At 36.6% G+C, this 61012-nt stretch overlaps 1 protein-coding gene across 2 annotated transcripts; it reads left to right on the forward strand.

Annotated features, from left to right (window-relative positions):
• The first annotated feature begins 44685 nt into the window (after window positions 1–44685).
• On the forward strand, window positions 44686–60555 carry LOC110799548 (alpha-aminoadipic semialdehyde synthase). 2 transcript variants are annotated; one of them, XM_022004812.2, is made up of 25 exons: window positions 44686–45003; window positions 46680–46953; window positions 47149–47235; window positions 47320–47449; window positions 48218–48391; window positions 48627–48709; window positions 49771–49887; window positions 49981–50056; window positions 50174–50345; window positions 50750–50846; window positions 50974–51140; window positions 51272–51329; window positions 51539–51679; window positions 53300–53647; window positions 54132–54212; window positions 54730–54795; window positions 55551–55668; window positions 55784–55913; window positions 57442–57521; window positions 57740–57898; window positions 58147–58384; window positions 58478–58586; window positions 59433–59594; window positions 59701–59770; window positions 60189–60555. In XM_022004812.2, exons 2-25 carry the CDS (start codon window positions 46705–46707, stop codon window positions 60239–60241), a joined length of 3165 nt encoding a protein of 1054 aa, XP_021860504.2. In that variant the 5' UTR covers window positions 44686–45003; window positions 46680–46704; the 3' UTR covers window positions 60242–60555. The 2 variants fall into 2 exon arrangements, with proteins under 2 accessions (XP_021860504.2, XP_056692551.1); XM_056836573.1 differs by lacking the exons at window positions 44686–45003; window positions 46680–46953; window positions 47149–47235; ... (3 more) ...; window positions 49771–49887; window positions 50174–50345.
• The last annotated feature ends 457 nt before the right edge of the window (window positions 60556–61012 follow it).

Here is a 61012-nt window from a genome sequence, read left to right on the forward strand (position 1 = left end):
CTTGTGCAGCCGCTAAGGCTTCGTTTTCCATTTTCAGTTGGCCCATGAGTTGGGTCATTTGAGCCATCTGGTCTCGCAATTCTTCGATGGACATGTTTGAGGGTGCGAATCGAGGTTGGGGAAGCGGAGATCCTTGAAATGAGGGATGGCGGACGGAGCTTGGAGTCACTAAACCTGGTGTTGGCGATGTATCTTCGAGACGTACTAACCTTTGATTTCCCGATCGGCACCAAGTGGCAGGACCAGTCCACTGCATAAGATAAGCTAAAGTTTAGGCCCCAAAGTTTCAAGCATTACTTAGTCTAGACTTTGACTCTCTCTATTGGTTTTTCGCTCTTTCTTTTGTTGGTACACTTTTAGTTTTTTTTTTTCTTCTTTTGGTCATTCTTTGGATTTTCGAAACACTTGCCCGTGTGACACTCATAGTTATTAGCATGTTGGTTTTCGTGCCGAGCATTGTCGTCGTAGGAGGCCTAACAACGACGCAAAGAGTTATTTATTTATTTTATTTTTAAGTCGCTTCTAGAATCAAGTGTTTTTTCTTACGCTCTCGTAGCAAATTTTTTTACGAACGTTTTTTTTTGCTACGTATTTTCCTTTTGCGCGGGCACCGAGGCTGCTGCGCCTGACCAGAAGGCCAAGCAGCAACTTCAGCGCCCAGCGTAGGGCGTGAGAAATTCTGGCGCCCAGCCAGGGGCGTTGAAAATGCGTCCCTGGCTGGTTCTCGTTTTCTGTTTGCGTCTACTTTTGTTTATGCGACTTCGATTTTGCGTGCTTGCCTAATAACGTCCTTTACGCATCGTGCAGCGTTTGTGGGATTCGTTACAGGCCATCCCGAGCGTCGCTTATTTTTGTGGCGATCGTTCGGGTTTGCGGAACACGTATTTCGGTATAACTCTTTGGCAAATTAGTTTATGAATGTTTGGGCAATTTTTAAGGTCGTTGGTTTTTCTAGGATAGTTTGTCACACACAATCATATATTTCGCTACACATAACTAACATTACACCATGAGGCAATAATAATATGTCATGTAGTTTATGATAGGCTTCTATGGGTAGTTCTTGCGCCTGGCTTGGTACCGCTTCTATCGCAGATCCAACACATGCCCCGGTCGAGGTAGTGCCTTCAACAGACGAATTTCGCCCAAGAGGCCAATCACGATGTAATCCAAGGGGGCATGCACCAATGAGAGGGACCTAATGGGCGAGCGATTGGGTTTGGGACGGGTGTACTACTAGCGAACGTGCCGAGTGGACAACATTCAAAGCGTATGCACCCCCCGGTTGGCGATGGGTATCCTTAGTCCCAACTCCCGAGATGAAACACCAAGGGAGCCAAGATTCGTTATGCGGTTCTGTCCGTTCACATTAATATGTTGATTTTCAGGTCGTCCCAACTTGATGGGGAAATAAACGCGGGGTAGGATCGTTTCACCCTTTGGCTATTTTGATTACCTACAAGCACGAGTATTTCCTTCACTATCCCCAGTGGAGTCGCCACTGTGAGGGGGTCGAAATGAGCACGAGGCTAATGCGTGACCTTGTCCCTCGTGGGTGTGACGTTTCTTTTTGTCAAATCAAGTGTAATTGGATTTCCTGTGAGTTTACACCCAATTGACTAGTAATATAGGAGTCACCATTCATTTTTTAACGACAATGAGAAAAACTGACAAAACCCGGTTATCGTGACATAAAGGGAGTGCAATTATGTTTGACCACGACGGCCGTAGGTTCCCTTGTGATCCCTGGTGTGGGGATCTCTCAACATACACCCGCAAGGTAGAGATTGAGGGTTCGGGGGACTGTAACTACCGAGAGGAGTACTCGCTCTTCGATAACTCCAGAGGCAGGATATCCTTACTAGCTCAGCATAAATAATTGAAGGGACATGTGTTAACTATTAAACTAATATGAGTTGATTTTAGCAATATGCAACATATAGTACTAGATCGAACGCGATTATCTGATTTAGATTGTTTTAAGGGACCTAGCATGATAATCCAATTTCCCAAAAATACCATATTTATTAGGCGTGATAGAACAATCAGATTTAGTTAGTTTAACAGTTCATAAAAGGGCGAGGAAAGGAATTAAACCATGGAAAAGGGACACATTACGACGCACCCTTGAGAGGTGCGTCACGGTTCTCAGAAAACTAACCACTTTGACTTTGCTATTTCTCCTTTTTATTTAACGAATCTCAAGTTATGGGACAGGATACGTTCTGTTCGATTTATGGATCGATTGCGACAGAACGCGTGATCAGTTTTTGCAGCGTGAGGCTTAGGCTTAGGGGTTTAGAGTCAATACTCAGAATAATAATTGTGTGTTGTGTCTTTCACGTCGAACTTGGGCTATATTTATAGAAAAGAGTTCGTGGAAAGATAGAATTGTAGAGCTCTAATCCACGAGGAATTAGGAAAGAATACGTCCCAGGTAATTTCAGCGCCCAGGCCTGGGCGCCGAAGACTTCGGCGCCAAGAGCCAGGCGTTGAAAATAGGATCTGGGCTGTTTTCTTAGTCAGATTCGGATTCCTAGAATCCGGAGTGTTTGAGACTTAATCGAGTCTTTTAGTGTGTATTAACCTTGTGACGGAATGCGTCTGGGCCCGTTTACGAACTCTAGGTGTTAGGTTATGATACATATGACAATTCATAAATCATGCGGAAACAACCATTAAGCCAGGAATACATATTATTTACACATAATCATTTAGCATAGTTTAGATGCATACTCTTTGTTGCGTGCCTTCCCTAGCTGCGCCCGAACCGAACAAGAACAAGTCTTTAGGACTCCAAGTGTCGTCCCTCCGTAGATAGTCCACAGCACGTCCGGATCCGCCTTAAGATTGACCAACTAGAATCGCCCTTAAGGTACTAATAATTTCGGCACTTTTAGGCAAATGTGTGACTGAATTTTTCTCTCAAAAACTCACTTTGAATACTTGGAAAAACTCGTTATAAATTGTGAACCCAGGCCACATATTTATAGGGGTATGGAAAGAGAATTGGAATCCTACTAGGATACGAATTAATTAAATTAGAATCCTAGTGGAACTCTTATTTAATTAATTTATCTTTTAGGATTAGGAATTTAATCATTAAACGAATTCTATACGCTTTAGGATTCGAGTAACACACTTCGAGTAATACGCTAGCACCGCACGCAGGCCTTGCGGCCCACGCACAGCGCCAGCCCACTCGTCGCAGCCCCGCGCGCGCGCCCAAGCTTCGGCTGGGCCTGGCTTTTGCGCTGGGCCTGGTCGCATGCTTGGCGTGTGGTTGTTGCGCTTGGCTTGCTGGGCGATGGCCCGGCTTCGTGCTGGGCCTTCGTCTGGCAGGCCTCGTCCGATGCTAATTCGTACGATACGCTTCCGATTAAATTCTCGATTCCGGAATTCATTTCCGATACGAACAATATTTAATATTTCCGATTCCGGAATTAATTTCCGTTTCGAACAAATATTTAATATTTCCGTTTCCGGAATTATTTTCCGATTCCGATAATATTTCCGATTCTGACAATATTTCCGTTTCCGGCAATATTTCCGATTCTGGTAATATTTCCATTTCCGATAATATTTTCCGATACGTACCATGTTTCCGTTTCCGGCAACATCTACGACTTGGATAATATTTATATTTCCGATACGATCCATATTTCCGTTTCCGGCAATATCATCGTTTTCGGAGTATTCATTTCTTGCCTGTGACGATCTTAGCTCCCACTGAAACCAAGATCCGTCGATTCCGAATATCCATAGATGGAGTATTTAATGCCATTAAATACTTGATCCGTTTACGTACTATTTGTGTGACCCTACGGGTTCAGTCAAGAGTAAGCTGTGGATTAATATCATTAATTCCACTTGAACTGAAGCGGCCTCTAGCTAGGCATTCAGCTCACTTGATCTCACTGAATTATTAACTTGTTAATTAATACTGAACCGCATTTATTAGACTTAACATTGAATGCATACTTGGACCAAGGGCATTATTTCCTTCAGTCTCCCACTTGTCCTTAGGGACAAGTGTGCATTTCCTAATTCCTTTGTCGCTCGATGCTTGCTCTTGAACATAAGGTAAGAGTTGTCATCCTTATTATTTCCAGAGGTGTTCCTCGGTTTCAGAGTTCAACTGATCAAATAAACAGATAATCATAGCCTATGATTCATCCGAGCACGGCCATGCATTTCACAGTTTCTAGCTTTCCGAGTGGCCTTGTACAACTTTTAAGCATCTCATCCCGATTTATGGGAGGACAATCCCAATCTTGCGATCTTGAGATTAGACTTTGTTTGATAGGTGATTACCTGAGCGTTGCCTTTATAGCCTCCTTTTACGGTGCGACGGTTGGTCAACGTCAAAGCAACCAGTTCTCAAACAAGTAATCTCAAATCACTCAGGTATTGAGGATTTAGTGTCTAATAATTTTAATGAAATTTACTTATGACAGATTTTCATCTCTTACAGTAAAGTTTCATAGGTCTTGTTCGATACTAGTCTTCCCAAAGTAAGTATCTATGCAAATGATTATGACATTGCCATGTCCACATAGTTCAAGAAACAGAACTACTAGTCATCTTGCATTCTAGTCGTCTAACATTTTCTATGCGTCCAATTTTATAGAAAACTCCGACTAGGGACCATTTTCAACCTTTGACATTCAAGTTCACTTGATAGACATTTCTTAGTCACAGGACTGGTCCTGACAGTCTATCTTGAATATATCGTCAAATTGAAGGGACTCATCATTTAATAAACCACAAATTAAATGGAAAAATGAATTCTTTTCATTTATTGTGAATGATTAACCAATAATGTTTTACAAAGATTTAAACTCTAAAACTTTAAAACATTAAACAGAGACATCAAAGCCATTCTCCAATATGCTTGATTCCCATAGCTGCAGTGTGCGAGTTGTGCTTCGCCTGCGGCAGAGGTTTAGTCAATGGATCTGATATGTTGTCATCAGTTCCAATTTTGCTTATCTCGACTTCTTTTCTTTCAACGAACTCTCGTAGAAGGTGAAATCTACGAAGTACATGCTTGACTCTCTGGTGGTGTCTAGGCTCCTTTGCCTGTGCAATAGCTCCGTTATTATCACAATACAGGGCTATTGGTCCTTTAATGGAGGGGACTACACCAAGTTCACCTATGAACTTCCTTAGCCATATGGCTTCCTTTGCTGCTTCATGTGCAGCAATGTACTCCGCTTCAGTTGTAGAATCCGCAATGGTGCTTTGCTTAGCACTTTTCCAGCTTACTGCTCCTCCGTTGAGGCAGAAGAGAAACCCAGACTGTGATCTGAAATCATCTTTGTCGGTTTGGAAACTTGCGTCCGTATAGCCTTTAACAATTAATTCATCATCTCCACCATAGACCAGGAAGTCATCTTTGTGCCTTTTCAGGTACTTCAGAATATTCTTGGCAGCAGTCCAATGCGCCTCTCCTAGGTCTGACTGGTATCTGCTCGTAGCACTGAGTGCGTACGCAACATCCGGGCGTGTACATATCATAGTATACATTATTGAACCAATCAATGATGCATATGGAATCCCATTCATTTGTCTACGCTCATCAAGTGTTTTTGGGCACTAAGTCTTGCTTAGAGTCATTCCATGAGACATGGGTAGGTAGCCTCGCTTGGAGTCCGCCATCTTGAACCTATCAAGCACCTTATTGATATAAGTGCTTTGACTAAGTCCAATCATCCTTTTAGATCTATCTCTGTAAATCTTGATGCCCAATATGTACTGTGCTTCTCCTAGATCTTTCATCGAAAAACATTTCCCAAGCCAAATCTTGACAGAGTTCAACATAGGAATGTCATTTCCGATAAGTAATATGTCGTCGACATATAATACTAGGAAAGCAATTTTGCTCCCACTGACCTTCTTGTATACACAAGATTCGTCTGCGTTCTTGATGAAACCAAAGTCACTGACTGCTTCATCAAAACGTATATTCCAGCTCCTGGATGCCTGCTTCAATCCGTAGATTGACTTCTTTAGCTTGCATACCTTTTTAGCATTCTTTGGATCCTCAAAACCTTCAGGCTGTGTCATAAACACAGTTTCTGTTAAAACGCCGTTTAAGAAAACAGTTTTGACATCCATCTGCCATATTTCGTAATCGTAATATGCAGCGATTGCTAACATTATCCGAATAGACTTTAGCATTGCAACTGGTGAAAAGGTTTCATCGTAATCCACACCGTGGACTTGCCTGTAACCTTTTGCAACCAATCTAGCTTTGAAAACTTCAAGTTTCCCATCCTTGTCCTTTTTCAGTTTGAAAACCCATTTGCTTCCAATGGCTTGGTAGCCATCTGGCAAATCGACCAAATCCCATACTTGGTTTTCAGACATGGAGTCTAATTCAGATTGCATGGCTTCTTGCCATTGCTTGGAGCTAGGGCTCGTCATATCTTGTTTGTAAGTCGCAGGTTCATCACTTTCAAGTAATAGAACTTCATAGCTCTCGTTCGTCAAAATACCTAAGTACCTTTCCGGTTGAGATCTATATCTTTGCGATCTACGCGGGGTAACATTTCTAGATTGACCATGATTCTCACCAGATTCTTCTAAAGATCTCTGAGTTTCATCCTGAATGTCATCTTGAGCATTCTCTAGAGTTTGTTGTTCGACTCGAATTTCTTCGAGGTCTACTTTTCTCCCACTTGTCATTTTGGAAATGTGATCTTTCTCCAAAAAGACACCATCTCGAGCAACAAACACCTTGTTCTCAGATGTATTGTAGAAGTAATACCCCTTTGTTTCCTTTGGATAGCCCACAAGGATACATTTGTCAGATTTTGGATGAAGTTTGTCTGAAATTAATCGTTTGACGTATATTTCACATCCCCAAATCTTAAGAAAAGACACATTTGGAGGCTTTCCAAACCATAATTCGTATGGAGTCTTTTCGACAGCTTTAGACGGAGCTCTTTTTATAGTGAGTGCAGCTGTATTTAGTGCATGTCCCCAAAATTCTAATGGAAGTTTGGCCTGACCCATCATTGACCTGACCATGTCTAGCAAGGTTCTGTTCCTCCGTTCCGACACACCGTTCCATTGTGGTGTTCCAGGAGGAGTCAATTCTGATAGAATTCCACATTCTTTCAGATGGTCATCAAATTCATAGCTCAGATATTCACCGCCTCTATCAGACCGCAGTGCCTTAATCTTCTTGCCTAATTGATTCTCTACTTCACTCTGAAATTCCTTGAATTTGTCAAAGGATTCAGACTTATGCTTCATTAGGTAGACATAACCATATCTACTGAAGTCATCAGTGAAAGTGATAAAGTAGCTGAAACCACCTCTAGCATTTGTACTCATTGGTCCACATACATCTGTATGGATTAAACCCAATAGTTCATTTGCTCTTTCTCCAACTTTAGAGAAAGGTTGCTTTGTCATTTTGCCAAGTAAACATGATTTGCATTTACCATAATCCTCTAAGTCAAATGGTTCTAGAATTCCTTCCTTTTGAAGTCTTTCTAAGCGTTTCAAGTTTATATGGCCTAATCGACAATGCCACAGATAGGTGAGATCTGAATCATCCTTTTTGGCCTTTTTGGTATTTATGTTATATACTTGTTTGTCGTGATCTAATAAATAAAGTCCATTGACTAATCTAGCAGATCCATAAAACATCTCTTTAAAATAAAACGAACAACTATTGTCTTTTATTAAAAAGGAAAATCCCTTAGCATCTAAGCAAGAAACTGAAATGATGTTTTTAGTAAGACTTGGAACATGGAAACATTCTTCCAGTTCCAAAACTAGCCCGGAGGGCAACGACAAATAGTAAGTTCCTACAGCTAATGCAGCAATCCGTGCTCCATTTCCCACTCGTAGGTCGACTTCACCCTTGCTTAACTTTCTACTTCTTCTTAGTCCCTGTGGATTGGAACATAAGTGTGAGCCACAACCTGTATCTAATACCCAAGAAGTTGAATTAGCAAGTATACAGTCTATAACGAAAATACCTGAAGATGGAACGACTGTTCCGTTCTTCTGATCTTCCTTTAGCTTTGGACATTCTCTTTTGTAATGGCCTATTCCATCACAATAAAGACAGCTTGATGTGGACTTGTCCTGCTTTGATTTAGCATTGCCCTTGGACTTTCCACCTTTCTTGAACGGTCTCCTTCTAGCCTTGAGTAAATCTTTGGCTTCATAGTCCAGTATTATTTCAGCCTTTCTGACAAGGTGAACAAATTCTGCAACTGTTTCTTCTCTTGGTTCACTTAGGTATAGTTGCTTGAAGCGACCAAACCCACTGTGTGGTGAATTGAGCAAGATAGAGACTGCCATCCTTTCGCTTATTGGTGTTCCTAGTAGACTTAGGCGATCAAAGTATGAACGCATAAGATCCACAAGGAACCTTAGTGGGACGCCTACCCTCTGTTTAGTGCGAAGGAGCTGAACATGTGTTTCTTGGACCTCCATCCTATAACACCTGTTGGGAGAACTAACCTTTAGACCAGACATTGATTCAATCAACTCATGGACGTTCAGGTCCCTGTCCTCCGTGCTTCCACGACAGATATCCCTCAGATTCTTGATGAGCGTAAAAGGTTCATAGGCTACAAACCTTCTAGCCCAATCATCAGGGATATTGTTCAGCATGAGACTCATAACCTTTTTGAGATCCGCATCCCAGGCGTAAAATCTCTCAGGGGTCATGTCTCTGGCATACTAGCTTGGCATGGGATGTGACAGTACATACTCAAGTCCATTGAGTTTGACTATTTCAACTAGCTTAGCTTCCCATTCAAGAAAATTTGCCAGGTTCAGCTTGACCATAAGCTCAGAACCTATGATGATGTTTTGATTGTTGTTTGCCATATTTAAAACTAAAATTGAAAACAATAAACAAATAAATAACCATTCACAGTTTCTCTTAATAAACTTAAATTCTAGCATACATGCATAATTCAATGTTTATTAAGCATTTTATTCAAGTTATGTGTTCCGGCAGGTGTGAATAAAATGATTCCAAGATCCTAAAATCATTGAAGAACTAAGCACAGTTTGTCGACTTAATCCTAAAACATCTTAGGTAAGCAAAAGCCTTTTGCTAATAGTCTAGAAACTATTCTTGGTTGATAGGTACGTCTAAGAACTTATTAGGTAAACCTATCGATTTTGCCACGACATAAAAGGACTCCTTACTTATATCGTTGAGTTTCACCAAAACTAACATGTACTCACAATTATTTGTGTACCTTGCCCCTTTAGAACCAATAAGTAACACCTCGCTGAGCGAAAACTATTACTAGATTGATGTAAAGGATATCCAAGCAAGTGTATATTTTGGCATGGCACCTTTTAACTCAATTTTTAAGTTTGGAACTTAAGGCTCTTACTATGTTGGTTAGATTTTAAGTGAACTAAAATCCTTAATCATGCAACATAATCAAGCTTTTGATCTCATGCATTTTAAGACATATTTAAAAGCAATAAATAACTTAAAACATGCATAAGATAAATGTGATCTAGTATGGCCCGACTTCATCTTGAAGCTTCAACTTCAAAGTCCGTCTCGAAAATCTCCGTGGGAGGCACCATTTTCTTCAAATAGGATAAGCTATAATTAAAACTAATTACAATTATTTGATGGTACGCAGACCATATTTGAATTGAAAAACGACTTTGGTACTTTAGACCAATTACATTCAAATTAATGGTACGCAGACCATATTTTCTATCCTATTTGGGCCATACTAGTCACTTCATAACCTGCAAAACAGTACATATACAATATATACCATTCACCCATTCATTATCACGAATGGCCCACATAGTTGGTTAGTAAAACACATTATGCATCACGTAAACATTTGCAGCATTTAATCAAGGGCACCAATAATCTACCAATTATTCAGTCCTTATTAATTCTAATCAAGTTGTTTTAACCTTAAGGATTTGTAGACCTAATCAAGAGTTTATGACTAAAAAGGGCTCCCACTCAAACCAATAAATTCATATGCTTTACTAATTTCAAACATAAAAATGTATTTCTAGTCTAACCGGAAACATACAAATTTAATTAAAATTTAAAGCTCATATAAATTTATAATTGAATCCAAAAGTTTAATTTAATTTCAGTCGTATTTAAATTAATTCATGATTTTAATTTTAGTAAAATAATTAGAATAAATAAAATTTATTATAATTATAATATTCAAAATTAAAATCCAAGAAAATAATTTAAATTATTAATTTTAAAATTAATTAAAATTACGTAAACTGAAAATTTCAAATTAAAATTTCAAAACGATCTAATCGCAACGCAAACACCCTACGCATCGCACGCCCATGGGCCACACGCACACAGCCATCGCTGACCATGTGCGCGCAGCCCATGCGCTGCGTCGCATAGCTGCTGCTTCTACCCTTCGCAAGCCATCGCGCGAGCTGGTGCTCGCTGCGCGCGCGCCAGCGCTCGATGCACGCGAGCCATCGCTCTCTGCATTCGCTCGCCAGCGCTTGCTGCATGCGAGCCAGGGCTCGCTGTGCGCGCTCGCCAGCGCTCGCCAGCGCGCTCGCCAGCGCTCGCTTTGTGCGAGCCAGCGCTCGCTGCGCGAGGCATCGACGCTGGGCGCAGCACTCGTGGCACGCGAGCTTGCGATCGCTGCGCGCGAGGCTGCGCGCGCTTGTGCGAGGCAGTGCGCGTTGTGGCGCAGCTCGCTTGCTGCCCACACGCGACTGCCGTGCCTTGCCTTCGCCCATGCCCATTCGTCCATTGCTCATAGCCCACGACACAAGGCAGGGCTGCTGCCTTGTGCTCGTGCACCATGGCCTTGCTCATTGCATTCGTGCCGCATGGGCGACGAGCTCCCTTGCTCGTCGTCACATGCCCGCACTATACAACACCCCTTAAGGGTAACACGTAGCGTCCATTGCTTTGTGCGTGCAAGTTATATGAACGAATCGCATAAAATTTGAAAATTTATATTTAAAATTAATTACAAATTAATAAATAATATTAATTTCATAATTTTAGGGCGAAAAATCAAAAATTTATTATTCAATTGATTTCCGATTATCATGGATTCAAGCCTAGGTCATAAAAATTTAAAATTTATCATAAATTTACAATTTTTATGGTGGTTTTTAATCATAGGTATCTAATTAAATTATAATTAATTATGAAAATCAAATTAATTCTAAATTATTCTAATTTTCAACAAATTAATCATAATTACAAATTAGATTGAATAATTGACAAGGCTAGGCATTCAAACTTGTTAAACATATACAGTAGGTCAATCAAAAATTCAAGATTTATCAACAAGAATCGCAAATATTTAATTTAACATCTTAAATTTACGAAATTTTGCATTCGAAAAACTAAAACCTTCGAAAAGTCATAGTTAGGCTTCGAATTTGAGAATTCTGGGTTCGGCAGAAAAATAACTATTTTTGTCAAAATTTTAGAATGCCTTTTACATGCGGAATTGACACAAAAATCACTCGATTTGGATGAGTAACGAAGAAACTGCCGAAAAACTGCGTACGTATAATTAAATAAACGCAATTTGCAATTAATTAACAATTACGAAAATTAATCACCCCTTTTAATTCTTGCAAATTTGTAATATTTAACCATGTTCATGCAATTTAGATTATGAAAATAATAAGAGGCTCGTGATACCACTGTTAGGTTATGATACATATGACAATTCATAAATCATGCAGAAACAACCATTAAGCCAGGAATACATATTATTTACACATAATCATTTAGCATAGTTTAGATGCATACTCTTTGTTGCGTGCCTTCCCTAGCTGCGCCCGAACCGAACAAGAACAAGTCTTTAGGACTCCAAGTGTCGTCCCTCCGTAGATAGTCCACAGCACGTCCGGATCCGCCTTAAGATTGACCAACTAGAATCGCCCTTAAGGTACTAATAATTTCGGCACTTTTAGGCAAATGTGTGACTGAATTTTTCTCTCAAAAACTCACTTTGAATACTTGGAAAAACTCGTTATAAATTGTGAACCCAGGCCACATATTTATAGGGGTATGGAAAGAGAATTGGAATCCTACTAGGATACGAATTAATTAAATTAGAATCCTAGTGGAACTCTTATTTAATTAATTTATCTTTTAGGATTAGGAATTTAATCATTAAACGAATTCTATACGCTTTAGGATTCGAGTAACACACTTCGAGTAATACGCTAGCACCGCACGCAGGCCTTGCGGCCCACGCACAGCGCCAGCCCACTCGTCGCAGCCCCGCGCGCGCGCCCAAGCTTCGGCTGGGCCTGGCTTTTGCGCTGGGCCTGGTCGCATGCTTGGCGTGTGGTTGTTGCGCTTGGCTTGGTGGGCGATGGCCCGGCTTCGTGCTGGGCCTTCGTCTGGCAGGCCTCGTCCGATGCTAATTCGTACGATACGCTTCTGATTAAATTCTCGATTCCGGAATTCATTTCCGATACGAACAATATTTAATATTTCCGATTCCGAAATTAATTTCCGTTTCGAACAAATATTTAATATTTCCGTTTCCGGAATTATTTTCCGATTCCGATAATATTTTCGATTCTGACAATATTTCCGTTTCCGGCAATATTTCCGATTCCGGTAATATTTCCATTTCCGATAATATTTTCCGATACGTACCATGTTTCTGTTAGGTTATGATACATATGATAATTCATAAATCATGCGGAAAAATCATTTAGCCAGGAATACATATTATTTACACATAATCATATAGCATAGTTTAGATGCATACTCTTTGTTGCGTGCCTTCCCTAGCTGCGCCCGAACCGAACAAGAACAAGTCTTTAGGACTCCAAGTGTCGTCCCTCCGTAGATAGTCCACAGCACGTCCAGATCCGCCTTAAGATTGACCAACTAGAATCGCCCTTAAGGTACTAAAGAATTTCGGCACTTATAGTCAAGAAATGTGTCTGAATTTTCTCTCAAAAACTCACTTTGAATACTTGAATAATCTATTGAAAATATGTGACCCTAGGCACTTATTTATAGAGTTATGGAAAGGGTTTTGGAATCCTATTAGGATACTAATTTATTTAATTATAACCCTACTAGGACTCTAATTAAATAATCATTATCTAATAGTTTTAGGATTTAATCACACTTCGAATCCTGATTGCTTCAGGATTCCCGCACAAGCAATGCACGAGCACCGTACACCCGCGCAAGCCTTGCGGCCCACGCTAGGCGCACAGCGCTCGGCCCACTGCTGTGCTCCGCGCGCGCGCCCAAGGCCTTGGCTGGGCCTGGCCTTGCGCTGGGCCTGGTCGAGGCTTTGGCGTGCGCTGGTGCGCGTTGGCTCGCTGGGCGACGGCCTGGCTTCGTGCTGGGCCTTCGTCTAGCGGGCCTCGTCCGATGCTAATTCGTACGATACGCTTCCGATTAAATTCCCGATTCCGGAATTCATTTCCGATACGAACAATATTTAATATTTCCGATTCCGGAATCAATTTCCGTTTCGAACAAATATTTAATATTTCCGTTTCCGGAATTATTTTCCGATTCCGATAATATTTCCGATTCTGACAATATTTCCGTTTCCGGCAATATTTCCGATTCTGGCAATATTTCCATTTCCGATAATATTTTCCGATACGTACCATGTTTCCGTTTCCGGCAACATCTACGACTTTGGATATTATTTATATTTCCGATACGATCCATATTTCCGTTTCCGGCAATATCATCGTTTCCGAAGGATTCATTTCTTGCCTGTGACGATCTCAGCTCCCACTGAAACCAAGATCCGTCGATTCCGAATATCCATAGATGGAGTATTTAATGCCATTAAATACTTGATCCGTTTACGTACTATTTGTGTGACCCTACGGGTTCAGTCAAGAGTAAGCTGTGGATTAATATCATTAATTCCACTTGAACTGAAGCGGCCTCTAGCTAGGCATTCAGCTCACTTGATCTCACTGAATTATTAACTTGTTAATTAATACTGAACCGCATTTATTAGACTTAACATAGAATGCATACTTGGACCAAGGGCATTATTTCCTTCAGTCTCCCACTTGTCCCTAGGGACAAGTGTGCATTTCCTAATTCCTTTGTCGCTCGATGCTTGCTCTTGAACATAAGGTAAGAGTTGTCATCCTTATTATGTCCAGAGGTGTTTCTCGGTTTCAGAGTTCAACTGATCAAATAAACAGATAATCATAGCCTATGATTCATCCGAGCACGGCCATGCATTTCACAGTTTCTAGCTCTCCGAGTGGCCTTGTACAACTTTTAAGCATCTCATCCCGATTTATGGGAGGACAATCCCAATCTTGCGATCTTGAGATTAGACTTCGTTTGATAGGTGATTACCTGAGCGTTGCCTTTATAGCCTCCTTTTATGGTGCGACGGTTGGTCAACGTCAAAGCAACCAGTTCTCAAACAAGTAATCTCAAATCACTCAGGTATTGAGGATTTAGTGTCTAATAATTTTAATGAAATTTACTTATGACAGATTTTCATTTCTTACAGTAAAGTTTCATAGGTCTATCCGATACTAGTCTTCCCAAAGTAAGTATCTATGCAAATGATTATGACATTGCCATGTCCACATAGTTCGAGAAACAGAACTACTAGTCATCTTGCATTCTAGTCGTCTAACGTTTTCTATGCGTCCAATTTTATAGAAAACTCCGACCAGGGACCATTTTCAACTTTTGACATTGAAGTTCACTTGATAGACATTTCTTAGTCACAGGACTGGTCCTGACAGTCTATCTTGAATATCTCGTCAAATTGAAGGGACTCATCATTTAATACTAAACCAAGATTAAATGGAATATGAAAATACATTTCATATATGATAAATGTTCAACCCCAACGTTTTACAACCATGGGCCTCGAACCCATCTTTAAAACATTTCATGGAATTCAAAGCTATGCTTGATTTCCAGTGCTACAATGTGAGTGTTGCTTTCTCACTTGTTGCATAGGTTTAGTTATCATGCTTTGCCAATCTTAATATCTTTTTCATCGAATGATATTCGAGATAGGATGATAAGATCTTTTGAGTTTGTTTATTATGTGATCTAGTCTTTCTTACTTCGATAGTGGTTCTACGCATTTTGCAATGAAGAGCCATCAAGTTAGCAGACATGTGATCCACCAAAGTTCAATGAAGAACTCATTAATATAAACAACTCTGTTTTATTGCTTCTTAGGCAATAAGTACTTTTACTTCAACTGTTTAGGTTGCTAGTGATGCTTTGTTTGGAATTACTTATCCAAGCAGTTCACAGATATGTGGAATACTTTCCAGCTGTATCTTAGAACATAGAAATTAATATTTTAATTTCCCACGCAACAACTCATGGTCTCCAATCCATGTTGCCATTTTCAAAACACGATGCTCTATAGCTCGTCCTTATCAATGGTTAACTCCAAAGGGTCTTGCTTGATCCTTTGCCAGTGTTTATGCGTGTAGCATCAATATTTAGCATATCTTTATTTCCTTGAATCAAGAACTATTCCTATGTACCTTTTCAAGTACCATAAGTATTCTTGATCTCAATCTAGTTGATCTTTACTTAGATCAATAGAGATTGGTATATGTTCGTCATGGCTAAAGTCATACGATACGTTTTTGGCGATCCTCATATTATATCATACATGATAAATTCTTTTGCAGAATAATTCCCAATTGAATTCTATTCATGTAACTTTAGCTTATCTAGTTTCAGTAGATACTAAATTCAGCTAAATTCTTTGACATATAATATAGGTTAAGAATCTTATTTAGATCCTTTGATGTTTAACTTAGTAAATGCTTATACATAGTTCAAACATCCTTTACTTAGATTTATTCACATGGGTCGAATATCTCCAATGGAGACTTTCGTGTTTGATTTAGTAAATGCCATTACTTAATCCAAAACAATATCATAAGATCTTTGTAAATAGATCTTAATACCCAGTATGTACTAAGTTTCGCCATGGTCCATCATTGATGAATAATTTCAAATCTAAGTCATTAGCATTTGAATGTTATTTCACAATAGAGAGATATGTGTGTAATACACATAGGACCAATTAAGTTTTAAGTACTCCCACTAAACTTCTTATATATCTATAAGAATCATGTATATTTTATGAAACTAAAATGCTTATTAGCTTCACTTAAAATACAGTTCCAATTCCCAATTGCTTGCTTAAATCTGTACTTAGATTTTATAAGCTAGCTTTCCTTTTCAAGCATTTATTTGGATCCACAAATTCTATGACATACCATGTACATATTATATTCCAACATTTGATTGAGGAATACGTTTTGTCATCCAATTGCCATATGTACCAATATGCAGTCATTGCTTGATTTATAAACTTGAGTATTACGATTATGCATGAGGTTTCAACACAATTCATGCCGTGAATTTGCTTGTAACCTTTAGCAACTAATCTAGCTTTGTGTGTGAACACAATTCCATGTTTGATGGTTTTTATCCTTAAAACAAACTTGCAACCAATAGGTGTGAACTTATTCTTGCAAATCAACAAAATTTTAATTTTGTCATCAAAACATTGAGTATGTTTTATGGCCTTTAACCATTTAAAACATTTGAGTCTATATATGGCCTCTAACCATTTTAGGGAATCTAGGTTTCGTCATAGCTTTCTTGCAGGTTATAAACTCATTAATCTATATGATAATAGTTTGACTGTAAGTTGTAGGTTTCTTCACTATCTAATAGAAGAATTAGTGACCTGAACTCCATGTTTCTTCACTATCTAATAGAAGAATCTCATAGTTCCAGTGACTTGAACTCTATGCCTACTAGGGTATAGAACATCAAACAACAGAATATCAATAGCCACTTGAAAGTCCTTTGAATATTCTGTTCTCCTTGAAGCACTTGTAAAGTCTTCTAAGAGATGTCTATTCTTTAAAGCCACTTCTAAAGTCCTTAAAGAATAAGTTCGATTTTTCTGAAGCACTTCGAAAAGCCTCCGGAATGTCCGTTTATGTTTGTTGTTCGCCTCGAAGACTTTCGAGGTCTATTTTCTCCCACTTGTCATTTTGGAAACGAATCTCCAAAAGGACATTATTTCGAGCAAACAAACATTATGTTCTCAAAAATTCGTGGTAGAAACAATACCCTTGTGTCTCATTTGAATAAATCACAATGAAACATATATCTAGACTTGGGCCTTAGTTTGTTGAATAACAAACACTAAGCTCCCACTGAGTTTAGCAACTCTTTAGATATATATAATTGAAAAGATATCCTGAAATTACTTTTCAATAGCTTTGACGAATTTGGTTTAGTTTGGTGGTAGTTGAGCATTTGTTTTAGAAATTATAGGAAAAGTCTTTATGATTCATCATTAATCGAATCAAGTACTAATTGACTTCGATTATTCCAACTAAGATATGTCATATCTTATGGACCTAGATTGTGAAATTACAACACACAATCATTGATGATCATATTTGGTCTTAAGTAATCATCAACATGATCTAACCTAGATCTTTATGATTTCTTGCCAAGTGGATTTTATACTTCTGAATCTTTGAACTAGCCAAACAGATTCAACTTATATCACATTTGAGTAAATAAACCTATATTCACTCAAATCCATGTGAAATAATAAAGTCATAAAATCTTTCTTTAGCTCTGAACTCTATTGTCTAGGCGTTCTAACAATAGTTCATATCTTTTGTTACTTTCAACAAGTAAGACTAGTTGTCTTAAAATGATCTAGAAATCAATGAACTTTCAAAACTCCATCAAAATAGAGCTTTTGAATGTTAACTTGTTGATATGGTCTAAGCAACAATGCCAAAGATTTAGTGGAACTCAAATCAAGGGGTTGATTTGAACCTAGTAAAGTTCTTTTGTTTGTTTTAATCAAGCATATTGACTCATCCTGTAATTGACCATTTCATTCAAATAAACAAACAAACATTGTTTTTGTTTTTCTTGAATGTGAGTCTTTCTGTGTTTGAAAACAGAAATTTAGGTATGTTGATTATGGAACAAAATAGCCATTAAATTCCAGCCTTTGAAAGGACTTAAAACAAACTAGATGACCCTACAACTAATGTAGCATTGCCATGCTTCATTTCCCACTTGTAGGTCATTAGTGTAGCCTAGCTTCCATTGTTTGAGTCATTACCGAAGTAAGAACCTCAAGCGGTATATGATACCAAGGAAGTTCGATTGCTAGGTCACTTCTCTTTAAACATAAACTTACAGGTAGAAACGGAATCGTAAATTCCTTTCATATGTTCCTTGTTTTCCTATTTCTTGTACCCTTTCTTATAGTCTTAAGAATTGAATTCTTTAGTGTTGACTTTTATACTTTGTTAGACATGTCCAATGTCACCCCAACAAGGTTCTTACCATTTAATTTATGTTGAATATTTTGTTTCAACTAGATGATCTTACCAGAAGCTTCTAAAGTTCTCTAAGCATCGATCTATTCGAATGTCTAGGGACTAGACTCATTCGAGAAATAAATGGACAAAGATATTAGGTTGTTAACCATTGGTAAAGCTGAGTGTTTAAACTCAATGCTTTATGATCTCAAAACTACATTGTATTTTGAATTCACAAGCACCAATCGGTTTGCCATTCGACTTTGATACTCGAAAACAACCATAAAAGTCGCTAAAAGAAACGTACATTTTAAATTGCTCACTTTCTCTCATTTCCGTGAATCGTTCTTGGATTCCCTACCAATCGAGGAAATTTACTGTTACCTTTCTAAAAGGATTTATTGCAGTGCAAGATATTTAATTATAAACAATAATTAAAACATACATTGAAGCATGCAAAGTCTAAACATTTATCATGAATAATAACTTGAAAATTAAAGCAATCATGCAATTCAAACAAGTTATTACATTTTATTCGAATTTATTGTTCCGGCAGGTGTGAATAAAATGATTCCAAGATCCTAAAACCATTGAAGAATTAAGCACAGTTTGTCGACTCAATTCTAAAACATTTTAGGTAAGCAAAAGCCTTTTGCTAATAGTCTAGAAACTACTCTTGGTTGATAGGTACGTCTAAGAACTTATTAGGTAAACCTATCGATTTTGCCACGACATAAAAGGACTCCTTACTTATATCGTTGAGTTTCACCAAAACTAACATGTACTCACAATTATTTGTGTACCTTGCCCCTTTAGGACCAATAAGTAACACCTCGCTGAGCGAAAACTATTACTAGATTGATGTAAAGGATATCCAAGCAAGTGTATATTTTGGCATGGCACCTTTTAACTCAATTTTTAAGTTTGGAACTTAAGGCTCTTACTATGTTGGTTAGATTTTAAGTGAACTAAAATCCTTAATCATGCAACATAATCAAGCTTTTGATCTCATGCATTTTAAGACATATTTAAAAGCAATAAATAACTTAAAACATGCATAAGATAAATGTGATCTAGTATGGCCCGACTTCATCTTGAAACTTTAACTTCAAAGTCCGTCTTGAAAATCTCCGTGGGAGGCACCATTTTCTTCAAATAGGATAAGCTATAATTAAAACTAATTACAACTATTTGATGGTACGCAGACCATATTTGAATTGAAAAACAACTTTGGTACTTTAGACCAATTACATTCAAATTAATGGTACGCAGACCATATTTTCTATCCTATTTGGGCCATACTAGTCACTTCATAACCTGCAAAACAGTACATATACAATATATACCATTCACCCATTCATTATCATGAATGGCCCACATAGCTGGTTAGTAAAACACATTATGCATCACGTAAACATTTGCAGCAATTAATCAAGGGCACCAATAATCTACCAATTATTCAGTCCTTATTAATTCTAATCAAGTTGTTTTAACCTTAAGGATTTGTAGACCTAATCAAGAGTTTATGACTAAAAGCGCTCCCACTTAAACCAATAAATTCATATGCTTTACTAATTTTAAACATAAAAATGTATTTCTAGTCTAACCGGAAACATACAAATTTAATTAAAATTTAAAGCTCATATAAATTTATAATTGAATCCAAAAAGTTTAATTTAATTTCAGTCGTATTTAAATTAATTCATGATTTTAATTTTAGTAAAATAATTAGAATAAATAAAATTTATTATAATTAAAATATTCAAAATTAAAATCCAAGAAAATAATTTAAATTATTAATTAAAATTATGTAAACTGAAAATTTCAAATTAAACATTCAAAACGATCTAATCGCAACGCAAACACCCTACGCATCGCACGCCCATGGGCCACACGCACACAGCCATCGCTGGCCATGTGCGCGCAGCCCATGCGCTCGTCGCATAGCTGCTGCATCTTCCCATCGCAAGCCATCGCACAAGTGGTGCTCGCTGCGCGCGCGCCAGCGCTCGACGCACGCGAGCCATCGCTCGCTGTGCGCGCTCGCCAGCGCTTGCTGCGCGCGCTCCAGCGCTTGATGCACGCGAGCCATCGCTCGCTGTGCGCGAGCAATTGCGCGCGATCAACGCTGGGCGCAGCGCTCGTGGCACGCGAGCTTGCGCTCGCTGCGCGCGAGGCAGTGCGCGTTGTGGCGCAGCTCGCTTGCTGCCCACACGCGACTGACATGCCTTGCCTTCGCCCATGCCTATTCATCCATAGCTCGTGGCCCACGACACAAGGCAGGGCTGCTGCCTTGTGCTCGTGCACCATGTCCCTGCTCATTGCATTCGTGCCGCACGGGCGACGAGCTCCCTTGCTCGTCGTCGCATGCCCGCACTATACAACACCCCTTAAGGGTAACACGAAGCGTCCATTGCTTTGTGCGTGCAAGTTATATGAACGAATCGCATAAAAATTTAAAATTTATATTTAAAATTAATGACAAATTAATAAATAATATTAATTTCATAATTTTAGGGCGAAAAATCGAAAATTTATTATTCAATTGATTTCCGATTATTATGGATTCAAGCCTAGGTCATAAAAATTTAAAATTTAACATAAATTTACAATTTTTATAGTGGTTTTTAATCATAGGTATCTAATTAAATTATAATTAATTATGAAAATCAAATTAATTCTAAATTATTCTAATTTTCAACAAATTAATCATAATTACAAATTAGATTGCATAATTAACAAGGCTAGGCATTCAAACTTGTTAAACATATACAGTAGGTCAATCAAAAATTCAAGATTTATCAACAAGAATCGCAAATATTTAATTTAACATCTTAAATTTACGAAATTTTGCATTCGAAAAACTAAAACCTTCGAAAAGTCATAGTTAGGCTTCGAATTTAAGAATTCTGGGTTCGGCAGAAAAATAACTATTTTTGTCAAAATTTTAGAATGCCTTTTACATGCGGAATTGACACAAAAATCACTCGATTTGGATGAGTAACGAAGAAACTGCCGAAAAACTGCGTACGTATAATTAAATAAACGCAATTTGCAATTAATTAACAATTACGAAAATTAATCACCCCTTTTAATTCTTGCAAATTTGTAATATTTAACCATGTTCATGCAATTTAGATTATGAAAATAATAAGAGGCTCGTGATACCACTGTTAGGTTATGATACATATGACAATTCATAAATCATGCGGAAAAACCATTTAGCCAGGAATACATATTATTTACACATAATCATATAGCATAGTTTAGATGCATACTCTTTGTTGCGTGCCTTCCCTAGCTGCGCCCGAACCGAACAAGAACAAGTCTTTAGGACTCCAAGTGTCGTCCCTCCGTAGATAGTCCACAGCACGTCCGGATCCGCCTTAAGATTGACCAACTAGAATCGCCCTTAAGGTACTAAAGAATTTCGGCACTTATAGTCAAGAAATGTGTCTGAATTTTCTCTCAAAAACTCACTTTGAATACTTGAATAATCTATTGAAAATATGTGATCCTAGGCACTTATTTATAGAGTTATGGAAAGGGTTTTGCAATCCTATTAGGATACTAATTTATTTAATTATAACCCTACTAGGACTCTAATTAAATAATCATTATCTAATAGTTTTAGGATTTAATCACACTTCGAATCCTGATTGCTTCAGGATTCCCGCACAAGCAATGCACGAGCACCGTACACCCGCGCAAGCCTTGCGGCCCACTGCTGTGCTCCGCGCGCGCGCCCAAGGCCTTGGCTGGGCCTGGCCTTGCGCTGGGCCTGGTCGAGGCTTTGGCGTGCGCTGGTGCGCGTTGGCTCGATGGGCGACGGCCTGGCTTCGTGCTGGGCCTTCGTCTAGCGGGCCTCGTCCGATGCTAATTCGTACGATACGCTTCCGATTAAATTCCCGATTCCGGAATTCATTTCCGATACGAACAATATTTAATATTTCCGATTCCGGAATCAATTTCCGTTTCGAACAAATATTTAATATTTCCGTTTCCGGAATTATTTTCCGATTCCGATAATATTTCCGATTCTGACAATATTTCCGTTTCCGGCAATATTTCCGATTCTGGCAATATTTCCATTTCCGATAATATTTTCCGATACGTACCATGTTTCCGTTTCCGGCAACATCTACGACTTTGGATAATATTTATATTTCCGATACGATCCATATTTCCGTTTCCGGCAATATCATCGTTTCCGGAGTATTCATTTCTTGCCGGCCTGTGACGATCTCAGCTCCCACTGAAACCAAGATCCGTCGATTCCGAATATCCATAGATGGAGTATTTAATGCCATTAAATACTTGATCCGTTTACGTACTATTTGTGTGACCCTACGGGTTCAGTCAAGAGTAAGCTGTGGATTAATATCATTAATTCCACTTGAACTGAAGCGGCCTCTAGCTAGGCATTCAGCTCACTTGATCTCACTGAATTATTAACTTGTTAATTAATACTGAACCGCATTTATTAGACTTAACATAGAATGCATACTTGGACCAAGGGCATTATTTCCTTCAGTTTCCGTTTCCGGCAACATCTACGACTTGGATAATATTTATATTTCCGATACGATCCATATTTCCGTTTCCGGCAATATCATCGTTTCCGGAGTATTCATTTCTTGCCTGTGACGATCTTAGGTCCCACTGAAACCAAGATCCGTCGATTCCGAATATCCATAGATGGAGTATTTAATGCCATTAAATACTTGATCCGTTTACGTACTATTTGTGTGACCCTACGGGTTCAGTCAAGAGTAAGCTGTGGATTAATATCATTAATTCCACTTGAACTGAAGCGGCCTCTAGCTAGGCATTCAGCTCACTTGATCTCACTGAATTATTAACTTGTTAATTAATACTGAACCGCATTTATTAGACTTAACATTGAATGCATACTTGGACTAAGGGGCATTATTTCCTTCACTAGGCTCGTTAGGATTTTAATTAATACGTAACTCTTATTTTCGAATCATATTAGGAATAGGATTCTCTCATAATCTCTATTTCATTTAGGATTTATGTTGGAGTGCAACACCTAATTCTGACAGGTTTCTATCTTTTATGACTTGCCACTTTAACAACTACCCATTACGGCAGTTACTATTTTTAGCAGGTTTCAATAAATAGCAGGCTTCTATAAATAGCAGGCTTCTATAAATAGCAGGTTTCGGGTGAAATGAAAAGGGGAATTGAGATTCGTTATTTTATAGGAGATGCGTTGTCAAGTGGAGATTCATGTTTTCATCATCGAACCTTCCCTTTCGTCAATGAGGACAAAAGTAGGTGTCTACACTCCTACAAAGTACAAAAATACGAAGGTCTCTAAAAAATCGCCCCCGTAGGAAATGATTCAAAAAACCGTCCTACACACACCCTACCATTTAGCCTAACTTTTGACAAGAGAGGCTTAGTTAGATCGACTTTAATACTAAACCTAATATATTTCCCCCGATCCATCGACTCCGTGTTTCTATCAATACGAATGACCCTTCCTATTTTCGATCCAATGCGATGCAGGAATTTTTTGTCAAAATACTCAACCGAGAGATTGGGGATTTTCACCCAAACCGTCAGCTTCCTGATTGGTTCACCATCTGGAACAAAATTAGGAATCCTTTTACGGATCGTCAAGTAACTATCTTCTATCGTCCAAGGTCCTTGGGTAAGAACATAGACATAATCCTCCATGTTGTTGAAGCGGACTACGTAGTATGCAAATCCCACATCCGTAAGCGCGATATCGCCCTTCAGGCTCCATTTCCACCGGAGTCTCTTGATCAAGACATCATAACTTAGCCTTTTATCAAAAGGTTTGATAATTAGGGAAATTTTCCATTGGGACATCAGTCTATTCTTTAACTCTTTTGACAATAAGATCGTCGGGCAACTAGCATCTTCTTCCTGTTCACCAGATAATCCTTCATCGTTCGAACTCTTATCTTCTTCCCCGAAGGTGGGGTTAAATAGGGGATTCAACACTCAATTGTGACCCCTAGCCGCTTGAACGTACGACGAAATTTGTCCCCCATTAGGGTTCTTTCCTATCTCAACTACCCTCGTAGGGATTTCTTCCTCCATGGGAGTAGCCTCCTGGATCTCCCTAACAACATTACTGTGTTTAATTTTCTTATTCGATCGGCGAAGCATATCGTTTTCCTCTGATGATTGCCCTAGGGTTTTTTTTTCGTTTTTTCCTCCATATTTTCAATGTTACAGAAGTTTTAGAGAGAGAAAATATGTTCAGGAATCATAGCACTATTTTTAATGTAATGCTAGGTACTTCGTATGAAGTATTATATTCTATTTTTTGTTTATTGATTTTTGTTTAACCTGATTGTACTATGATAATTTAACATAATTTTACTACGGAGTATAATAATTGTAGCATACTGTGTTTTTTTTTTTGATATGTTGTAACTTCTATCAATACTCCTATACTAAAATTCCTTCACAGGTTGATTATGTCACAGGTTGTATCAGGTCCATAGTATGTGGTTGTTTGAGTAGTAATATTCATTTTTATGTTTTAGACTTTAATATTCATGTTTTGTAATGCAAAATATATAATGTTGTGGAAAAAACAATTATAAGCTCTAGGACCTAGAGAAGGAAAAAAGTTTGTTTGTATTAGGTTTTTTTTGGTTCATGTTCGGGTGATCTGTTTTTTAGTGCAATTAATTTTGGGTTGCAAATTTGCAATTAGCTTATTATGAGTATTGAAATACGATGTCAAATTCTCATAATAAATCACAAATCATTTCCATCTAATTGTGTACGGAGTACTTCGTATTAGAGGTACTGTGTATGTCAAAAAAACAAAGATTCTGGTACATTTTCTTGAGGTTCTTTTTAAAAAAAAGGTCCCTAATAATATTGAAATTTTACATGATAGAAACTGTATAAAAACACAAGTACTTCGTATAAAAAATTGTTTGGCTAATTTTCTTCCCTGGATAACTGTTTTTTATATTTTTATCTTATCATCAGTTCATACATTTAAAGCAAATTTACCTCATTGAATTCAGATCAGTTGGAATCGTATAGGAGATAAATCGTGTACAATATTATTTGTATAGTTATAATAATTGATTAGTCATTGAAGATTTGGCCTCCTCGTGTATTTATTTTTAGATTAATAATTTTTTTTAACCCATATGTTGGTTTATGTGGTTTGATGTAGGTATATGTCGATGGAAGGCTAGATTAACTATGTTTACTCCGTATTGGGCTACTCTGGTTTACCCAATTTGTATTTTATTTAATGATTTTCTATTTTTTTATTAATTTCGTTTTTTATATCTTTATATTTATATCTTTTGTTCACGTTTGATTTTGGAATGAAGAATAAATTTTTAATTGATGCTAGATGTTGTTTGAAAAATTCAGAAAGGTTTTTATCAGTTTGTTTATGCTTAATGCATTAAACAATTCAGCCCATTCAATTACCAATCTAAATTTCAATCAAACTATGCAAACAACGCAAAACATCAGAATGCAGATAAAATTGAATACATTCAAGTTCATATTAAAACGCGGTCTAGACTCCTTCAAGAGTATCTATTGAATACTTAAAGAAATTCTCAATATGCATCATTGAGATAATTGCAAAGCACTTGTGTACTTTCTAGGGTTGGAGGATAGGTTTAAGACTTCATGTGAATTCGTATAACAATTTGTACTCATATATACACACTTCATGATGTGACCTAAAATTATAAAATATGTGCTTACCATTGCATTTTTTGATCTTTTCGGCATACTGAACGGAGAGAAAGTGACCAGCATAGAGAAGAAACAGATTGAGTAGAATCTCTAATAATTCAGCAAATATATATATTAGATTTACGAGTACTTAATAATACTCCATAAACAAAATGTATTTCATCTATACGTTGCACGTGCCCTAGGATAGTATTTCCTAATTAGCAAATTTTTAAATAAAAAATAATAAATCCCTTAATCAGTAAAAAGCTTTTCCACTTGTACCTTTAGAACACACAACTCGGCAACCATGGGTTCCCTTTAGAAATCGAATAATTTTCCACCAGATATTTCCTCTCAATTCTTTTAATAGCACAGTACTTGGCATAATTTACAAAGTTATACACTAACTAAGAAACATAAGATCTATAACTCCTTCCAAAATAAAATACTCAACTGACAACTGAGAACCGATATTATAAATTAATACGACGACATTCATTTCATTCCATTCAAAATATCTCGCATTCATTCCATTCCATTCCATTCAAAGTATCTCAGAAACACCTCAATTATAACGTGTTCTCAACATAACATCCATTCCTTAAGTACACGTCTCTCATCATTTAGACCCGAAAATCAAACATAATAAAAACCATCAAAATTAATGAACTTTACTTTCCATATTTTCCTGTTAAAAGGTCTCCTAATATAAATGACGCCTCACAAGATTTACTCCAAATGTGATATCAACTTTGAAAATGGAAATCCCCATAAACCACAAAAGTCAAAACAAACATAACCTTTAGAACTTCAAAATCACCATCTACAAAAAAAGTAGTAACACCTCTCAACGAAACCCAAGAATCACAAACACTATGAACCATCAAAAGCACATTAACTTAATTTCACAACCCTGTCCCCTCAAAAAAAAAAAACCCCTAGAACCTCGAAAGTCCAATTTACTCGCGCAACATAAATGTATGCTACTCCACTGTATTTCCTGTCAAACTGAAACCTCTAGCCCTATAAATCCAAAGATCTAAAACAACTACACCTCACCACCTCCCAAAACACACAAAGCTTAACGACTTGAGTTCCTTTAATCAATAAAAAGCTTTTTCACTTATACCTAAAGAATACACAATTCAAAAATCATAGATCCCAACTGAAGTTTCCTCTCAATCCTCTAAAATAGCACATTTCTTGGAATAACTAACAGGTTGTACACTTTTACTAAACGACACAAGACTAAGAAATCCTGCCATAATAAAATACTCGATATACCATACAACTCCCAACTGGTGCATCTATATTATTTAATAATTTAATCGATCGTTTATTCATTCCGTCAAAATCATCTCAAAGATTAAGGTATCTCCTTTAAATTGTATTCTCAACAAAACATTCCTTCCTTCAGTACACCCCTCCCATCATTTAGACCAGAGTATTCACATACTAAAAAACATAAACCCAATGAACTTAACTTTCCATGTTCCTCGCTAAAGATGCCTAAAATAAACGGCGTGTAACACGATTCACAAAGCATGAATTCAACTTTACACACACAACTTTCCATAAACCACAAAATAAACACAACCTCTAGAACTTCAAAAGCACCATCTATTCACAAAAGAAGTCAATATTTATTATCATTTGGATCCAAAGATCACACTCCCTAACATCCATCAAAACAAACAAATTTAACTTCCCGTTTACCTTTTAAAGTTGTCTGATATATAAGACGCCTTTAAAGTATTACTCAAACTACTATCTTAATTTTAAAAAACAAATTTCCGTAAACAACAAGTAAAAAACAGAACTAGATCCACAAAGCCCCATCTAATCTCACACCATAAAAGCAACCTCAAAAATCTACAAGTCCATAAATATAACTGGCGATTCCAATATAATTCCTTTCAAACTGGAACATCTAGTAATAAATAAAGCATTCTAGACATTCTTATCATACATTTACTAAGCATTCTAAAATACTGAAAAGACAAGATTGAAAATAACTCATAAAGGTTTATACTATGAAATGGAAAGGTACCTTGCATTCTCTTCTGCGGCAAGGGCACATGTGCTCTCGTGCCGAATGCTGCAGATGATTAGTTCATTAAAAACATTTCTTGTTTATAATTTTATTTACGAGTACTTAATAATATTCCGTAAACAAAATTTATTTCATCAATGTGTTGCGCGGTTAGTATTTCCTAATAATAAATAATAAATAATAAATAATAAATAATAAATAATAAATAATAAATAATAAATAATAAATAATAAATAATAAATAATAAATAATAAATAATAAATAATAAATAATAAATAATAAATAATAAATAATAAATAATAAATAATAAATAATAAATAATAAATAATAAATAATAAATAATAAATAATAAATAATAAATAATAAATAATAAATAATAAATAATAAATAATAAATAATAAATAATAAATAATAAATAATAAATAATAATAATAAATAATAAATAATAAATAATAAATAATAAATAATAAATAATAAATAATAAATAATAAATAATAAATAATAAATAATAAATAATAAATAATAAATAATAAATAATAAATAATAAATAATAAATAATAAATAATAAATAATAAATAATAAATAATAAATAATAAATAATAAATAATAAATAATAAATAATAAATAATAAATAATAAATAATAAAATAATAAATAATAAATCATTATTATTTATTACTCCCTCCATTTCTTTTTGTTCTTTACGTTTGACCTTTTGCACATTTATTAAAGTCTAACTAATGTGCATTGAGATTCCTCTATTTTTTATTTAAACAAGAAAAATTACGTTTATTATGTTTTTAATTTTTATCAAAAATCTAATATTGGAAAAATGAGAAAATTTTAATCTTCCAATAGAAAGTGTGAGAGATTAAATGACTCAATGAATTAAATTGGTTAAAATAATCATTGCACACAAATTTTGATAGAATATTAAAGCATTTGAAACACCCAAAAAGGAAAACGTAGAGAACAAAAAGTAACGGAGAGAGTATTTATTATTAGTAGGGTATCATTGTAGAGGGATATGGAGATAAGTGAAAAAGAAAAGAATGTATAGAAAATGACAAAAATTACCAAACAAACAATAACAAATGAAATAAAACCCATCATTTTTTTTCCACTTCGTGAGACCCCCAATCAAACGTCCCCTGAATAGAATAAGAATCATAATTTCATAAAAAAAAAAACTTGAGTTTGAGCAATTTCTATGACAACACGATTATCTTTAAAAGATTTAGTTTTCAAAATTTTTAAGTTGAAGTGAAATTCGAGAAACAAAATTTTAAAACATTTTTAAGCGATAATAATTACTCCTACTCCGTTATTTTTTTGATTGAAATACTCCGTAAAATTTTACACTCACTCATTACGTAAATATGGTTCTGAAACTTAAATTAAATTCTACTTCGTATAAGGAAATAAATTAGTGGATTGACGAAATCTCCTAAATATACCTGTAAACACAAATTTTCTAGTCTAGGCAAATAAGATAGAAAATAATGCAACAAAGTATTTTATTGATATTTGAATGTTTGGGTACAATCTCTGTATTTGATAGTTTACAAAAAATAAACTAAGTCCTCTGATTCTGTTTCGCAGCTGACGATGACACGTGTGTGACACCTGGATTTGGTTTTAGGGTGACAGTCGTTTGATGACGTCAACCTGAGTTTGAGTTTAGGGTGACATTCGTCTGATGACGTCAACCTGAGTTTGGGTTTAGGGTGACAGTCGTCTGATGATGTCAATCTGAGTTTGAGTTTAGGGTGACAGTCGTCTGATGATGTCAACCTGAGTTTGAGTTTGGCTAAGCAGTCGACACAAATTTGATGTGTTTATTGACTACTTTCAGAGAGAATTCCCAGAGAATTTATGGACTCTTGAGAATAATGAATTTCTGATCCCCCGCCACTGAAGTAGACGAGTAGTATTTATAGGAGATGAAAACTCCTTTACTGGACTTGATAGGTTTAGGCTCGGGCCCATTTTGTGACTTAAGAGTCTTTAACCTGGTCCACTTGATTTGTTTATTTTGGGCTAACAGTACGACTTAGCCCAATACACTTTTGACCCAAATTGTATTTGAGTAATTCGGATATTTAATTTGGGTGGGCTAAATTAATAAAAATGGATTAATATTATGATATCGGTCCAAATTAATTAATTAATTTAAATTGTAATACATTATAAATTTTTAGTGCCTACAAATTGCCCCCTCGAGACTATGTCACATATACAACTTGAAGCGTTTGAGCGTGACGTGGTCTCGAACCAGCATAACTTGACAGTCTCTCAACTTAAAATTGACTTAACAATCTCCTGTTTACGTCTCACTTGGTTTCTACCCGGCAGTATATAAGAGCCTTCACATCCAAGAATCCTAATTGTACTAGGTTTTGCCAAGATATAACACCGCCAACAAAATCCTTGTCATCCGTAGATTAGAATTGTACTAGGGTTTGCACTTTGCACTTAGAGATCCCCACAACGTATAAAAAGAAGGGGCTTATCCCTTTCCTACAGCTGCAATACAGAGAAAGCACGCACAAGAGCCCATTACTCTCTAAATCTTCATCCTCGGTCGACAGTAGTGCTTCATCAGAGGTAATTAATATCACTTCTTCCCCTCTTGTATTTTTTTGATGATGTATAAGACATGATATGTTTTGACACATTAAACAATATGCTTTGTGTTTCCCGGTGAGAGTCACCCTCCACCCTTAAAACATTGATTATCAATATATCAATTTCTTTCATTCTCAAAGAATTATCGTCTTTATAGTTAGGGCTTATTTTGGTAATGCCATTGCCGTGTACTCCGTACTTGGTATTTCTATGGCCACTGCAATTGCTATGGTTTGTGATTCCTTTTTTTTTTAATCTCGAATTTGCACACTGAACGCATGATATATTTTTCATAATATGCAAAGTAAACCCCAAGCAAGCATCTAACTTTGTGAATAGCGATTCTCTCTTCATTTTTAATTGAAAGATCAACAACTAAGCCACTAAGTGATTATAATCTTCCTTTTCTTCTGTTTTGTAGCAGGTGTTTGTACACCCTTTCCTGATATCAATCGGAAGTAGAGTTTCTACACGAAATATCAATCGTTCGACTCGGAACCGGTAAGCATTTTACTTCTTTGATACGACCTGTAATGCCCAGTAATATATCTCAACTTAAATATTTGATACATGCTGCCCTCTTATGACAATTTAGGCGTTTATCTGATTTTATGAATTTTCTTTTTTAAACCGCCAAACTGAAATCTCATGACAGTGGACTTAATTAGATATGTGTATTGTATCCGTTTGCATTGCATTGCATTTGATAAATGTGTCGGCATCGTAGTCATCATCATCATAAGTAATTAATTAAATCAAAAGAGTAATTATCCTTTATCCTTTGATTGACGTAGTTGTTGAACTTGGACATTTGACATGCATCCATACCATCTGCAACATCCTTGATTAGTAATAATGAGGCCCCTTTTATTTATCTCATCCGCAGGATCAAAAGTCAAATAATCAGGGTCATTATTTTTTTTTTTAGCGTACTAAGTCGAACTTTCTATATCTTTATTTACAATAGCATTTTATCGACTTTTCTGCATACCCAATATCATCATCCTGTAAATTTTCAAGAAAAATATCGACATCGACTCTTGTTCGGCAATGTTGTCTCATTTGTATGTTGTTGTTCGCGTTTATTTGCCAATGTGTAATTAGAGATACTCGCGTGCCGTTTGTCGAAAGAACCTCAAATAACTATACCAATAGTTTGATACGAAGTATATATTAATTCAAATTTTGGCATTATTACTCCGTATATATTCTTATTGAGGTGGGAAGGGGTGTATCCTTGATACGTTTGAATTTTGTGTGTGTAGGTCTTCAATTCTGACAGACTTATTGTTTCACCGCCTCGTACTTGAGACACAGTCAGGGATATAGACTAAGTAAGGTGATTGTTGTACACCCTTTTAGACTCTTTTTTTTTTTGCACTTTTTTTTTTTTGTATATGCGTATTTTTCTTTTTGCAACTTAGTGGAGGCTCAAATGGAAAGAAGGAGGATTTATCGTGATGGGTCATCGTGTTTGCTCAGTGAACCCATCAGGGATGTCGGGTCATCGTGTTTGCACAATGAACCTGTCATCCTCAGATGATCCGTTTGAAGACCTGGATGCTTTTGAAGGAGGATTTATCGTGATGGGTCATCGTGTTTGCTCAGTGAACCCATCAGGGGTGTCAGGTCATCGTGTTTGCACAGTGAACCTGTCATCCTCAGATGATCCGTTTGAAGACCTGGATGCTTTTGAAGGAGGATTTATCGTGATGGGTCATCGTGTTTGCTCAGTGAACCCATCAGGGGTGTCAGGTCATCGTGTTTGCACAGTGAACCTGTCATCCTCAGATGATCCGTTTGAAGACCGCCTAATGTCATTAGCAACCAAGTTTTTTTGTTTGTCAATCCCGTTTGATTCTTTCTCACCCTTTCTTGTTGTCATTGCAGTCTTTTCTCGTCAAGTGCCTCTAACTCTGCTAGACGAAGTTTGTCATTATCATCCTTAGTCAACCCTTCTTGAATAGCTACTCGCAATGATGGAATTTGAAGTTCCAAAGGCAAAATAGATTCGACACCATACACCAAAGCGTATGGGGTTGATTGTGTTGCTGTTTTGTATGACGTCCTGTAAGCCCAAAGAGCTTCCCCTATCCTTTATGCCAGTCGTGTTTTGATTTTGAAACAACTTTGCTCAACAATTTACAAAGTGTTTTATTGAAGGCTTCCGCTAGGCCATTTGCAGGAGCGTTGTACATGGACGATTTATGCTGCGTGAATTTAAACTTCTCACAAAGACTTGTCATCAATGTGTTGAAGAATGGCTTCCCATTGTCAGTGATGATCCGTCGAGGTATACCGTACCTGTAAATGATGTGGGTACGAATGAAGTCGACGACATTTTCTTTCTTGACCTCGCGAAGAGGAATGGCCTCCGCCCACTTAGAGAAATAATCAGTTGCTGCTAAGATATATGCTTGACCCGCAGACGACTTTGGTGTAATTGGACCAACCACGTCAAGTCCCCATGCTTCAAAAGGCCAAGATGAGACCGTAGGGTGCAATGGTTCTGGAGGCTGGTGGATGAAATTAGCATGAAACTGACAAGATTCACATTTCTTCGCGTAGTCCATGCTATCTTGCACCATTGTTGGCCAATAATAGCCCATTGTTTTAAGGCAATCATACAATTTAGGACCTGATTGATGTGCACCACAAATTCCAGCGTGAGCCTCTTCCATGGCTTTCATTGTTTCCTCGTCTCCGATGCATCTCGACCATGAGTGGTTGAAAGATCGTCGAAACAAAGTTCCATTAAAAAGTATAAATCGAGGGGCTCGACGACAAATCTCCATTCTATGCCTTGGGTCACTAGGCAATTTTTGATGACTTAGATAGTCAACAATTGGTTGACGCCAATCTTCTTGGTCAATTTGATGAACAGTGATCATGTCGACTTCCTCATATTCCTCATCTTCAATTTCGTCTATGTCTGACGCAACGACCCAACGGTTACAAACCGGTACTGACATGGTTTCTTCTGCCCCCAGTGCCAAAGTGGCTGCAAGCCCTGCAAGTGCGTCAGCCATTTTGTTGGCACTCCTTGGGACATGATTTAACTTAACAGTGTCAAGCTTCTCAAGCAATTTTGTTGCATGTCTGTGATGAGGAATTAAATCCTCTTTCTTGACTTCATATTCTCCTAAGAGTTGGCTAATCACTAGCTGTGAGTCTCCGTAAATATCCAAGTCCTTTAATCCTAGTCCCACAGCCATTTGGAGGCCTAGAATGAGGGCTTGGTATTCGGCCATATTATTTGAGCATAACTGAGTTAACACAAACGAGTAAGTCAGAACATGCTTTTCTGGAGACAAAAAGACAACCCCAGCTCCAGCGCCATCTTGACGAGCAGCCCCGTCAAAATACATTTCCCAAGGTGGGAGTACGTCAATATAGAACACATCCTCCCCAGGCAAATCAACAGAAAGCTCCCATTCAGGTGGCACTGGATGATCTGCAAAGAAATCTGCTATTGCTTGACCTTTGACCGATTTTTGCGGCACGTACACAATGTCATATTGTTTTATGAGTACAACCCATTTAGCAAGTCGTCCTGAGAGAACTGGTCTTGAAAGGATATACTTGATTGGGTCAGCTTTTGAGATGACATGGACTGTATGAGCCTGCATGTAATGCTTTAACTTTTGGATGGCAAAAACCAAAGCAAGACAAATTTTTTCAATGGGTGAGTAGTTCAATTCAGCACCCACCAAAGTCCGACTCAGGTAGTAAAGAGCCGTCTCTTTGCGATCCTCTATTTCTTGAGCGCACATTGCCCCCAACGACCGCTCTTGTGCAGCAATGTAAAGGATAAGAGGTTTTCCTTTGACTGGTGCCCCCAACACTGGTGGAGAAGACAAATACTTTTTTATGCTTTCGAATGCCTTTCGACACGAGTCATCCCAGTCAAACGAAGTATCTTTTTTCATGAGATGGTTGAATGGGTGACATCTCCCAGCAAGGTTGGAGATGAACCTTCGAATGTATGCCAAACGCCCCTGAAGACCACGAAGTTCTTTAAGGTTTCGAGGTTCGGGCATCTCTTGGATTGCCTTAATCTTTGTCTGATCAATTTCGATACCCCTATGCCTGACAATGAAACCTAGAAATTTTCCAGATGTGACACCGAATGCGCATTTAAGGGGATTCATTTTTAGTTGACATTTTCGTAATCTTTCAAAGACTTTGCGGAGATCAGATAAATGACTCTCCCTCTTTTTGGACTTGACTACTAAGTCATCAACGTAGCATTCCACTATCTTGTGCATCATGTCTTCAAAAATTTTCTGCATCGCACGTTGATACGTGGCTCCTGCGTTCTTCAATCCAAAGGGCATGACTTTATAGCAAAATATCCCTTTCGGTGTGCGGAACGCTGTCGCTTCTTGATCTTCGGGAGCCATGCGGATTTGATTGTATCCGGCTGTACAGTCCATGAAAGACAATGCTTCATGACCAGTCGTAGCATCTATCATTATTTCCGTGACTGGTAGCGGGAAATCGTCTTTCGGGCATGCTTCGTTCAAGTCACGAAAGTCCACACAAACCCGTAATTGTCCATTTTTCTTTCTCACGGGGACTACATTTGCTATCCATGTGGGGTATTTGACTTCACGAATAAAGTCTGCACCAATAAGTTTGTTTACCTCGGATTCAATTTCAGGGATCAACTCCGGTCTAAAACGTCTTTGAGATTGTTTCTTTGGACTAACACCCTTTTTTATCGCCAAGCGATGGACAGCAATTCTCGGGTCGAGACCAGGCATTTCTTTATAGCTCCAAGCAAAGACGTCTTTAAACTCTGAGAGTAATTCAGCATACTCATGTTCTTCCTCTTGAGTGAGAAGAGAGCTAACATACACAGGACGTGGTTCTTCAAGAGTTCCAAGGTTTAACTCTTTTAGTTCGTCCACAGTCGTCTGCCCCCCATCTTCAAGTATTTTGGGAGCCACCTCGGTCTCTATTTCTTCATCAGAATTTGAGACTTCTTGCGCTGTCACATGATTAGAGGAAACAAACTCTCGGTCGTCCTCCGCAAAATTATCAGATGACTTCTCCTGATTAGTAAACACCACAGTACGAACCCTTGCTTTAAGAGGTTGTTGTTCGGTGATGTCTATGTCTTGAGTACGTTTCATGCGGGAGGGAACCACACTTCTTGCGTCATCACTTTCCTTTGCGTCGTCATTTTTTCTTGCATCATCATTTCTCTTCCTGATGCGACTAAGTGCCGAACGTCTTGGTTGGTCGTCAGGCATGGATGACACGCCGACACGACTAAAGACGGATCCTTTCCTCTTTGTCTGAGGACTTGATGATATCTTCCTCATACTATCATGTTCACCAAGCCTGTCAAACACAGATGCCTGGTTCTTAGTTGCAGGTGGACACAGTCGATCAAAAACAGAAGTCTTTTCTGGCCGACCATCACTTTCAACTTTACTTTCTTCAACCTCTTCTGCAGTTATATACTGTGAAGATGAGGTATTCACTTTTCGCCATATCAAGATTTTGACTGGTGTAGGGTGTTTAAATCCTACCCCCGTCTTGGATTCTTGAAACCCGTCACCGTACTCCAGAAGTTTCTTTTGTGTGTCATTGAGACCATGAGGTTTAGCATCAATGACTTTACCCATAGGTGTTGGGTTTTCAAAATCATATCCCGACTTCGCCAGAAGCTTATATGCATTCGGGTCAAACTTTTCTTTGTTTAGCTCCTTGACTCCTGAAGGTTCTTCAACTGTAGGCGACTTGATGATTCGATTCTTTTTACCCTTGGCCAGGGGAAAGATTGTTTTACTCTTCAAGTCTTGGAGAGCGACTTCATCAACTTTCTTCTCCACCTTTCCCTCAATTTTAGAGTCCTGGCATTCCTCAAATGGTGATTCTCCTTCTTTGCGTTGCGACTTTGGGATGTACCGCAGGATAGGGGCGGTCGACGACGCTTTTGCCTTTTGGGTGGGTTGAGTGACAACCTCTTTAGTCACCTTTTCCTTCTGAATTTCTTTCCTCTGAATCGGCGGCTCCTTAGGGATTAAGGATGAATCAACTTTCTTCTTATCATCCTTCTTGCCTGTAGAGAGGATTTGAGATGGCAGTATCTCACTTGACGCCCCTTCATCTTCAAAAAATTTTGCGTCAGCGAAGTAGGAATCGGCCTTGGCGAAAGGTTTGACATCCCCATTGATTTTCTTTTCACCTCCACGATAGTATTTGAGACATTGGTGGAGGGTCGAAGCGACGACACCATTTTCATGAAGCCAAGGGCGTCCAAGTAACATCTTGTAAGACGTTTTTGTGTCAATCACGTGGAAAAGGGTAGATGATGTCAACTCCCCCATGGTGAGTTCGAGGCGTATTATGCCTATTGCCCTCTGGCTGTCAAGGTTAAATCCTTGAATGACGATCCGACTGGTTGATAATTCATTTGTTTTTATCCCTAAATCAATCATTGTGGATTTTGGCATGATGTTGACAGCGGATCCACCGTCGACCAAGATACGACCAACTTTTTGTTCACGAATATAGCCAGACACAAACAAAGGTCGATTGTGGGGCTTTGACCCCATGAGCAAATCATCATCTGTAAAGGCTAAAGCTGTATTACAGGACAAACATTTGGCCGAATTTTCCGCAGGATCCCCAGCATCCTTTACCTTGTCAACATATAATTCCGGGTGTTGGAGGGCAAGGGCCACCTGTTGACACATTTCCTTAGGCAAATGGAAAATTTGCTTCCAGCCCATACGTGATGGCAACGCTTCTAAGATAGCGGCAACTTTTGAATCTACCACTGGTTCAGAATGTGGTGAGGTCAATTTTATGGACGTCGCTTCTTCACCGACTAGTTCCTCCTCACCCTCAATGAATGAGACTGTATTGACAGTCACTGCAGTAAAGTAATCTTCTGGAAAAAATTCTTCCAAAGTTACAGGATCTAAAGGCTCCTGTTCAAGCATATCGATAGGGAGCACAGTCTGTTTGTTAGCACCCCTAAGCTTCTTTTTTTCTTTCGAGCGCTTGTCGCTCTTTTTCTTTTGTGGTTTCTTCTTGTGACGAGGGGGTTGCGGTTTGGCCTGTGTACTTGTTTTCTCGGCCTTTTCCTTGTGACGACCGTCCACCCTCCGTCATCCTCCTCATGTTCAACTGGCAACACATCATCATGTTGAACTGCTGGTCTGATCACGTAGACAATTACTGGCTCTAAACTTCCAAATTGTAGGGTTTGAGCCTGCAGAAGTGATTCACAAACTACTGAAGCGTGATTAGTTGTAACCGCCTCATCAAGATCAAGTACAATCTTCCCATCTTTAGCAAGTTGCATAATCTTCTCCTTAAGAGTTATGCATTTTTCGATAGGATGACTCACCAGCCTATGATATGGGCAGTATTTAGGATCGGAAGTTCTTCCCATTTGTTCAGGTCGCTTGGACTCGGGAAGTTCTATGACTTTATTTTTAAGCAAGTCATCCAACATGCCAGGCAAGTCGGAGTCTGGGAAGGGGTACTTCTTAGCCTGCAACTCTTTCAAGGTAGGCTTGTCACTCTTGACAAATCTGGAAGATGAGGCTTTGTATTCCTCCTTTGCCTTTCCTGAAATCTTGATAGGCGCTGAACTAGTAGTTACTGACATGGTCTCCTTAGTCAGACTCTTGAAAGGTTTCTCAACCTTAGTGTATTCCTTCTTCTCTTTCTTTGCTTCCGAAGAAGTCCCCTTTTTCTTGTTTTTCAGGGAGATCTCCATATCATGAGCCCTCGTTGCCAGCTCTTGAAATGATCTCGGCCTTATACCCTGTAAGATATAAAGAAGATCCCAGTCCATTCCATTGATGCACATTTCTACAGCAGAAGTTTCAGTCAGACGATCTTTGCATTCCAAACTCAACGCGCGCCAACGGTTGATGTACTCAAGGACCGGCTCATCCTTCCATTGTTCAGTTTGCGTTAGCTCTATCATGCTAACTACGCGTTGAGTGCTAAAGAACCTTTTGTAAAACTCCGTCTCCATTTGATCCCAACTATCAATGGATTGCGCGGGCAGACCAGTGTACCAATCAAAGGCAGTCCCTTTGAGAGAACGGACAAATTGCTTAATGAGCAAATCGTCTGTTGTACCGCCATTGTTACATGTCTCTATGAAGTGTGCGACATGCTGCTTGGGATTACCCTTCCCATCAAATTGGTTGAATTTTGGTGGATGGTAACCTGTTGGCATCCGCAGCTTGTCAATTCTCTTCGTGTAAGGTTTGACGTAACGCTGATTGCCGTGAGAGCCTCCTCCCAGTTCACTTTTGATAGCTTTGGCTACCATGTCTTGTATTTTTTTGGCATTGACTTTGACAGAGCCACCTGAATGACTACTAGAGTCAGAGCTATCACCATCACTCTCAGAACTCCCGTGACTTGAAGGGGTGTTTGTAGGACGTTTGTTAAGCTTCTTAGTTAGATGCTTGATTTTAGCATCTTTTTCTTCTCCATCTGCCTTTAGCCGTTCGAGAAGAACCCTCATCTCAGCAAGTTGCTCCTCCACAGTTTTCGCATTAATCACCATTACAGACGCAGTATCCGCATGTGAGAACTCAAAGGGGTCTTCGGAACCAGGTACCTCTTCGAATGTCGCAGTTGGAGAAACACTACCAGTTTCAGAGTTGTTCTCTCCGTCATAAAATTCGAAGAGTGGGCTATTGTGGATGACCATCTTGTCATAAGCTCCAAGAAAGTTTTGCTTCGGTTTAAGAGAAGCAACAGGATGTTGTTCCAGTTCAGCTGGAAATGAACCGAATACACGGACTTCATGTGAACTTTGAGAGGAAGGTGTGACAAACACCTTAGGAACTGAGGGAAAAGCATGGTGTTTGCGCGCCTTGGTAGGAACGCATGCAGTTTGCAGATCTGCTACAGCAGAGGCAGTATTCTTCTTCCGCATTCCTCTCGTAATGATACCAGTGTTCTGGAACATTGCAGCCAATGCTGCAGCTCGCTCCTGAACTGTGACAGATGTCGCGCCAGCGGGTCGAGAGCCAATTTTCTTTGGATCCATGGAAACAGAGATGAGAGGCAGAGAATGTCCCACCGAGCGTGCCAAAATTTGTAAACACAAATTTTCTAGTCTAGGCAAATAAGATAGAAAATAATGCAACAAAGTATTTTATTGATATTTGAATGTTTGGGTACAATCTCTGTATTTGATAGTTTACAAAAAATAAACTAAGTCCTCTGATTCTGTTTCGCAGCTGACGATGACACGTGTGTGACACCTGGATTTGGTTTTAGGGTGACAGTCGTTTGATGACGTCAACCTGAGTTTGAGTTTAGGGTGACAGTCGTCTGATGACGTCAACCTGAGTTTGGGTTTAGGGTGACAGTCGTCTGATGATGTCAACCTGAGTTTGAGTTTAGGGTGACAGTCGTCTGATGATGTCAACCTGAGTTTGAGTTTGGCTAAGCAGTCGACACAAATTTGATGTGTTTATTGACTACTTTCAGAGAGAATTCCCAGAGAATTTATGGACTCTTGAGAATAATGAATTTCTGATCCCCCGCCACTGAAGTAGACGAGTAGTATTTATAGGAGATGAAAACTCCTTTACTGGACTTGATAGGTTTAGGCTCGGGCCCATTTTGTGACTTAAGAGTCTTTAACCTGGTCCACTTGATTTGTTTATTTTGGGCTAACAGTACGACTTAGCCCAATACACTTTTGACCCAAATTGTATTTGAGTAATTCGGATATTTAATTTGGGTGGGCTAAATTAATAAAAATGGATTAATATTATGATATCGGTCCAAATTAATTAATTAATTTAAATTGTAATACATTATAAATTTTTAGTGCCTACAATACCCCTAAACAGTAATGATTACAAATCATTACAAATGATTCATGAAGACATTCTTAATCACTCTTGAGGCCATTCCGAATCACTTCTGAAGTCATTGTGAGTCACCTCAAAACTCAAAAGTCATCCTAAACGTATCTAACTTGCCAAAACAACAAAGATTGTTCAATGTCTTCCATAACTAGATACAAATCCCTTAATTATAGGGATATAATCAAGGATAATATCATTCAACATATCTAACTTGCCAAAACAATAAAGATGTTATTGAACTTACCAAACCAACAAAGATTATTCAATATCTTCCATAACTAGATACATTACTAATTAACTAGTATAAATTCATGTGTTTCATTTTCTAATGTAATTCATTCATCATTCAATTAACAATAATTATACTCTACTAATCCTCATCTAACTCTTAAATGTCTTTGATTATCTTATTTTCATTCTGATTGCAGCATCCAGTTCCGCCTAGAGTATTGTTGGATCAAATTCGAATAAAGTTTGTCTTAATTCCTTTTCATTGATACAAAGTTCTATCTTTATTTAATTGCGTTTTTCTAGTGTGATCTTTATTATTTTTTTTGGTATAATCATCGTGTTTATTTAGTTTTGTGCTTCAATTATTAAAGCTCACAAAAACAAGCAAATTACGCGAATCTTTTCTAAAAATACACCCGAACACTTATTAGGTATTGTAGTAGTATATACTCTCTCCGTCTCTATATGTTTTTCCTGATTTGATTTTCTTGTTTCACAAAAAGATTCTAAACAGAAAGAACAAAAAAAGACGGAGGAAGTATACACCAGCCAATATCTCCACTTGTCTTAAGTTCGGTCCAAGTCAAGAGAAGTTGTGCTCTTGGGAGGATGGGTTGGGTTGAGAGGTAGGAAGAGTTGTATAGGTTGAACTAATATTTTTTGGTCTATAATTTGGTATAATCAACTACATGAGCTCGGAATTATGGGGTTTTCGGTTAGGAGAGGCTTGGAGAAAATGTGTTCTTTGAAATGAATTTGAGGTTTGACAATTTCAAAACAATTATGGGAGTGGTTGATGAGGTGAGATTTGAAAGAGTGTTTTGATAAAAAAAAAACTCATTTTGAAAAAGCTCAATATATGAGTTTTTTGCATTAGGTTTGAAGAAGTGGATCTCGAATGACAACTTTGTCCTAATATTGTGTAAAATATACAACACTTCCCAACCTACATCATTTTATATTAATGTTCTTAATTATCATTTTACACATGAAACAACTAACAACTAATTTAGTTACCAAACACTTTACACAAACAACTACTCCCTCCTTCCGAAAATGTTATTTACGTATTCCATTTCGGGTGTCCCAAAATCTTCTTTACATTTCTTTTTATATTATCACATAAATTTTTTAATATTTTATCAAAATTTGTGTCAACGATTATCTTAACTAATTAAATCGCGTGCAAAATAGCAAACATAATGAACATTTTGATACAGAGAGAATAATTAACTCAACCAGTTAGTTAAATCATCTAATATAAATAACTAACAACTTTCAGCTGGACATATTAGATTAGATTAGATCAAATTAGATTAGATAAGTTAAAAGTAGATTACTTATATACTTTGTGTTGCGCCACATAGGATTACTATTGGTTTCGGCCAATAAAAAATAAGATTTCTAATTTATTTTTGAATTAAAAAAATCGAGTGTCGTGTAGATAATTAATTAGGTGCCACATGGATATTTAAATTAATTAATTATTAAAATATACAACTCTATACAAAATCAAATACTCTAATAATTAAAAAATAAATCTAAAATAAAATTCATCCAAAATAAAATACTAATCTAAAAAATTAAATTTGTCCAAAATTAAACACTAATCTAAAATAACTTCAATCCAAAATCACACTAATCCAATATTAGAGCACCACGTAGAAAATTTAATGGTTTCGGCCAATGAAAAATAAGATTTCAAATTTTTTTTTTGAATAAAAAAAAGTCGAGTGTCACGAAAATAAATAATTAGGTGCCACATATATATTTTTATTAACTAATTACTAATATTACGCATATATAACTTCATCCGAAATCAAACACTCCAATAATTAAAAATAAATCTAAAATGAAATTTAATCCAAAAGAAAAAATTAATCTAATATAATATATAAAATATAACAATTAGTATATATAGGAGTTTTATTTTAACTTAACAATTTAATAGAATCCGTGCATCGCACGGACTAAAATCTAGTCCACTCTAATTGAAGTAAAAATAATGTAATCGAAATAAATTTTTGAAAAGGTATGGATAACAAATCGTGAATAAGGAGTCCTTATCTCCTTTTGTTGTGGCCTAATTTAGTAATACTTGTAGTTGCTTTCCTCTGACGTGGCCAATCCATCCAAAGTGATGACACATTAAACTAATCATATGAATATATGATAACGAAATCTAACGACTAACTAGAACAAAAACAATAAACTACACTTCTATATAATCGTGTAAATCAAACACGTGGCAAAAAAGCCATTTTATAGAAAACCTAGGATTTTTTGGATAAAAATACTTTTAAAGTTCAAAATTTTGAAATAACCATCTTATATGTTTTTTTAAAAAAACGACCTTAAACTTTCAAAGGTTAGGAAAACACCACCAAATGTTAACTTTCGCCCATAGTGTGGTGTTTTCCTTAACTTTGTGCGAGCCTCACTAACAGAACTATGGACAGAAGTTAACCGTTGGTGGTGTTTTTCTTAACTTTGAAAGCATAAGGTGATTTTTTTTTTAAAAGAAAACCATATAAGGTGGTTATTTCAAAAAGTTGAACTTTAAAAGGTCGTTTTATCCAAAAAATCGAAAATTTATAAAAATAAAATAATTAAGGGTACTTTTTACTTACCTGATTTTTCACATATTTTTCTCAATATATATGAATTTAATTGAACTTATTTAAATCTATTAACTTATTTTAATTATAAATATTATACTTAGATAACCCTTATTTTTCTTAAACTTATTTTTTTATCTTAACTTAATTGTATTTATTTATTACGGAGTATGAAATAAGTGGACATTAATAATGTCAACATAACTGAGGCTAAAGAAAGACCTTTTCCATTAATTTACGTCACCAAATCCCCCATTATTCAACTCATCAATTTCCCTTCTTTTTCTCATACTAACTATCTATTCACGTATATTTCTAATCCTTTAGACGAAGTTTCAATGATCACGTTATTAGCTCAATTTACTCATAAAAATACTTAAAACAGTTTGAAAATACGCATCACGAACGAAAATAACTAGTGTAAAAAGGGTTTAAGATTATTAATTCCGAAAAGAGGAAGTTGTTAGTAGCTCAATTTACACTTAAACATCTAAACAGTTTGAGAATGTGATTTCCGAACGAAAATAGCTAATATAAGAAAATGTTCGAAATTATTAATTCCAAAAGAGGAAGTGTACGAGTTTACATTTAGGTCTTATTTGGTTGGGAGGAATTGGAATGAAAAGAAAAGAAAAGAAAAGAAAGGAAAAATAAAATTTTTGTGTTTGGTTCAAAAAATTATATGGAAAGTGGAAGAAAATGAAGGGAATTGGAATGAGGACTCCCTTTATAAAAGTTTCATTTTCATTTCCCCCAAAATTGGAGGAAGTTGGAAAGAAATAGAAAATTAAAATTTGTCAAACAAAATATTAAATTTTATACCATTTTTTCCGTTCCTTTACTATTGTTGTACCAAACATTGGAATCCTATCACTTCCTTTCATCATACTAAACATGGGAAAATATATTATATTTCCTTTCCTTTCTCTTCTTTTGTCTTCCTTTCCTTTCTCATCTCTTTCCTTCCTTTACTAATATTGAACCAAATGAAGCATTAAGGCTCTATTATGTTCAACTTATTTCAGACAAAATAAGTTTAGATAAGTTCAATTAATATAAATTCAGATATTTTAACACATAAATAAGTTTATTTCAGACAAAAATAATTTTTTTTCCAGATAAATAAGTCCAGACAAAATAAATTTAGTATAACAGAGCGATTTAAATTAGTTGATAGTGTATCATACGTCTTTGCAAACACCAATATCTTAGTGCACTGTGTAGTCGTATCATGCCTTGCTCACACAGTCACACTTGTTAAATAGAGTAAAACATCAACATTTCATCATTTTATATATTTTATAAATTTGATCAAAATTCAGAGCGATCATCCCTAAAAACCATCAAAAAGTTTCTGGGTTTTCAATATTTCTCCAGAATTGTATGTTATGATCCCCACAAATTAATTTGGAACCGGAAATTGTTTGATAAACCCCCTTTTACTATATTTTTCGAAATTCGATTTTTTTCATTGCATGAATTTTGACATTGAGATCAAGGTCGATCAAAAGCGATTTCAACTGGCATTTTTGCATGTAAGTTTTTTTTTCTTCTTTTGTTTAATTTTTCATATATGAATATACGAAGAATATATATTTTGTTCTGAGAAGATCATAAAAAGGTGAAGAATATTCAATTATTACCTTACTTTTGCTGAAATTCCTTGAATATTGATTTTTTTAAAATGATTTTTTGGGTTACATTTGATAAATTGTGAAATGGGGTTGACTTATACTTTTCATTTATTCATTTTGTTGTTACTTCCGAGTTCCGAAGTTGTAAAAAGGTAAACCAATTCCTTTCACTATTGGGGTTAATTTGTTCACAATTACTAATTACAAGTAGTAATTATTCATTTTGATCGAATAATGTTGATTACAACCTAGGAAGTACTCCATGTTAAATTACTACTCCCTCCATCCCTTAATGTATCTTGCACCTGGGTTGTGTGGGCACTTTTACAATTATCGGTTTATACATAAGGGTGCACAGTGTTGGATTGAGTGCTTCAAATTAGTGAATTAATGATCCTTAATTTTAGGAACATGAATATTATTAGTGGGCACTAATAGATTAGTGGCTTATTCCACAGTCTAGCAATGTTTTTAATGTAACTTTATTAATTAATTGGATTGAATGGAATAGTAATATAATTTGCTACATTCTTTCCCCTCTCTCATCTCTGTTATAATCTCAACACATATAATCCGATTTGCGATAAGAAAAGTCTGAATAAAATATTTGGAATTTGGATGTGGAGAGGAAGCGGGGAAAGTAAGAGTAAGGATCAGGACAGAGAGAGATAAAGGGTTGATGTGATGTATAGAGAACAACAAGAAAACATCGCTTAAATTGTCCTTGTTAATTCAAAATGGGAGTGTGCTTGATAAACCCGGAAAAGGAAAGTGTGAATAAAAATAAGGGATAAAGGAAGGATGTTTACAAATTTTGTCCTAATTTTGAATTTAGTGAAGTAGTCTTGCACAAAGATAAAGTGCATACGTCTAACCCTCTTCACGTGGCCTAGGCAGGTTTATAGAAGCCTTTAGGTAACTAGTAATGTTAATGGCTAACATGTACCAATTATGCAAACCAGTGGAGTTGGTGGGAACTCAACTTGTGACTTGTAAGTTGTGACTTGAAAGTCACAGGATCAAACTCCATCAACTGCGTAATGTCTATGAGTGGCTCAAGTGAAGAATTGTGTAGCTGAAATTGCTAACTTTTGATAGGTGCTGGTTTAGTAGGGTCCCTTCTTCTTACCTATTAATAATAATAATAAAAAAAACGTACTATGCAATGACAGTGTACCTGTCTTAGGCGAGAGCCTTGTGCACCGCGGTTGTAGGTTGGTTTGATTTAGTTAACTGGAGTTGGCAAGTTAAGAAAAAGTATCAGTTTAGTGGTCAGTTGGGAAGTTCATGAATTAAGGAATGGATTACCTGGTCTGGCTTTATGGTATTCAGGCTGTTAAGTTAGTAGACTGATGTTTCACTAAGCTGTTTGAATCTTCCTGTAGCTGTGAGAATAATTCAGTTGATTAGCTACTGAAATCGAACATTTTTTTGTTTGTTTTAAGGTGTTATCATACTATCCTTGAGTACTATTTCTATTCGATGTAGCAAGACAAGGGCATTAGGGGCAGTTTATGCTTTGTACAGGATTTTATTTGTTTATGCTTCTGATATTTCATTTCCGACATTACATTAAGGTAACTTCTATTGAGTGGTGACACCATGCTTGGAAATGGAGTTGTTGGAATTCTTTCGGAGACATGTAACAAGTGGGAAAGACGGGCTCCTTTAACACCAGCTCATTGTGCTCGACTTCTACACAGTGGAAATGGTAAATCTGGTGTGGCCCAGATAATTGTTCAGCCATCTACCAAGAGAATCTACCATGACGCCCTTTATGAAGAGGTTGGTTGTGAAGTATCTGATGACTTGTCAGAATGTGGTCTTGTTGTGGGCGTCAAACAACCAAAGGTAGTTTACCTGTACCTAATTAAGGCTTGGCTTTTCAATAATAACACTTTAAGTTTCCTTCTTCATTATCATTATCATTACCCCATTGCCTCAAAGAGGCTCCCGCAAGAAGCGGGGTAGGGGGGGTCGGGTGTACGCAACATTATCATTAAGTTTCCTTCTTGAAAATGAAAAATTCTTTGGATTTGGCTGCAGCTAGAGATGATCCTTCCCGAGAGAGCCTATGCTTTCTTCTCGCATACCCACAAAGCGCAGAAAGAAAACATGTCTTTGCTCGACAAGGTTTGTACTAGTGCTTTTTTGCGTTTTCTGTGATGAGTACTTTGATTGATTCTTGTACTGCAGCTCTTATATATAGTCTTGCAGATTCTGTCAGAAAGTGCAACCTTGTATGATTATGAGCTCATTGTTGGAGATCATGGGAAAAGGTTACTGGCATTTGGACAGTATGCTGGCAGAGCTGGGATGGTGGACTTTTTGCATGGCTTAGGACAGCGTATGTTCAGTCTCCGTTTTCACTCTTTTAGCTTATTTCTTGAGGAGGTTTTCTTTGATTATTGACTGGTTATACTCCGTATAACTTTCAAATATAGTAGTAAAATTAGGTAAGATAAAATAGAATAGGAAGCCTGTATAAGTTGTAGATGCAAGAGTATTTCAAATTCAATGACAGCAGTAGCATGTCTGCACACCAGGAAAGCACAAACTGAAAACTCGATAAACCTGGCATCTCTTCTACCTTTTTAAAGCTAATTCTGTAAGCATTTAAAACTTTGTTCAGTATCTCTGTTCAGTCTTCACACAGCTCCACAAACTAAGGATGTCCTGATCCCAAGATTTACTTCTTCAATATTCAGTTTGAGTCTAGTCCTACTGGTTTGCCAAATCAGTAAACCATTAGAATCTATCTAAGAATACTCTGGAATAATAGGTTTAGATTAAAATATGTTCAGCTGGAATGATGTAGGATTTTGGCCGTTAGAATTGCATCGTGAGCAGAACATAAATATCAACAGCTGAATTGTATTGTGAGCAGAACATCGATAACTAAAAGAGGCTTACAATAGTTTGTTTAATCTGTGCTAGATGTTATAACTATTCCTCTTCTATTTCTAGATTTAGTATTTTGTTTGTTTTTGTCTTATGTTTGATTCCTGTGTACATATCTAGTGGAAATATTCGTAGATATTAAAGCATCAAATGATTATCTACTTTTAAGTTCTAAATTGGCTGTTGATGATCTTTATTTACTACGAAATTACAGGTTATCTAAGTTTTGGATATTCAACACCCTTCCTTTCCTTGGGTTCATCTTACATGTATACTTCCTTGGCTGCTGCAAAGGCTGCTGTCATATCCGTGGGTGAAGAGATCTCCACTCTTGGACTTCCATCTGGCATCTGTCCTCTTGTTTTTGTCTTTACTGGAGCAGGAAATGGTAAAACTATACTCTGTCTTTGTAACCAGTTAAATAATTTATTGTTTCTTAGTGGACTATATCACGTCTCTTATTCTGTTTATCTCTTATCACACTCCTTTCCTTCAGTCTGCTTCTAGGGAGTTTCGGATCAAGGAGTGGATTAGGCTTTGGCTTTACATGAGACATAATTTTCTCTATTATCATGATTTCTGTTACTGGTAGACTAATTATTTTCTATTGATTTCTGTTACAGTTTCGCAAGGTGCACAAGAGATTTTCAAGCTTCTTCCTCATACTTTTGTGGATCCTAGCAGACTCCCAGAGTTGTTTGAAACAGTAATACAATCTTTATGACCCTCTTTCATTATGTTTTGTTGTGCTTAGTTATGCTGTTGTGTCTGATCTTTCTTGAGTATATAGAAACAAATGAAGCACTTCATGAATGTCCAGTACATTTAAAGAACTAAGGTGTAGTTTTAAGGCTTATATCCATCTATGGTGGAAATAATCAGTTCATGAGAGTAGTAGTTCTACTTAACTTTTAGTATATACAAAACTTCACGTGGCATCAAGCGCGAAATAGGCACTCCCTTCATCAGGATTCAGGAATTACTTGTCACATTGTCCCAACCTATCATTTTTAATTGTCTGTCATGATTTTCTTAAGAATCCTTTGTATTAATTGCATCATTTTAAAGTAATTATTAAATTTTCATCTTTTGATCACATCTCTTTGTGGAGTGAGGATAGTTAAAAGGTCGTATTACTCTTTTAACAAGTCTGAGGGTATCTTTATGTCTTTTTGAGATGTCGATGCTATTCTAAAATTCTGCTTTGCTAAGATTTTGGTAGTAAACAGTTATTTGTAAGGTAAATCAAAGGAACTGGTATAATTTTATGCCGTGCCCGTGTTTGGTAACCTAAGGACTCCCCTTTCTCTTTTGTGTACTCTCTGTGGGTGTTAATCTAGTAAAAAATATGTTGAAAAAAAATACTTCTATTAATCCGGATACCATTAAGAGTGACAAAAAATCAGTTGGGAGATATCTGCCAAATTCTTTTTTGTTGATCAGAAATGATTATAATAATATGATTCTTAGAATAAATATGATTCTTAGAATAAATTGGCTGTCCAGACATACTATGTTATTGGCGCATGTACTTCCGCTGTGGACAGTGTTATAGGCACTAGGCAGAGAGCCTTGGTCATTCTTCTCTTAGCTGGTAGTTGTTTTTATTATTTTTCTAGCATTTGATTGCAATACCTAGTCCTTTTGGTATATCATATGCATTTTATGTAAATTTCTCTTCCACTTTTCTGCGTTAGTGCACAAGATTTTTCGTTCTAGGTCTACTGTTACTTTTTCACTTATTTTTGCAACCTTGACATATTTCAGGCTGGATGCCAGAATCAGAATTCTCGGGCGTCGAAGAGACTCTTCCAAATATATGGTTGTGTTGTAAAGAGTAAACACATGGTTGAACCCAAAGATCCTAACAAAACTTTCAACAAAGTAATGTTCTTCCCTTCTTAACTATTTATAAGTTTTCGTGACTCTTTCATTACTATCGTTATTTATGGCTCTACGTGTATTGCTGCTTTTCAGGCTGACTACTACTCGCATCCAGAGCATTACTCTCCAATATTTCATGAAAGAATTGCCCCGTATGCATCTGTCATTGGTGTGTAGCTCATGTCTACTTAACCTGTCCTTTATTTACCTAAATACCCTTCACCTCATGTATACTTAACCTCCGATGTCTTGTTTATTATTTAATTCTATGTCTTATTGGGAGCAGTCAATTGCATGTACTGGGAGCAAAGATTTCCTAGGTTGTTGACCACCAAGCAGCTTCAAGATTTAATGAAGAAAAAATGTCCACTTGTTGGTGTATCCGATATAACATGTGATATAGGAGGATCCATTGAGTTTGTTAACCAAGCCACCACCATCGACTCACCTTTCTTTAGGTACTATGCTTCAAATTTGTTTGTTGAATTTAGGGAACACACACATGAAACACGTACCTTGTCCCTCATTTCCTAGTTTACCCTGGCTCTCTTCTATAATACCATCGACAACATGGTAACGTTCAAGGACACTATCTATATCAAACTGATGATAAACCCATCTTCAAACACCAGCAGTACTCAGACAAAATAAGTTCTCACCACTAATGAGTTTATTTCAGGAAAAAAAGTTTTTTTTTCAGATAAAATAAGTTCAGATAAGTTTAGTTAAGTTCAGTTAAGTTCATATAATATAAGTTCAGGCAAAATAAGTCGAATAGAATGGAGCCTAATTATGTTTGTGGATTAGTCCTTTAGTTGATGTAACTGAAATGGGCTCATGTTATAGAACGTATTATCTGCAGATTTGATCCACTGATGGACTCGTACCATAATGACATGGAAGGTAGTGGTGTGATATGCTCAGCCGTTGACATCCTTCCAACTGAGTTTGCCAAAGAGGTATTCTGCCACTAATCACTATATATACATACTTGAAATATTGGTGCATTCTGGGCCTGAAACTCACTGTTTAAGCTATAAGTTTTAACATTTTTTTCTCTTAACAATTTTGTGCATATGTTGAAAGGCTTCCCAACATTTTGGCAACATTCTGTCGCAATTTATTGGTCACTTGGCATCCACGAAAGATTTTGAAGTACTACCTCCCCATTTGAAACAAGCTTGTATAGTACACAGGGGAGCACTTACATCCTTATACGAGTATATACCTCGTATGCGAGAATCTGCTTCAGAGTAAGCTTCTTCTTTTTTATGTATTATCTGTTGCCCTTTTCACATGGTTTCCCCCCTTCCCAAATGTGGCTGGATCATAATACTGCTAAGAAACAGTTATTTATTCATTTTCTTCTTTTAATATGTTGCAGTGAATTGTCACAGAACCTGCCAGATTCTCATCCTAATAAGAAAACGCACACACGACTGGTAACTTTCTGTTACTAATTTCCTTTTCATCCTTCGTCAAGTTTCCCTTCTCAACTTCTCTTTATCAGACTGAACAAAGCCTCTGTTGGTGAGGTTTGAGGAAAGCTAAAGTAGCAACATCTGCCATCTAACAGCTGTCCAGCTTATCCTCTATACAGTTCATTCCGTTATGATTTCCTTTTTGGAATAATTTATTGAAATTTGTGCAGGTGTCTTTGACCGGTCATCTGTTTGATGATTTTTTGATAAACGAGGCTTTGGATAGAATTGAAGCTGCAGGTGGCTCCTTCCGCTTGGTAAAATGTCATGTTGGCCAGAGTAATGATGCCACATCATACTCTGAACTTGAAGTATGTACTACTCCCATCCCCTCATTTTTTCTATCAGGAAAATCTTCACAAGTAAAATTTCCGCAGAACCTGAAAACTAAAAGTATATGTTAAATTGTTTACAAAGGAACTTTATTCTGATAACTGATAAGTAGGAATTACTTAAGTTCACCACTCTTTTTCGTGATAGTAACATGATGGTATTAGCCTCATACTCTCGTCAAAGCATTATGAAAGTTTCTCCTGGTAATTAGTCATGTAATCAGAATATCAGATATTTTTACTGCAGGCATCTCTTTGCATATGAAGAAGCTATTTAGGCTTTTCCAGTTTTCCCTTTAGTTTGACAGAATTTAGTTTACTAGTTCTTTAAACAATGTAAAGTAAATCCACTGTCGTGTACTTACTGAATATCAAATCCTGCATAAGGTGCGGCTGTGCAGCCTAGCATACTCCTTTTCCCAGGGATATTTGTGTGTGGTGCCTCTGTCTTTGGGTTGTTTATGGTTGGTTGTCAGTAATAGAAGTTTCTAAGGTATCTTTGTATAAACACATGCACATAAGTTGGAGTTTTTAAGAAGAAAGACAAGATTGCCAATGTTCTTTATCTCAAACTTGGATTTAACGGGATATGGGTGTTTTAGTTCAACTAACAATGTTCACTACCATTCTCATTCAATGTCTCAGGTATTTGTATATTCTAAGGAACTGTAGCTGTTAACTCAACAGTCAACACTTATGCCCTATTTAGAGTTTTAGCCTTTTTGTACTGTTAAAAATTTGGAAGAAACAGACTGGCATAAGTAGACAGTACAATTAAAAACTAGAAGAAACATTGGCAAGAAATGACAGTGTTATTCCAGTGGTAGCGCTTTTACTCCATTTCTCCGATAGTCTTTCATCTTAATGCATGCTTATAGATGATTCACTCTTGCTTCTTTCACTTTTGGTTAGGAACAGGAGCTTCTTCTGATATTTAGAAAAACAATCCAAAAAATATCTACTCGCCTTTTCTTCAGAGAATTAGAGATGTGCAATCAATCTAGAACATCTGTTTCAAGAACACTTCTTTTCACAATAAATCTATTCCGTGCTTCAGCCTTCAAAATAATATTTGTGTTCTAGATAAAACACGCATGAAAATCTTAGGCTATGTACCACTTGTAGCATGCCGGCTTCTGTCTACCAGGTTTAACTACTAACAAAGTACAGTGGCTTCCCTGATTATTGTTCCATTAACCGTGGGGTATGTGGAAATCATCCCCTTGTTTTATTGGGCAGTACGCCGTAATCTTAGATGTAAATAAATCGTCAAATCATAAACAGAATCTTAGAAACCCGGATATACCACTTTTAACAACCAGGTTCCACTAACTAAGTACTAAGTAGTATGTATAAGTGTGTAACTAGTATTAGTTACAGCAGAAGCTCTGATTAGGATAATCTGAGACATCCTTTAATTTTAAACAGGGGCTATCAAGGGAAATACCATAATTGCACAAACTATCATTACAAATAGAGTTCTGTAAGGTTTCTGAATTTGATGGCTACAACCTGGTTTAGTTTTTCTATTACCTTTGTGTTTAGAAATAAATAAATTGTCCATTAAAATTTTTGGGTTTCTTGCTAAATTTGTGACAGGTTGGGGCTGATGATATCTCTGTGTTGGATCAAATTATCGATTCATTAACATCTCTTGCCAGTAAGAGCGAAAAAAATGGGATTGTGGAGAATCAACCCAACAGAATTTCCCTCACCGTTGGAAAGATCCATGAGAATGGTTTAGAATGCGTAGACGAGTCAAGAAGGAAAGCATCAGTACTAATTCTTGGTGCTGGCCGTGTATGCCAACCAGCTGCTGAGTTTTTAGTATCCATCAAGAACCTTTCTTCTTGCCCGTTGTTTGAGAAGTGCATGGATCTGAATATTGATGTGGAAGATGATATCCAAGTCATTGTTGCATCTCTATATCTAAAGGATGCGGAAGAGGTTTGTTGGAAATTATCATCTAAAGTCTAGTTATATGTGAAATCAATCAATTAGATAAATCCTGTAGGCATTTAAGTCATTCTGATATATGTGAATCAGTCAATCAGAACATCTTCCCTCTTAGCCTATGCATTTCAAATGGGTCATAAACTTCATTGTGGCAATTTTTTTCCAGCACTCCTATGAAGATATTGTTGTCAAAAAGTTCATGCATGCTTTTCAAACAAGTTACTCCATCTGTCCCAAATTAAATAGTTTTGAATGATTCTGTTTTAGGTTCTCTACGATGTCCAAAAAAAAGTGTCAGTTTTTTCTGTTATACTAGTAGTTTGTCCTTGATTTCCCCATGATATAGTGAGTCTACAGAATAAATTATGTAGGGCTATTGTGTTTCAACTTAGAACATGTCCCACATGTTTGGTTCATTCGTTTTATCATTCCTAGCATAAAACTCAGATTCAGGTTTTATGTATGTTGTCTGTAGGTCATCCAAGGTATTCCAGACGCAACAGCTGTGCAGCTAGATGTGTCGGATAAAGAAAGTCTGCACAAATATGTGTCACAGGTAAATCTTAAGTAATGTCATAAGAGGCTTTGTGTTAAAGAGTCAATATTTTGTCTTTCGGAAAAAAACAATAATTGTCTGCGAATATTATGAAGGAAAACTCTCAAAAACTAATCTTGCTTTCAAATAATTTTGAATTTGTAGTTCAACAGCTCTAGATTTATCTGAATTCTAACTGCTTGCTGGTGACTGTTGGTGTTAATCCAACTACATTAGCCAAGTGTCTAGAATAGCCACAATTAAGTCACAAGTACCCATAATTAAGATTATTGCACAAGTTTATGTTAGTAACCAATCTCTTTATATTTATAGAAACATTGGGCTAGATTTATGTAATAAGCTGTAAAATCAGGCCACCTGCTTTAAACATTGGGCTATATTTTTTTGGTGACTTGGCATTATGTCATAGGATTCAGGTTGAACAGTAAGACTGTGCTCCATTTTTATTTGATCGTAAGGGTTGCAAGCTTGACATTATGATCTTAAAAGATGAAGCTTATTTCTTTGTGAATCTCAGGTTGAAGTTGTTATCAGTCTACTTCCTCCTAGCTGCCATGTTGCAATAGCAACGGCGTGTATTGAGGTAACTTCTCCTTGGTCCATAATTCTTTTTCCGACCTGATTATTAGCCACTATGCACATGTATATGGAACTTTGTTTGATTGTCGACCAACACATGATATGTGATAGTTAATTAAGAAATTGCACCCAGATAACCAAACATAGCCTATTTTTAGATCAAACATGTCTCTTTTGGAGGAGACAATGAGGATAATCGCTTAAGGTCTTGTAGAGGTATGCCTTTTGAATGACATAATTTTCTGGACTAGTCGAGTAGTCGATGCTACCTTAGCCTTTTCTAGGCTTCTGTTTAACTGACAAAATTGTTAATAGCAAGCAGAGTTGTCCATTTAACTGATAATTCAACGTAACTATCCTTAGGCTACCAATAGTAGCAAGTTATCTGTTTCAATGTCTGAATCTGCAGAGAGGCATTAGTCTGTCAGCAACTTAAATTGGTTTTTTTTCCCAATTCTCCTCTGAAAAAATACTGTTGGTAACAGTCCGCAGCTTGCTACGTAATTTTTTTTTTTTTGACTTGATTCCTAGTATTAAATGGTCTTTAAGCCGATGAAACTGCAGCATAATACTGTAAGCATAGGGGTGGCCGGGTGGGAGTGACTGCTAGATAACGGGAATTTTGCAGGTGACGTGTCAAAAGTGTGATGCATCCAGCATCGTCAGTAGTTTAGTACACAATTGGTAGCAACACAATTATGTACATACCATTTCCCAATGCAACACAACCATGTGAATTATTTTATTTACATGATGCAGCTTAAGAAGCATCTGGTTACTGCTAGCTATATTGACGACTCCTTGTCAAAGCTTGATCAAAGTGCAAAGGATGCTGGTGTAACAGTTCTTGGTGAGATGGGCCTTGATCCTGGAATAGGTAATTCTACATCGAACTTCTCTTTTTGTGGTGTGATCTTTAACTTTGGTTTTGTAACTTCTTCAAGCATATATTTCAATGTATCCTCTGGAAAGTAAATGATTTAATGCTGCAGATCACATGTTGGCAATGAAAATGATAAACGAAGCACACATAAAAGGGGGTAAAGTGTGTTCTTTTACTTCTTATTGTGGGGGCCTTCCATCTCCAGCAGCTGCCAACAATCCGCTAGCCTATAAATTCAGGTACGTTTTCGGTCTTTGGCCTTGTTTGGCAAATGGCTTTTTGCTGGCTTTTTGGTTGGCTTTTGGCTGTTGGCTTTTTAATCTGGTCAAACAGTCAAAAAATATGTTTGGTAACTGGCTTTTTAGCTTGCTTAAAAGCCAGCTTTTCCGCCAAAAATGAAAAGCTAGTAACACTAGCTTTTTGGAGTTGGCTTTTGGCTTTTCACTATCTAAATTACCTTTTTGTCCTTGTTTTTTACTAATTAATTAATAATTAATAATTAATGATTAATGATTAATGATTAATGATTAAAAATTAAAAATTAAAAATTAAAAATTAAAAATTAAAAATTGATTATTAATTATTAATAATTTATAACTAATAACTAATAACTAAAAGTTAATAATAACGGAGTATTAATTAATGACTAATAACTAAAAGTGAATAATTAATAAATAATTAATTATTAATTAATAATTAAGAATTAATTAATGATTAATTAATAATTAATAATTAATAATTATTATTAATTTAATTATTATTAATTATTAATTATAATTATCAATCATTGATTATTAATTATTAGTTATTAATTATTACTCCGTAATTAGTAATTGAAATAATAATTTATTAATACTATTGCATAAAGTAATTTATTTTTAATTTGTATTTTATTTATTCGTAATTACGTTTTACTCCGTACATAATACAAAGTATGTATTGAAAAATGAATAAAAGACATTAAATGTCCTTAAATGTCATTTTACATAGCTACAGCCAACAACCAACAACTGATTTTACCAAACATATTTGTAACCAATCCATAGTCAAACAGCCAACAAAAGCAGCCAACTTGAACAGCCAGTCAAACCAGCCAAGTAAAACAGCCGACAGCCAACAGCCAACAGCCAATTGCCAAACTGGGCCTTTATCTCAAATATACCAAGAAAGGAAGAAACTTATTTCTGTATGCTTAATGCATAAACAAAGATATTGGAAATTATACTTCCTATGATTTTTCTGGAACATGACATAGTAACCGATGACATAAAATCATAGCTTATTTGTGTCTATAATGAAATTTCTCTGTCTAGTTTACTTGTCTAATAACAGTAGAACTCTGTTACCTCCTTGATGCACATAACTGACTAATGTGAAGGAAAATAATGATAATTCTGTGCGGTTACTGATTAAATGCTGACTATTTGCGCTTAACTTCCGAAGTAGTTGTTTAAATAAGGATTTGATACACAACTAGCTTTTGGTTAGAAGTTTCAGGCTAAAAGTAGCAGTATATCTAACTGTTGGATGAAAGTTTAAGTTACCTACATTTTCAGGAAAGCTACTTCAATCTCTAATCAGTAATCACTATACCTCGGAAATTTACTTTTCAACTTTAGCAGTGAAAATGCTAATCACTACTTGAAAAGATATTGCTGAAAACCATTTAAAGAAAACTGTTTCAGACTCAACAATTATTTATTTAGCATAAGATCTGAGCTTGTCACTCAAATTTAATCCTTTTTTTCCATTTCTTTATTCATCCAGTTGGAACCCTGCTGGTGCTTTAAGAGCTGGGCGTAATCCTGCAACATATAGATCCCATGGAGAAGTAATTCAAGTTAATGGTAAGCTCCTGTGGGTCTTACAATAAGTTTTAACCATGAACCGTAAAACACAAAAGGAGGAGAGGAAAGACAGGCAAGGATCTGTTAAAATCATCATTTAAGGCAAAATTCAGTAAATATCAGTTATCAAGCTGCACCCTGAATATACTTGGCACCTGCTGTGTACATCATAATTTTCTGATATTTTTCTGCGTTATCTTTTTTTTATGTACTTGCAGGGGATGATCTTTATGATTCAGCTGTGAATTTCCGGCTACCTGATTTTCCGGCTTTTGCATTAGAAGTCCTTCCGAATCGTAATTCTTTGATTTATGGAGATATCTACAAAGTTGGAGATGAAGCTTCAACAATCTTCCGAGGAACACTTCGTTATGAAGGTATGTCAGTCACTTGAGTTCTGTCTATCTTGTCCATTTTAAGCTAACATTTTAAAAAACTCATTGTGTTGGTGAAGGATAAATTGTTACTAAATTTGTAACTAAGACTCCGTTCTATTCGATTTATTTTGTCTGAACTTCTTATATTATCTGAACTTATCTATTTTGACTGAAATAAACTTATGATTTTGTCTGATATAAGTCAAAATAAGTCGAATAAACCAGATCCTAATGTTTAAACTCTGTAGGTTTTGGTGAAATAATGGGGACATTAGCAAGGATTGGTTTCTTCAACACTGAAGCCCAAGAAACTCTTAAATGTTCCGAGAGACCTACATTTGAAACATTTACTCTGAAGCTCCTTGGTATCGAGAAGGAGACTTTATTAGGCTCTAATATTGGAGAGATCAGCATCGCAGAAAAGATTATATTACATGGACATTGCAAAAAACAGGAAACTGCCGTTAAGACTGCAAGGACAATCATGTGAGTTAAGGAGTATTTTTTTGCTACAGATATTGATCAGGCTGTATGGTAGCTTGATTCTTATTATTTCTGCTTTTCTCTTTGGTTGGTTAGATTCCTTGGACTTCACGAGGATACGTTAATACCTTCTACATGCAAGACTGCGTTTGACGTCACCTGTCTTCGCATGGAGGAAAGACTTTCATATTCTACCACAGAACAGGTATCTTTTTTTTTTGGCAAGTAAACATAAATTTTATTACCAAAACGAGAAGTTAAGAATAATACAACTCCGAGTCAAATAAACACACAAAGAAAACAAATGACAGTGCAAATGCAACAGTATGGTACTGAAGTCGGCAGCACCTCTTTGGAAATGCATCAGGTACAAAATATTGCTCTAAATTTCAAAAGAATAAGCACATTTAAAAAAGAGATGATCAATGCATTCTGGGGCTGACTCACATAAAGGGAAACTATTAACATCAACTATCTTCCATTCTAGCAATTTATCCAAGGTGGAAAGCCTTCTCCAAATAGCCAACCAAGTAACAAATAAAGCTTTATTTCCACAGAGATCTCTCCTCCAAGGGACATTTTCATATTGACCTCTCATGATTTTATATAGCATTTGTATGGAGTATTCACCGTTTTTCATATCATTATCCCACCTTCCAGCATCAGCAATCAATTCATAAGAATCCAGAATTTTCTTCAAAGACCATGACATTTTCTTGGAAGAAGTAATATCAGTTATGGTATTAATGCTTCAATCACTGCATATTTACTAACAGTAGTGAAATCCCTTAGCTATGCTGGAGTAATCTACACAGTGTTATGCGTAAAAAATCTATAATGAATGTTCAGGGTGTATGTTTAATTTGTTGACGTCAACTAGATTAATGTCCGTAAAGTCTTGAGGGTGGTACCCAACGATTAAATCTCGTCTGCATCATTTTTCTCTTGAGGTGCAACTTTCTTGTTTCATTGATCTTTGTTGACTTTGATCATCATGACTGTTGAACTTTGACCTAAGATCTTAGATGAAAAAAAAATTCTTTGTTATCAGGATATGGTCCTTCTTTATCATGAAATAGAGGTAGAATTCCCAAAATCCCAAAAGATAGAGAAGCACCAGGCAACTCTCTTGGAATTTGGAAAGACCGAGAAAGGAAGAACTACATCTGCTATGGCACTGACTGTAGGAATTCCTGCAGCAATTGGAGCCCTGGTAACATATTTCATCATCATCGTCATCATATTTTCCTTTGTATTTCTCAAACATCTGAATCAAGGATGATCTCATTCCTCCTTTACTTTTGGGTGAAAAATTACAGCTCTTGCTTTCAAACAAGATCAAGTCAAGAGGAATATTGAGGCCTATTGAATCAGAAGTTTACGTTCCAGGTAATTTTAACTCTTTCATTAACGAATAACATCGTGTGTGCACAATTTGGTGTTGCACTCATATAAACGTTCTGTTCATCTTAGGAAAAACAAGAGTTGACCAAGTACAATTTATAACTAACATAAGTTTTGATAAGTTCTAATAAGTTCAGATAAGTTTAGTTCAGTTCATATGTTTAGATAAGATAGTTCAGAAAAAATAAGTGAAAATCTGGTGAACAGAGGCATTATTCTACTGATGCTAGTATTTCATGTTACCCTGCACAAAACCGTCTCATGTTCTTCATGCATTGTATGTTGCCTTTTTACAATCTCATTACATATTCCAAAAACACTATGGAGTAATTGTTATGCCATATTCTATATTCTATCTTCACTTTTAACTCGAGCTGATGCACAAATATTTCGGTACTTGCAGCGCTGGACATAATACAAGCTTATGGAATCAACTTATCAGAGAATACAGCATGAATTTACGTACAATACATACCAGTTTCGATACATTAAGTTTACCCTTGAATATAATACAATCCCAATAAATCCAATCAGTTTATGGAAATTTTAGTTTCTGTACCATTATATAGGTAAGCCTCAGTTGATGAATCATGCCCAGATCACTTTGTAGAGGTACTGTATAGTATAGTATAGTTCATCCTGATGCTCAATAGAATTTTCTGTACTGTCCATGTTGCTACTGTAATTAGCCGAAAACGGATCAAAAGCTGTAAAATATGATTAATTACTACACAAGAATCATAAAAGTTCATGATTTGTTTTAGCATTAACAGTTTAACCCCATCAAATTGCAAGGATGATTTACATTATGATGCCAATTTGTGGTACTGAAATCAATGTCCGTTCTTCACAGCAATTTGCGGTGTTGGATCGTGAAATTATTAGAATACAAATATACGGATTGGTACTCCCTCCGTACCAAGGCTCCGTTTGGTAGGGCGTAAAACGTTTTCATTGTAAAATGATTTTCATGGAAAACAATTTTCAAGGGAAAACACAATTTCAAACTAGTTTTCCTTTATTTGGTACCTTAAAGGAAAATGGGAGATGATGGTGAAGATTGAGTAGAAACAAGGAGAGGGAGGTAAGGAGGAAAGAAGGAAAAGTGGTTTCCCTCCCTTTCAAATGGAAAAGGGTTTTCCACCTTGGAGGGAGTCATGGAAAATTGTTTTCCATCCTTTACCCAACCAAACAACGTAAAATGGTTGAAAAGGGGAAAATCTTTTT

Source organism: Spinacia oleracea, chromosome 2 (assembly GCF_020520425.1).
Source record: "Spinacia oleracea cultivar Varoflay chromosome 2, BTI_SOV_V1, whole genome shotgun sequence".
In the NCBI taxonomy this organism is placed as follows: domain Eukaryota; kingdom Viridiplantae; phylum Streptophyta; class Magnoliopsida; order Caryophyllales; family Amaranthaceae; genus Spinacia; species Spinacia oleracea.

Bases quoted from the DNA above. Each gene is read 5' to 3' on its own strand.
- LOC110799548 (XM_022004812.2), top strand. From the start codon at position 46,705: ATGCTTGGAAATGGAGTTGTTGGAATTCTTTCGGAGACATGTAACAAG. The intron at 51,330-51,538 runs GTAACTTTCTGT...AAATTTGTGCAG, and splicing joins AGAAAACGCACACACGACTG to GTGTCTTTGACCGGTCATCT. The intron at 57,899-58,146 runs GTATGTCAGTCA...TAAACTCTGTAG, and splicing joins AGGAACACTTCGTTATGAAG to GTTTTGGTGAAATAATGGGG.